The sequence below is a fragment of the Micromys minutus genome (assembly GCF_963924665.1).
Source record: "Micromys minutus genome assembly, chromosome: 32".
NCBI lineage: Eukaryota > Metazoa > Chordata > Mammalia > Rodentia > Muridae > Micromys > Micromys minutus.
The window spans coordinates 18,355,909-18,424,581 of NC_137967.1; the positions used below are offsets into that span (position 1 = coordinate 18,355,909).

The 68,673-nt window shown below is 51.9% G+C and overlaps 6 protein-coding genes across 10 annotated transcripts; 2 read left to right on the top strand and 4 right to left on the bottom strand.

Annotated features, from left to right (window-relative positions):
• Positions 1-3,121: 3,121 nt before the first annotated feature.
• Positions 3,122-7,448, top strand: ERFL (ETS repressor factor like; the record flags this gene model as incomplete). The annotated part of the gene is made up of 5 exons (XM_080909280.1): positions 3,122-3,188; positions 5,546-5,780; positions 6,001-6,196; positions 6,309-6,426; positions 7,003-7,448. 5 exons carry the CDS (start codon positions 3,122-3,124, stop codon positions 7,446-7,448), a joined length of 1,062 nt encoding a protein of 353 aa, XP_080765406.1.
• Positions 7,449-8,237: 789 nt separating this feature from the next.
• ARHGEF1 (Rho guanine nucleotide exchange factor 1) lies at positions 8,238-28,738 on the bottom strand. 4 transcript variants are annotated; one of them, XM_080908332.1, is made up of 30 exons: positions 28,613-28,738; positions 24,150-24,191; positions 23,968-24,048; positions 23,564-23,677; positions 20,120-20,218; positions 19,936-19,978; positions 19,479-19,725; positions 19,165-19,194; positions 18,844-18,943; positions 18,623-18,719; positions 18,505-18,540; positions 17,988-18,125; positions 17,009-17,114; positions 15,647-15,814; positions 15,239-15,384; positions 12,920-13,066; positions 12,521-12,603; positions 12,044-12,169; positions 11,795-11,909; positions 11,604-11,704; positions 11,304-11,381; positions 11,007-11,082; positions 10,769-10,936; positions 9,922-10,009; positions 9,741-9,827; positions 9,435-9,502; positions 9,267-9,353; positions 8,911-9,074; positions 8,735-8,835; positions 8,238-8,624 (listed from the first exon to the last, which is right to left on the bottom strand). In XM_080908332.1, the coding sequence occupies exons 2-29, from the start codon at positions 24,171-24,173 to the stop codon at positions 8,752-8,754; spliced, it is 2,901 nt and encodes a 966-aa protein (XP_080764458.1). In that variant the 5' UTR covers positions 24,174-24,191; positions 28,613-28,738; the 3' UTR covers positions 8,238-8,624; positions 8,735-8,751. The 4 variants fall into 4 exon arrangements, with proteins under 4 accessions (XP_080764458.1, XP_080764456.1, XP_080764457.1 ...); XM_080908330.1 differs by having other exon boundaries at positions 16,997-17,114; XM_080908331.1 differs by lacking the exon at positions 28,613-28,738 and adding an exon at positions 27,268-27,419 and having other exon boundaries at positions 16,997-17,114.
• A 1,409-nt stretch (positions 28,739-30,147) lies between these two features.
• CD79A (CD79a molecule) lies at positions 30,148-33,751 on the bottom strand (the record flags this gene model as incomplete). Its single annotated transcript, XM_080908570.1, has 5 exons — positions 30,148-30,261; positions 30,392-30,460; positions 31,768-31,886; positions 32,106-32,399; positions 33,679-33,751. 5 exons carry the CDS (start codon positions 33,749-33,751, stop codon positions 30,148-30,150), a joined length of 669 nt encoding a protein of 222 aa, XP_080764696.1.
• Positions 33,752-40,003: 6,252 nt separating this feature from the next.
• RPS19 (ribosomal protein S19) lies at positions 40,004-45,267 on the bottom strand. Of its 2 annotated transcripts, none has more exons than XM_080909175.1 (6): positions 45,236-45,267; positions 44,689-44,759; positions 44,364-44,464; positions 40,981-41,164; positions 40,536-40,590; positions 40,004-40,075 (listed from the first exon to the last, which is right to left on the bottom strand). In XM_080909175.1, exons 2-6 carry the CDS (start codon positions 44,757-44,759, stop codon positions 40,049-40,051), a joined length of 438 nt encoding a protein of 145 aa, XP_080765301.1. In that variant the 5' UTR covers positions 45,236-45,267; the 3' UTR covers positions 40,004-40,048. The 2 variants fall into 2 exon arrangements, with proteins under 2 accessions (XP_080765301.1, XP_080765302.1); XM_080909176.1 differs by lacking the exon at positions 45,236-45,267 and adding an exon at positions 45,033-45,218.
• Positions 45,268-53,931: 8,664 nt separating this feature from the next.
• On the bottom strand, positions 53,932-58,691 carry DMRTC2 (DMRT like family C2; the record flags this gene model as incomplete). The annotated part of the gene is made up of 8 exons (XM_080909279.1): positions 53,932-54,044; positions 54,995-55,169; positions 55,303-55,363; positions 56,215-56,341; positions 56,818-56,998; positions 57,201-57,277; positions 58,233-58,387; positions 58,468-58,691. 8 exons carry the CDS (start codon positions 58,689-58,691, stop codon positions 53,932-53,934), a joined length of 1,113 nt encoding a protein of 370 aa, XP_080765405.1.
• A 4,883-nt stretch (positions 58,692-63,574) lies between these two features.
• On the top strand, positions 63,575-65,809 carry LYPD4 (LY6/PLAUR domain containing 4; the record flags this gene model as incomplete). Its single annotated transcript, XM_080909036.1, has 4 exons — positions 63,575-63,641; positions 64,028-64,171; positions 65,024-65,350; positions 65,607-65,809. The coding sequence occupies 4 exons, from the start codon at positions 63,575-63,577 to the stop codon at positions 65,807-65,809; spliced, it is 741 nt and encodes a 246-aa protein (XP_080765162.1).
• Between the last annotated feature and the right edge of the window lie 2,864 nt (positions 65,810-68,673).

The following is a 68,673-nucleotide window of genomic DNA, read 5'->3' on the forward strand; positions in this document are numbered from 1 at the left end:
TGTTTCTGTATGATGTCGTCTCTCTGTGTGATTGTGTGCCTCTGTGACTGAAGGTCTGTGTTTCTGGATTTGTGGGCACTGGTGTGTGACCCGGTGCCTGTGTTACTATACCTTGGCTAGGCAGATCATGTGTCTGCTACTGTTGTACTTGACAACGCTGCTGTGTGTAGGTCTACCGAAGGGTGGGCTGTGTTTCGGGAGTTGTGTGTGGCTGTGGGGGTGTAGAGTATGTGTGTGATGGTGTGTAGGGAATGCGGTGGTGTATGTGACTTTGTTGGCCTGTGTGATGTGGGCTGTGTGCTTGCAGTAGGTGTGGGTCTGTGTAATTGTACTTGGCAAGGAGCAGGGGGAGACAGCCTCTGCCCACCCAGCCCCTCTCCAAACGGCTGCCTCACTCAGCGTACACATTCGGTGCCATGGCTTCGGGCGCTAGAGATGGGGGTGAGGGGGGGGTAGGAAGCAAAATAAAATTAAAAATTAAAGCTTGCCCGGAGTCCCCATCCGCACCGTGCCGGCCGGCGGGGAGGGGCTTGTGATGCGGCTTCTCCCCCTCCTCAGCCACTGGGGCTGGGGCTGTCTGTCCATCTGTCCAGTGTCTCTGCCAAAGCTGCTGCCTGGCCCTATAGCCCCAGGCCGAAGGCCCTACTTCCTCTATGGGTCGATCAACAATCAATGGGGCTAGGGGAGTGCCAGGGGCACAGCCAGATCAAAGGAGCCCCAAGAGGGAGACCTAGAGACGGAGATAGGGACTTTGCCAGAAAGAGACCCGGACAGGGAGGTAGAGATGTGGACACCCAGAAATGGAGAAAGGAACCATGTGGAGACTAAAGGCTCAGGGACACAGAGACAGGGAGATGTGACCTGGAGATGCTAGCAACAGACGTGGGAGAAATGCTGCTGGTCTAGGCGGAGACTGACCCAGCTGGAGGGACCAGAACCAGGTCCTCTGGGTGGGGGTGGGGGGCTGACACACAGAGGCCGGAGACTAGACACGGGAGAGATGGGAGGGGGGAAAAGTGGCGGCAGAGACTGCGAGGAGACAGAGATGTGTGTGAGAGACGACGGGGGGAGCGTGGGAGCAGGGCCCGGAGCGCCGATCCCACGGCTCCTCGTTATAACGTGTCCGGAGGAGGCGGCGGGGAGTTGAAAGCGTTGGGAAGAGAAATCAAAACCAACACGGAAATGAGAGGGGCCAATGGGGGGTGGGGGTGGGGGAGGGAGGGGGGACCCAGAGAGAGCAGGAGGGGGGGAGTTAGACGGGGGTGAGTGTGTGTGTGGGGGAAAGAGATGGTGAGGTGGTGGTGGAGACGCAATGGTAGAGACGGGATGGGCGGGGCTGAGAGGAAGGGGCCCGGGAGGAGGAGGGAGAGGTGGGCAGACGAGGGAGAGAGATGGAGAGACAGAGATAGGGGAAACAGAGAGACGCGGGGAGGTGGATCAGTGAGGGATGGAGGAGGAAATAGGGGTAGGGGACTGGGAGACAGCTCTGGGAAGTGGGTGGGCAGAGACTGAGAAATGGGAGATGGGACTGAGGGATGAGAGGAGAGAGTTGAGGAGAGAGGGAAGGAGGCCGAGTACAGGGAGAGACTGAAATGAACAGGGAAGAGAGATAAGGAAAGGCTCCCAGAGAGATGGAGTATGGGAGGGGTGGCCCTTGGCAGGGGCGACTCCAGCGGGCCAAGGAAGTGTTGGGGGAGCGGTGGGGAGCTAGATACAGAGAGGACAGAAGTATCCAGGAGTGAGATGGGGTTTATTGGCTGTATGGTATGGGTGAGGTGTCCGAGTGTCTGTAGAAGGTCTAATGGGTGGGGTATCTGAGGGAAAGGGTGTGTGGTGTGTGGAGACCCCTGAGTCCAGGCAGGGCAGCTAAAGGATGTCTTGTCTAAGGGTAGCTGCAGTGAGTGTGGAACGGACACGTGGCTATAGATGAGGGTTTCTGAGGGGCTGGGCTCAGAGGGCAAAGGTACTGAGAATGGAATGAGGTATCTACAAAGCAGGTTCTCTGAGGAAGTGGAGATCTGAGGGAGCCTGTGTTGGGAGGAGGCAGATCCAAGGGGAAGGAATGTCCTAAGGGGGAGGTGGATGTCACGGAAAGGAAGCAGGAAGCTTGTGTCAGAGGACAGAGACTAGTCAAGGAAGAGGTATCTAAGTGGGGTTGCCAATCTGAGGGGAAGGGCATCTGAGGGGTAATGCCAATCTGAGTGGACAGGTGTTTGAGGGGGGGGAGACTGTCTGTGGGGAGGGAGTGTCTGAGAGGGGAGGCCAGCTGATCTTGGAATGGAGAATCTTCTTTGAGCAGCAGGTTTGAGGCAGGGGTTCATGGGTTCCTTTGGGCAGAAGGCTTGTTGGGTGGCTCTACCTTGAGAGAAAGGAAGAAGACTCTGTGGTGTGTGTGTGTGTGTGTGTGTGTCCTAGAAGGGGTGTCTGAGAAGTGGGGAGACAGGTCTAAGGCGGAAAAAAATAGAGAACCTTTGGTGAGCGGCAGGGTGAGGAGCGGTGTGGTCTGTGGGCTCAGGGGGCAGACTGGGGGCTGGGGGATGTCTACTTGGGGAGAAAAGGCAGGGGCTGGGCCTGCTCCTTCCAGCTTATCTAGCAGGTACCCAGCCCTGCCAGCTTTGAGCTGGCCACTGCTGCAGTGTGAGCCAGAAGGAGCTGCCAGGGGGACAGCCAGGTGGGGGCGAATTTGTGTTTCGGAGCGTGATAAATCTGAAGTAGCTGGAGAGAGCCACAGGCAGAGGGAGACAGGAAGACCCAGAGACCCAGGGACCAACCCCTTACTCCCCCAGAGGTCAGGCCGGAGGCAGGATAGCCAGTGACAAGTGTGGAGGGCATCAGGGTGGGTGGATGGTGCTGAGGGTCTGCGAGCGGTAGATAACCAGACTTTGGTGAAGAGGACCGTAGAGGAGGGTGCAGGGCAGGAGGGAGGGGCAGCGGTTAGGGACACCGGGACTTCAGGAGGGGAGAGAGTGGGCCAGGAGGGGTTGAGGACTAAAGGCGATGAGTCGGGCTGGCATCAGGTTGAGGTCCTAGGAGGGGAGGAGCCCCGCAGCACCCCAGTGGCTGACCGGGTTCTCTCCCGCTGTCCTGTCTCTGTCCCGGCTTCTGCAGGGCTTGCTCTACCATGGACTGTAGCTGTGTCTCGGACCTTCTCTTCGCCCCGCCTGCTCTGCCGGCTCTCTGGACCCCTGGTAACCGTCCTGTCCATCCTCACAGCCCCTCCCAGGGGCTGCACCCCCTTCCTTATCTTTCCTCTTCCCATCTCGCTCATGCACCTGTGAACCTGTCTGTTTTCGGTCTCCATCTGTTCCCTGGCTACAAACCCTTTCATGAGAAACTTGACCAGAAACTTCTTCACGGTCTGCTCTCCCTGCCTCCTGCTTGCTGGGACACAAAGGTCGAGGGGCTTTCGGAGGATGAATGGGGTGTCGGGAGGGATGAGGACCGAGGGGGCTGGGATGGAGGATTTCTCTACCATGTCCACCTAGGCTGCACCTACCTCGATAGGGCAGAGCCCAGAGCTCTGGCTAGGCACAAGGGGAGGGGAGAGCCTAAAGAGAAGAAAAGAGATGCCTGTGGTGCTTAAGCTAGCGGGAGAGGCATGAGTGAGTCACCAAATCAGAGGGAGTCTTTGAGACCGCCTGTCTTTCTGCTCTGAGTTTCATTGTAGGGTGTATGCATGCATGACACTTCAGCGTTCCTGAAGGGGTCACAGAGGGCAAGTGTCTGCAGGGAGGCCATCTTTGTGTGAATGCGTGCCCGCTCACACACAGACTGGATCACAGAGGCCACAGGAACGATTCCGGTTTCTGCATCTCGGGGTCATGCTTTTATATACTTTTGGCGTCTGCCAGCTTGCGTGCTCCGCTCCTGCTCTGGTGGGGTAGAGAGGACTTGCCCGCCTCTGGTAGCTTGTGACACCCTTGGTGGATAACTGAGGTATGTTTTGCAGGGTGTGGGTAGGTGGCCCTGGGCCTGTATATCAGGATCTGTGTTGTTTCCAGACTGTGTCTCTGTGTCCCCCCCACCCCAATGCTAGGTTTTGGGGTTGTCTGTCTGCTGTCACAGTCCTCTCTCAGTGGATCCCTTCTGGTCTCTTGGTTGTTCAAACATGTTTGTGACTCGGTGGCATTCCCAGGGAAGTGTGCTATAGGCATGGGTAGGCCAGGGTCCACCCTGCTCATGGCATCCGAGGTGAGATGGCTCAGAGATTAATACCCCCCTTCCACAGGGAGTGGTGACAACTGTCCGTCCTTTGGCAGTTAGGGCATTGCCTGCACAGGTACCCACACACCAGAGGGCAGCCTGGGTGAGATTCTTGTCCTCCCTGCCTCCTGCTTTTGGAACCTCAAGCCGGAGAGGACAAGGAGCTGCCCTCTGGTTACACAGTAACTGGATACAGGGACCCAGGTCTCTCAGCTCAGCAGTCCCTCCCACATCCCAGCCTGTGATGGCTTCCCGAGCCTTCCTTGTCTCTAGTACTGCTCTCGGCTTGCTAGAGACCAGATTAAAGCATGTCTGGGTCATGCTAATCTCAGGGCAAGTAGGAGGAGACAGAGGACAATATAGGAGCTGGTGTAGGCACTGGGATCCAGAGCCTTCTAGATTAGAAACCCCAGGGGTAGGTAAGATCTCTGCTCCCGGCCTCTCAGTGCATATGGACGGCGTGAACCAGGATGCTCCTCCTCCCAGAGTGAAGTAATGGCAACTGGACCACACAATTACAGAGGCACACGTGCCTGAGTGTAGACCTGGGAGGTTGTTTGGTTGTCACTCATTACCTTTATCTCACCAGGCGCTAGCTGGGCTGTGGGGCTCGTGTGTGTGTGTGTGTGTGTGTGTGTGTGTGTGTGTGTGTGTGTGTGTGTGTGTTGTGCATGTTGCAGTGGATGTTGGATGCTGGGTTGTTGAGTCCCATAGAGCTCAGGTAGCCTGCATCTGTGTGTGGCACTTGGGTGTGGCTGTGTCCCACAGACTAACATGGCAAGTAGATAGGTGTGTGATGTGCCATCTGCCATGGGTTCCTACAGGGCTGTGCCTGAATCAACACACAGCCCTGTACTGGACAGTCTGAAGATGGGAGCACACAGGAAGGGACACACGGGAGGCAGATACACAGATGCATCCAGGCTGAGCGTGTGTGCCAGTGGGGACCTTAGGTAAGGGGCAGATCACAAGACACAGGAAATATCTCAGGCCTCCTGAGGGTGATCACTGCTCAGAACGGGCCCTCTTCAGCCACATCCCAGGACAGCCGTGGATGAAGGAAATGGGTTTCTCTCAATTCTACCCTCTCCTCCCTGGCTGAACTGGGGGGAGGAGCAGTGAGGGGTCTGCACCAAGGTATGTGGGGGCACAAACGTAGAGGCTCTTTCCAGCTACTTAGGTAACTTAGGGAGGAGTTTCAAGCACAGCTTGGTCTGAAGAGTAATTCACTCACCCATAAGATGCTCCTCAGAGACTGGACACCTCAAACTGCAGAATCCAGTAATACCCAGAGCCTCCAACAGTTTCCTAACCCTAAGGCCTCCCTGTCTCCTGTCCCTAGGGTTTGCCTTCCCAGATTGGGCCTACAAGCCGGAGTCTTCCCCAGGCTCCAGGCAGATCCAGCTGTGGCACTTTATCCTGGAGCTGTTGCAGAAGGAGGAGTACCAGGGCGTCATCGCCTGGCAGGGGGACTACGGGGAATTCGTCATCAAGGACCCCGATGAAGTGGCCCGACTCTGGGGCATTCGCAAGTGCAAGCCCCACATGAATTATGACAAGCTGAGCCGGGCCCTGCGGTGAGGAGGGGCTGTGGTCCAGACTCCCATCCTGCTCCTCTCCCTTCCGGTCCCCACCCCAAAGGTGGGGTATCCCCTCTGTATCCTAGGACTGAATTCCAGTGGACCCCAGTACTCGTGAGTGGATAATGGGTGGGGTTGGCGACCAGAGGAACCCAAGCCCAGCTACTGCCCCAGCCCTCCCCTTCCCCTCCCCAGTACCCCATCCTCTCTCCCACAGTTACTACTACAACAAGCGCATTCTCCACAAGACCAAAGGGAAGAGGTTCACCTACAAGTTCAACTTCAGCAAAGTCGTACTTGTTAATTATCCACTGCTGGATGTGGCTGCCGCTGCCACCGGTTCCCCGCTCTTGCTGACCCCTGGGCCCTTTGCTGGGGCGCCTGGGCCAGATGCTCCACCCCTGACTCCTGAGGTGAGTCTGGATACTGGAATCTTAGTGCTGGAGGACGGGTGCTTAGTATCCCCAACACGACTATCCTCTCCAGAGGGGCTAAGCAGTGCCGCCTCCTTACCTCCCTCTCCAGACCCTGCAGAACCTGTTCTCTACCCCACGCCTAGGAGAGCCAGGGGGCCGGACGCCCCTGTTCACCCCAGAGACGGATAAACTACGTCTGGACAGCCCCTTCCCATTCCTGGGTTCTGGTAAGGGCCTGGGGGTTGGGGGAGGGGATCTGCACATGTGGAGAGTAGATTCCAGGAGACAGGATAGCGGGATGCCCGGCAGAGATGCGTCTATAGTCTATGTGTGGGTTTAAGAGCCAGAGAGGGGATGTATGTAAGAGCAGTAAGGATGAAGCCCAGTCAGAGGCTGGAAGAAAGCAGGTTACAGTCACACACACCAGAGATCCCAGCACAGGGGACAGCAAGCTGGAGGAAGCTGCTCAGTCTTCATCTTGACTCCAGATCAAGTTCAGTATCAAGCGGAGCTGCATTAGGCCGAGCACTCAGGAGGCCGAGGCAGGGAGACAAGTTGGAAGCTGACCTGGGTTACATAATGGGCGTGTTTCTAAAAACCAATCAAGGCAGAGAAAGCTCGCTGCAGAGCAACTTAGCTGAGGGAGGGAGTTGGCCAGAAAGGGTTTTGGGGAGGAGGCAGGTTAAAGGAAGTGGGGGAGGTAGAAGAGGGTTGGGAAGACCAGGCAGGAGGTACACACACCAAGCAAGCAAGCTCCCAAATGGCTAGTGGGCCAGCCTGACCTGTTCCCTATGCCCCTCTAGGTGCCACCGGCTACTCCAAGCCACCCAGCCTACTGGGTCCTTACGGCCGCGCCTTTCCTGAATACCCCTGGAACTTTAATCCATACCTCACGGGCCCCTTCCCCAAGCTGCCCCCCTCTCTCTACCCACCTCACTTCTACCCCAACCCTTTGGGTTCCCTGGGCCATTTGCCCACTGCAGGAGCAGGGGGAGGGCCCATGGCTGCACCCTTGCTTGCTGCAACAGGGGAGGGCCTGGGCCCCGAGCGCCCCTCGGGGCTGGCAGTGGCCCCTCGCCTGGCACTCCCGGGGGCTGGAGGTCCAGAGGCCACACTGGCTGGGAAGGAGGACAGTGACTCTGAGCTGGAGATCACAGATGTCAGCGGCTGCAGCTCTGACAGTGAGGGCGATGAGGGTCTACCAGTGTCCCCCAAGACCAAGTCAGGCAAAGGGGGGAGCGGCAGCTGAGCAGAGGGATTCTGCTGGTGACCAGGGCAGTCACCCATGAAGCTTCTACTTGGTCTGCCCTTAACACCAGCCCAAGGCCTAGGCCCGGCCCTTGGCACCCTCCTGGCCACTTCCAACCCCCAGTGGAGGCCACACCTTCTCCACAGAGTGGAGAGGGACAGGGTGGCCTTTAGTCTCCTCCCAGGTTCCGATGTGAGGGGATTAACCGCCTGGTCCCACTCTCAAAGTGCAATATGGCGCCCAGCCTCCCCGACCTCCTACGTGCTGTGACCTGCGTGTTTGTGTGGCAGTGTCCCCAATCCAGTGCCAGCCCCCTCTTTTGAAATCCTCCCACACAGGTCCCCCTGGGGACAGGGAGCTCAGAGCAATAACCCCGCCCCCAGCCCCACCCAGGAGGGGTCCTCTTCCCACTGGCTCCCTTTGAAATCCAACAGCCACTTCCAGAGTTTACTACAAAAATAAAAGAACAAGAGATGTGGGGTGCCTGCATTCTGGATGACCACAGGGTACACCTCATATGCAGCGTGCATGTGTGTGGGGTCCCTGTTGCAAATGAATGGTAAAGGTACAGTGTCTGTCATCAAGCCCAACCGTCTGAGTGCTGGGACCAGAGGGCAGGAGAGCGACTCCCACAAGCTGTCCTCTGACGTGTGCACCCCACCCACAATATACTAAATAAAATGTAAGACAAGTGAAGGGTGGATGGATGGATGGATGGATGGAGCTTGAGAGGAAGCAAGCGTCATGGAGGTGACAGACCCGGAAGTCATTATCGGTCGGTCGGTCAAGGGCGGGCTCAGACGTGGGGCCCGCTGGTCTCACACACAGTCTCTTTAGATAATATATATTAAAAATAAACTTCCAATTCAGGATATAAAAACAGAGCAAAGGCACTTGGGGAAGGGGATGAAGGGGTGACCCTCCCATAGGCAATACTGAGATGGCCTAAAAAAATGGGGATTATGGGGGTCCTCTGGGAGTGAAGCCCTGAGTCCCCCAAGCAGAAGGCAGGAGGGAGAAGGCAGAAGCAGGGTGGGAGGCAGGGACCTGAGCAGGTCCACTATCAAGTTCAGCCCATCTCCCTCTTCTCAAGGCCTCTGGGGTGTGAAGGCTGTGGCAGCTGTGGGGGTTGGAGGCCCCTCGAATCCTCTCCCCATTCTTCTGTTCATGAAAAGCCTGAGGGTAACAAACGGAGAGAAGAAGGAAAAGGGGTTGGGAAGAGAGGGTTGACAGGAGACAGGCAACCACCCCTCAGAACAGCACCCTGACCCCAGCCCCCCACTCACCTGTCTGAGCAGAGTGCTCAGGTACAGCCAGGTTGGGGGACAGAGTCCCCCCCAAGCTGAGACAGGAGGGGTCTTAGGCGACAAAATTCCTCTTCTAACTCCTGCAGAGGATCATAGATGAGGGTTGCCCTTCCTTCCACAGCCTGCCCAAGTCCCTAACCCTAATGCAAGCATACCTCCAGTTGTCTGATGACCACTTCTAGGCTGAGCAGGTTTTCCTCAATCTCTTGAGTGTGCGCTGGGCCCGGGGCACCCCCACCAGGCACCCCATCCCCATCGCGGGGAGGCCCTGCCCCACTGTCTTCCTCAGTGTTCAACAGGATCTTTTTCAGGGACAGTACTGGCCAAGGCAAGAGGGACAGGGTCACCAGCGGCAGGGGGCTGAGGGGCAGCTGAGAGGTGAGGGACCGTGGTTATCAGTCAAAAGGGTTAGGATGGGGCAGGAGGCCTGAGTCCAGAGAAGCCGAAGAAGAAAGGGATAGAGGCAGCATTTGACTAGACACTGGACCCGGAGGGTACAGGGCTGGCCTACCTTTCTGAAGGGCTGTGGCAGCAAGCTGGCCCTCAGGGCCTGGTCTGCAGAAGGGCAGGAGGTCGTTGAGGATCCGCTCTGTCGTGGCTGGGTAGGCAGACAGAGAGGGATGCTCAGATCCTGTCTGGCTTCAGGTGACCTCCCTTCGCCAGTGACCTTGAGACTTACCATCAGCTGGAGGGACCTCTGTGCCCCCAGTGCCGTTCTCAGAGCTGCTGAGCAGGGGTTCTCGGGTGCTGGGGAGGGAAGCCAAGGAGTGACTCCATATCCCTGGCCCAGAAGCTGGCAGGGCTGGGGTACAGATAACAGGGGGCAGGCTGTGTGGGACTCCACACATGCATTTGTACATGCTCACGCTGGACAGCACACGCATTTGTACACGCTCATAAACATGCGTGCTGGGGCGTAAGTTCTGCATATGACCAGGGAAACGATCTCCATGCTTGGCCTCTGCAGCTCTCCTTGACCCCTTACCTGCTTGGGCTGGGCCGGGGTTTGGGGCGGGAGGCAGGGGCAGGGACCTTCAGGGATCCCGCAGTCTCAGTGATGAGAGCACACCAGCTGGGGAGAAAGGACAAGACCAGAGACGGTCAGCACACCTAAACCCCACCCTGAGTAGGACACACACCTTCACACCAGCCTTGGGGACTCTCACTTCTTGCGTTCTGACGATGTCTGTGCCACCAGCTCGTATATCTGGGCCTCCTGGTCCCAGGTAAAAATAACGTAGAAAGCTTTGTGATCTGCATAGGGAGGGGAGAGATATGACTTGGAGCTAGGGTTCCCAGTGTGTCCCCCTCTTGTGATACAGTTCACACTCCTAATAAACTTCCTCCACAGCCCTGATCACACCAGGCCACGGAGCCTAGGCTGCCTTCATCTGAAGAGCCCCTCCACCATCAGTGGCCTCAGCACAACCTCTCGGCAAGGCTTGCAAAACTCTCTGCCCTGGGTTTCTACCTTCTGCCCCAAGTACCTACAATTCCTCAACAGGGGGGCCAGCATTGCGGGAAAACCAACCAACCAACCAAGCAAGCAACCAAAGTGTCGGGGCAGGCCACGCTTCTCTGTGAACGTAGGCAGTTCCCTCTATTTTCATTTACTTTTCTTTTTTCGTTATTATTTTGCCAGACAGGGTTTTCCTATGTAGCCATCACTGTCCAGGAACTCATGCTATAGACCAGGCTGGCCTCGAACTCAGAGATCTACTTGCCTCTGCTTCTTGAGTGTTGGGGGTTCAAGGCATGTGACACCAAGCATGGCTATTTTTAGTTTCTTGAGACAGGGTGGTCGTTTGTAGGCCAAGCTGACCTCATACTCAACAATCCTCTTACTTCTGTCAAGTGCTCTGCTGACAGCCTATGCCTCATCCCTGCCATCTGTACTTGGTCCCGCCCGTTCCTGTTTCCCTCAGACCCTTCCAGAGTGGGCCCTGAGGCTCCTAGAGAGTCCCACTCCCCATGCCACAGGGCAACTGTGCTCAGATGACCTGCCCAGCTCACCAGTGGCCACCTCGCGGGTCATGGCAGACGTGAGCCGGAGCACAGGCCGCAGCATGGTCTTGCCGTCCGGCGTGGGCGTCAGCGTCCGGCTGTGGGACTTGAGCAGCAGCTTCTCATCCTGGCGCTGGAGCAGCAGCAGCAGGTCGTCCAGCAACAGTACGTGGACCTCTTTGGGTGAGGCAGCAAGGTCACACGCCTGGCCTCTCCCCCTGTCCCCGCCACCTTCGGGTGCACTCACCTATAGCTTTGTCTTTGGTTACTCGCCACGTGAGGGGGCCTTCATGGACCAACTTTCTCTTAGTGATGTCCAGGTTCTGAGGCGGGAAGGAGCCATGGTCAGCTATGGTGATGAAGGGAGGGAGGGCACAGCAAGCTGAACAGCCAAGGACCAGGGCGTGGGGTCAGAGGTCACTATGGACACCCTCTGGGAAGGAGGTGGGGATAGGCTCCCTGGATACATTCTCAGCTGCACCGTACGTAAGAAGCCCCTGGGCAGCAGGGCCGAGGTGAGCAGAGGGGAGACTACGGGGTTCACCTTGAACTCGCTCAGCATTGGGTCACTGCTCTGCCGTAGGTGAGTCAGGTCCAAGCGACGCTGGTAATCCTTGAGCCGCTAGGACAGAGACGGGAGGGTTACAGGAAGCTGAACCAGGCATAGGGGCTGACCCTCAGCGACATCAAGATGGATGAGCAATGAAATAAGGCCAGCTTCTGGGGGATAAGCTGAGGTCTGGGCCTGACCTCCAGTAGTCCCAAGAGGAAGACACGAAAAGCCAAATGACTCCTGGACACTGACCTCTAAGCCCATGTACTCGCCCCACCAACCCCGGCTCACCAGCAGGTCCTCCATGTCACGGACAGCTTGATTGACGTGGTGTAGGATCTCACGGCAGCACTCGGCTGCAAGCTCCACTTTCTTCCGTTCCGCAGGCTCTTCTGCAGGCAAAGGGAGTGAGCGCCGTGAATCCGCACCCTGGCACGTCCGCAGTCAGCGGCCATGGTGGTGGGGGGGGGGCGGGAGGGTACCTGTGTTCTGCGCAATGCTCTGCAGCAGCAGCGGGTACTTGGTCAGTCGCTGCATCTCAGTGGGGATCATGTCCTTCAACTGTAGGCGCCGGCACCGAGGGCGGCTCTCGGCTTCCTGAGGACCAAGCAGGAAGCGCAGGGGCAGCCCAGGGCCCTGCCCACAGAGCCCCTCTCTCCCGAGACACAGGGTTCGGTTCTAGCCCTCCTCCCTCACACTAAGGACACCCCACCAGGCCCGCCCCGCCTCACCTGCACGAAGGCACAGAATCGAGGCTCCTTGCGCTGTTTGGCTTTGAGCTGCTCCAGAGCGAAGGACTGGCGGCTGCAGAAGCGGGAGGAGATCTTCTGGAACCATGAGCCCTCAGCACCATCGAACTGCAACAAGATTCAGACAGGGGAAGGTCTCAGGTGGGGTTGTCAAAACAGACTTCTACGGAAATGGAAGCCTAGCGGCTGGAGAGAGATGGCTCAGGGGTTAAGAGCTCCTGAGTTCAAATCCCAGCAACCACATGGTGGCTCACAACCATCTGTAGCGAGATCTGATGCCCTCTTCTGGTGTGCTGAGGACAGCTATAGTGTACTCATATAAATAAAATAAATAAATATTAAAAAAAGAGAGAGAAAGAAATGGAAGCCTAAGGTAGGACAGGCCTGGGGCCCAGATCTCTGGGGTATGTGGGGACAGGACAGAGAGTCAGAGTCTAGGGCCATGTGGGAGCACCTCACCCGGGCCAGTAGCACATCGCCAATCTCCTCAATGAGGTAGCCGCTCTCTTGTCTCCGTTTCATCAGACGATCGAGGAACAGGGCTGTGGGGTGGGGGTGGGGACAGAAAAGGAGGGGCTATATTGGAGCCAGAATGTCTGAAAAGCCTGGTTTGGGCTGCTGCTGGCTCAGGCTGCAGTTGTGCGTTTGACCCTCGGGGCTGGTGGGCTGCTATGCACAATCTATGTGCTTGTTTAGTGCGTCATCTGGAGTGTACGCTGTGGGGGACAGGAATGTGGGGTCCCCAGGAGGAGGCCAGCTGCCTGTGGCAGGTACTCAAAGGATGGGTGGGTTCTGGGTCTACCAGGCCTGGCAGGAGGGGTGCTGGGATGGGGCGAAGAGGGGAGACGTGGCACTCACAGTGCACCTCGATGAGCTCATCTAGGCTGGGGAAGATGTTCTGCAGCTCCTCCAGAGGAAAGAAGCCCCCATCCGCCATGGGCTGGTAGAAGAGGTCGTGCAGTACCCGCAGCATGCGTACGTGAGCTGCCTCCGTCACCAGCAGCTCTGTGGGCCCAAAGAGGAGGCGACACTAGGGAGGGTCCACGCTCTAGAGCAGTGGCTCTCAGCCTTTCTAACACTGCGGCCCTTAGTGCGGTTCCTCGTGCTGTGTGACCCCCAACCATACAACTATTTCGTTGCTCCTTCATACCTGCAATTCGATATGCAGGATGTCACATGGGTGACCTGCAAAAGGTCGACACCCACAGGTTGATAACTGCTGCTGTAGGGAAAGGTTCTAAGGCATGCTGGGAGAACACAGACTGAGGAGGGATCCCTAGAAACTGGTGATGTCAGAACATACTCTGGGTAGAGCCACAACTGCCTTCTGTAAGAACTGAGGAGTGCTACAGTACACACACACACACACACACACACACACACCCTTTCCCTTCTGCTGGACCAGAATAACCAGTGATACGAGTCTGCTGAGGTCAGAAGACTGGGATAAAACCTAAAAAAAGTCTAGCTACTTTCTTAGCTGGAATGATCTACCTATCAACAGGGTCTCACACGGCTCACCTCAGCCTCCTGGGTGTGTGGAACAGATGTCTAGCATCACACAATGGTTCTCTCTACTATAGGTTGGTAGTTTCAGGTCCAGGGGACAACCCTCGATCTTCCATGACCAGTCATTGGGTACCTCAGTGAGTTTTAGAGGTGCACAAGTCTGCTGTATTAAATGCACTGTATGACGATGGTGCGATTACGTGTCTCTCTGTGTGTGTGTGTGTGTGTATGCTTCAGCTCATGAATCAGGGTTTCATGAATTGGCTTTGTGGCTGAGGATAACCTCGAACCCCTGACTATTCTACCTCTCAAGTACTGACTGCATTCGCAGGCACACATCACTACAGTCAACATTCTGAATGCTGTATTTTTCTGGTGAGAGGCTGTTGCATAACCTAACGGGGTAGTCACTAGCTACGTGCTGCTGTTTCCATCTTAACTGTCAAACGTAAAGGAAACACAATCTGCAGTTCTCAGCTGTGGCTACTACACTTTACAGTTCCACTGCTAAGTTAGGCCTAATGGTGAGTCCTGTAAGCCCAGCTACTCAGGAGGCAGAGGAGGTATTTTGAGTATCAGGCTAACCCGGCCTACAGGGTGAGACTTTGTGTCACAAAACAAAAGCCAGTCCTTGATGGCACACAACTGCCATCCCAGCACTCAGGAAGGAGACAGGAGAATCAGGAGTTCAAGGCCACCCTGAGCTACTTAGGAAGTTAGAGACCGGCTTGGCCCATGAGATAGAGAGACAGCTCAACAGCCAAGACCACTGGGTCTTCTTACAGAATCCCAGATTTCCAGACCTCACACAGCAGGTCACAACCACCTGTAACTACAGCCCCAAGGTATCCAAAGGTGTTTGCACAGGCACGCGCACACACACACAGTATAGTCAACCATATGCAGATAAAACAAACAAACAAGCAAACAAGTTAGAAATAGCTAGCTGTGGTGGAACACGCCTTTAATCTCAGCATGTGGGTGGCAGACAAGAATGTTTGTCTGTTCGAGGAAGGCTTGGTCTACAGAGTGAGTTTCAGGACAACCAAGGCTAGTTTAAAAACCCTGTCTCAAAAGCAAGCAAGCAAACCCAAATAGCTAAAATGAGAAGCCCAAGAGAGGCAGAGCGAGAGCAATTTCTCACTGTTTCTAGCTCCGTTTTGTTTTGGTTTTGATGTTTAGAGACAGTCTCTTGATATAGTTCTGGAACTCAGAGAGAGAGAGCCACCTGCTTCTGACTCCAAAGGGCTGCACGCACGCACGCACGCACGCACGGTACCCAGAGGACAGCTGGTGGAGGTGGCTCTTCCTGGAAACTGTCAGGCTTTGCAGCAGGCCCCTTTTACCCAGTAAGCTATCTCCTGGGCCCTGGCCTTGAACTTCTGACCCTCTTTCCCTTTGGCAGCCTGATCCCCAGAGCATGTGGCTGGGATGACGGGCCTTGCTGTATCTGGCTCCTGACAGCACTGCCTAAAACCCCACACCTTTTCTGGAAGCTCGGGGCTCTGATAGTAGTACTTGATAGCAGGGTGTCTGGAAGCACGGGGGTGGGGACAGGACGAGCCCCTTCCGCAGCCCTTGCACCCAGCTGTCCCTCCGTCTGAAAGCAGCTGTTCTCACATTTGAGCACCCCTGGCCTGGCCGCAGTGACTGCAGGGTAGCACTCACCGCTGAGGACCTCTTGCCGCTTCACTTGGCTCTTGGGCAGGCTGAGCAGGGTGTCTGGGGGCACCAGTTCCCTCCATCCAGGAGGTTCTTCTGGCTCCAGCTCCAGGCCTGACCGTCCTGGCTCCCCATCATCTCCAGGCTCAGGGCTGAGGACAGAGGTACTGTTAGGCTCCATCCTGGAGCACCCCTGGGGGACCTCTGGCTCTTTGGTTACAACCCCTCTGTGGCCTTGACATTTGAAGCCTCTGGGAGACCATGATACAGACCAATCCCTAGATCTCTAGATACCAGTGTCCCACCCACAACTCAGCAATGGCCTGTGCTGTCCACTTCTTTGAGAGTCTAGCATCAACCCACCACCTCCCAAATCTCTAGGCTTCCTCAATTCATGAGGGGGAAGTGACGTACGTGGCTCGTCGGGTAGGGCCAAGCACGGCCGTGGCAGAGCCTGGGTCCATGTCCACGTCGCTCCGGGAACGGCCCCCACCCCGGCCCTTAGCCCCGAGGCTGCCCCGGGAAGGCCGGCGGCGGTCACTCACCCGCAGGCTCTCTGAGCGCCCCAGACGCCCTGATAGCCTGGACCCCAAGGCCAAGGACAGAGTCAGACAGAGGCCGGGACAGAGACAAGAAGAGACCAGGACAGGAACAGCCAACAGGGGAGACCAGGCAGGGACAGGACAGACCAGGACAGGGACAGGACAGACCAGGACAGGGCAGGGACAGCCAACAGGGGAGACAAGGGACAGGACAGACCAGGCAGGGACAGGACAGACCAGGACAGGGACAGGACAGACCAGGACAGGGACAGGACAGACCAGGACAGGGCAGGGACATGACAGACCAGGACAGGGCAGGGACAGGGGAGACAGGGCCAGGGATGAAACAAGCAACAGAAGAGAGAAGAGAGGGTCAGAAGTGATGGTCTTGGGGAGCTAGCTGGGGTTGGGTGGGGCCCCAAGGGTACTGAACTCTGGTGGGCAGAATGAAACCCACTGTGGCCCACAGGACCAGCCCCCCCCTTCCCTGAGGTTGGGGTCAGAGGAAAGGGAACAAGGAGAAAGGATTTCCATACTTAGCTCAATCGGGAGGGTGATGTGCCTACCCACCCTCCCCTCACAGGGGGTGAACGGGAGGAGGTGGCCATGGGGAGGGGGAGGGGCTGGGAGAGATGGGGGAGGGCTGGCCCTCCCCCCACCCAGGGCCCAGGCACCCACCTCTTCCACCTTCTGGGGAGAGAGGGCAACAGGGTCAGAGGTGGACCAGGTGTGCCCAACCCAGCTCCCCACACCCACCACGGGTTCCCTGAAGCAGCTGCACAAGGACGGGCAGGGGGCAGAGCCTGCCCCCCAACTGTGAGGGGGACAAGGCCCCCATGACACAGCAGCTTGGAGCACAGAGGAGGCAAGGGACACCAGGAGCAGGGCCACGAGGGAGGCAGAGCTTACTGGGAAGAGGGATGAAGGAAGCTGAGTGGAGATGAGGGGGAGATGGAGAGAACCTGGCCAGAGAAGACTGGAAACAGAGGGTAAAGAAATGAGGGAGGAGGGGGAGGAAGAAGAAGAGGGGGAGGAAAAGGAGCAGGAGGAGGAGCGGGAACAGGAGAAGGAGGGAAAGCAAGGATGGAAAGAAGCCCAGAGACGGGCAGAAAGGGAGGTCCAGCAGCAGAGCTGGCTGGGACAGGCCGGTGCAGACTGCAGCAGCAATCCCAAGCACCCTCCCTGGGCCCTCTATGCTGTCCTGCCCCCGCCCTCCCAGCACCACAGCAGACACCTCTCAGTCTCTCCATTGTCCTCCGTGCTCTCTGGGGGCACCAGGGGCTCCAGGCTTGTAGGACCCTGTGGGGGTGTATCCCCTGGCTCCTGCGGGGTATCCACACCTATGGATAAGAGGAGTGATGGTTGGAAGGCCTCCGCCTGCAGTTGTGTCCGGCTGGACGACACCCATGCCTGGCAGTCACCCACCTACTCACTCAACATTCAGCATGAGAGGACAGACACACGGTCAGACCTCAGAGCACTGGACAGGGAGGGGCTAGCACCAGGAGGGGGCATTGTCACAGAACTAGTGTCCCCCCCCACCCTAGGTAGGAGGGGACTGGAGGCTGCCAATCTCCCGTCTCCATAGCCTTAAGAGAAATGGACAGACCCACTGAGAGGTAAGTGGCTTCCAGAACACAGCACAAGGAAGCTGCAGGAGGGATCTGAACTCAGGTTACACAAGCTTCTGGGACCTAAGGGCTAAGATAAGAGACCTGTAGCTCTGGGGAGAAGGACATAGTAAACTCACTGGGATTCACTATTCAAGATGATGTAAGAATGTCATGTGGACATTCCTCACTGAGATTCCAGGAAATGAGCCCAGGGACTGTTGGAAACTATAGGTCAGGGGGTATGCAGCTTGTCAGTATGGCACTGGCCTAGACTCCAGCAGTGAGGGGTGGGGGCTGGGGGCAGCCTGGTGGCAGAGAGTTTGTCTACCATGTGTGAGGAGCATTCCCACCCCCAGTTCCAAAACCAAAGCCCCACATAACACACACAAAACCTACTTCAGGGATAAGGAGACATGACACCAACACAGAGGTCAGAGCCCAAAGGTAAACTGAGGCAAGGGGCAACTACTGCCCCTGACTAGGAGCGAGAAAAGATGCTGAGAATAAAGGAGGGCTCTCAATGGGACAGGAGTTTATTTTTTCATCTGAGTAGGGGCTGAGGGTCTCGTGGTGCTCCTGTCCCAACGCAGAAACGCTTACCTGGTTCTCGGGAGTCAACACTGTCTGCGGACAGAGGGTGAAGGGAAACTCCCGGGTTGTCCTGCCCAGGAGTCCCAACAGTCCTGTCCCGAGAAGACATACCCAGGCCTCCCTTCCGGTCTGCAGGGCCTGGCTTCTCTGTTGGAAACACATCAAGGAAGAATGAGAAAATGAGAAAAAAAACAGAGGCTTCTAGTCCCATCTGCTTAGTTCCCCAGGGGAACTAAGACACTGTGTTCTTAGCCTTCTTCCACACAGAGGCCTCTCCCATGCTCAGTTCTCTACATACTGTCTACTTCTGCCACAGACCCAGGGGTCCAGACCCAGCCCTCCTCCCTCAGACCCAGCGGTCCAGACCCAGCCCTCCTCCCTCAGACCCAGCGGTCCAGACCCAGTCCTCCTCCCTCAGACCCAGGGGTCCAGACCCAGCCCTCCTCCCTCAGACCCAGTCCTCCTCCCTCAGACCCAGGGATCCTCCCTCAGTCCTGGGTGGACAGTGTAGCTACAGGTTCATTACCATCAACCTCGACCTTCAGATGTCGACCATCTGGAGCTGAAAGAAAAGAGTAGAACAGTAAGCTTGAATGGCCTGGGACCTACAGGGTGTGCAAGGCTGAGGCTAACAGCCCTCTTACCCGATGGCTCTCCCCGGTTCCACCGGGCAGGATCTAGGATACTGCTCAGGCCTTTCTTTGTCTTGGGGGGCTCGTCTGACCGCCGGTTCCCCATCACCTGTGGGAAGATGACAAAAAGAAAGCCCATCGTTCCAAAATGACATGAAGCCGAAAGTGACTGCAGGCTCTAGGCCTCCCCGGGGGATTCTTAGAAAGGACAGGGCAAGACTTGACCTCAGCACCTTTTTTCGGAAGAAGTTCCTCCCTGACTTCTTGTCCCCACTCTTGGTCCGGACCCCAAGGTGGCGCATGTATAGACTGATGGCAGTGACCACAGCGGCACTGAGGGAGGGGACAGTGAGTTAAGGGCCGCTGGGGCAGACACTCGGCAGCACACAATGACAGACACAGTCCCCCACAACCCCTCAACCACTTCCTGTAGTTCGAGGAAAGGCGTTGCTCCCAAAGCCGGGAGCAAGGGCGCTGCTTCAGGGGGGCCTCGGCCTCCCTGGGCCCACACCGTATGCCTCTCTTTCACAACTCTCTCCGAGGCCGTCTCTCACCTTTTTTCTTCATCTGTGGAGATGGTATGCCTGCAAAGAGAGAAATCTACAATGACACCACAGAGCCCGACTTCCCTGTCCACTGAGGCTTACTTCTGGGCTGTCCTCTCTTCAGTAAGCAGGGTCAGCAGAAGCAGCCCTGGAAGGCCCAATCCAGAGGACATGAGCGCTACTTCCAAACACATGACCACGGACAGGACCCAGAAACTTCAGTGGGACCCCGAAGTTGTAAGAGTTAGGCCGACTTAAACTTGAGACAGGGCAAGAAAACAAACACTGAGGCAGACGGACACCGAGAGAGACCCACAACTCACTGGATCTCCTCGAGGTGGGAGAGCAGCCGCTCTGCAACATGCCGCTCCCGGGCCTCATAGTTGCCTCGGTCTTTCCCAATCCAGGGCTCTAGCAGGCTCAGCTCCTGCTCCCAGGGTGTCATGCCCATGAGCCGCTTGGAGCGGAAGTCCTCTAGCTGACGGGTCACGGCTGCTTGCTGGCTCTGCACCACCTCTTGTATGAACCGCCTCTGGACATCCTCAGAGATGAGATCGGGCCGCGTCCGATCTACAGAACGATGCAAGGGCTGAGGACCACATCCATTCCAGGGGGCCTGGCTCCCAACCTACTTGGACCACTGTCCCCACCCATGAATATTTCCCTGAGCTGCCACCACCAAGACTGAATGACTGAATTACGGCTTCTGTCCCATGGGTCTCCGGGGAGACTTGTCCCTGCCAGAGAAGCCCCCCCTTATCCCCAGACCCCTCTTCTTACCAAGTTCAAAAGCGACATTGGGAGGGACCGGCACCCGCAGAACCTGCTCGGGGGAGACAGGAGTGAGGTGGTAGGAGATGGACCTCGGGAGGCCTTGGTGGGAGGGGCCTGAGGGAGGACACTGGGGAGGACCTCCATAGTTGGACATTGGGAGAGGGACGGGGGCAGCTGGGAGGAGTCTCACCGCAGTCTTCTCCAGAAAACTGTGATAGAAATCCAGGAAGGCCTTCTTGGCTTCTTTGGGGCCCAGCGAGCTTAGCATGTCTGCATGCAGGCAGCAGAGCTGAGGACACACAGAGCGGGACTCTTTCTCCTGGCTCCAACCACCACACTCCCTCTCTGGACAGCCCACATGGCTCTATGACCACCGAGTGTCTGTGGGGTTCAGACTTGACTCCCTCTGTGAAGCACACTCTGACCTCCAGTCCAGTCGTACAGGCTGGTTCCCCCTGCGACTCCCACTGCTATGAACACTTCCGCATTCCTTTACAATTCTTGCTACTAGCTATCTCTACTAGCTATTCTGAGGATTCGGGGTACACCAAAGGCCGTTTAGGAACCTGTCCAATCACCATTACCACCATTTAGTAGGTGGGAACCTTGAACCCAGGTACGGCGGTGAACGACTGATCCCATCACTTTCCAGGGAGAACCTGGAGGATCAGGAGTTCAGGGGCAGAGTGTGAGGTTGTATGAGATCCTGCCTGCTCCTAAAACAACGGCTCGGAATTGGGGATTCAAAGCTGAGTGCCTTGGCATGGGACTGCAGGCAGGAATTCAAAGTCCCTGACTTAAAAAAACAAAACACCATCAAAAGGAAAGAGGAAAAATAGCTTAAACTGTGTGGTCAAAGGATCGAAGGTTCAAGGGCAACCCCGGGCAACTTAGAGAGACCTTATCTCAAAACACAAGGTAAAGCCAGCACAGTGGGCACCTCCCAACGCTCACTTGGGAGCAGAAGCAGAACCACTGCCAGCTCATGGCTCTGTATAAGACCCTCTTTAGAGAGCTAGAGATGGCTCTGCAGTCAAGAGCTGGCTGCTCTTCCAGAGGTCCTGAGTTCAATTCCCAGCAACCACATGGTGGCTCACAACCATCTGTAATGGGATCTGATGACACTGTACTCATATACATTAAATAAACAAATCTTAAAAAAAAAAAAAAAAAAGAGTCCTAGAGGCTGCTCTCTGACCTCCACACATATGCTATGGCATGTGTGTACTCACAAACAAGCACCCACACACGTTCGTACACAAAATCAATCAAAGTTTAATAAGAAGAGCTGGGACGTAGTGGTGCATGACTCTAATCCTAACACTTGGGAGTCAGAAGCAGGTGGATCTCTAAAGCTCAAGGCTAGCCTGGTCTACACAGTGAGTTCCAGGTCAGCCAGTGCTACATAATAGAGAGACCCCGTCTCCAAAAACCACAAACAAACAAATAAATAAATAAAATAAGAATAAACTTGAAAATGGAGGGAAAGAAATAAGGTAGAAAGAGATCAAGAAAGACATCCAACACAGACCACTGGCTTCTTCATATAATGCATATGTACACGTATATGCACATAGCCAAATGAACACACACACACACACACACACACACACACACACACCACACATTACATACACACACACACACACACACCACACATTACACACACACACACACACCACATTACATACACACACACACACACACACACCACACATTATATACACACACACACACACCACACATTACATACACACACACACACACACACATTACATACACACACACACATACCCCACACATTACATACACACACACACACACACACACACACACACACACACACACACACACAATAAAAATAACAAGGACTTGGGAGGTAGCTCAGTGGTAGGGTGCTTGCCTAGCATGGCTAAGGCCCCGAGTTCAATCCTTAGTACCAACAATGACTAACTGTGGCTGCCCGAGGTCACAGGGTAAAGCCAAGCTCAAGTGTAGGCAGCTGTCTCTGGCTGTCCCAGAGCAGTGAGGGACAGACAATAGATGGGTGGGCAAGTGGGGCTCACTTCTTGCCAGGCATCTCCTGAGGTTGCCTGTGTGCCAGCCTTCGGGGGTGACACAAGAAAGGACAGCGTCTGACTGGCTCCCACAGATGCTGCCTGGCAAGTGACATGTCCCTACATGTGCTCGAGCAGACTCACTCCGGTGCAGGCAGACCTTTTATTGATGATTGGTCTTTGTTTAGTCAGAGATCTGCCTGCCTCTGCCTCCTGAGTGCTGGGACTGTACTGTCTGGCGGCAGAACATTTTATCTTTACTGATTAACACACCTATGTCTGCTCTTCTCAACCTCTCCCCATAATATTTCGGGGTGTGGAAGCTGCATAAAGGCAACTCCCAGAATGCCAGAGCACTTTGGAGTGTCCTTGAGTTAAGTAAGGTCTAGGATGGGAGACTCCTGAGCTCTAATGGCATCTATGTACCAGGGGAGGGACACCTGCTTTTCCCAAGACTGTAGATGGAGACACTGTATCCGTTCCTCAATTTTCCACCAGCTCCTAAAGCTTGGTGTCAGGACAACAAGCCTCAGCCTTCCAGTTCATGCCTTTTTCTTGAGACAAGATCTCAGGTAGCCCTGGCCAGCTTCAAACTTGCTAAGAAGAAACTTCTTTTCTGCTGAGTGCTGGGATCACGAGCCTGGATCACTATACTTGCTTTATGCAATGCCCAGGTTCAAACCCAGGCCTTTGTACCTGTTAGGCACATCTACCAACTGAGCTACACCCCCAGCCCCATGTTCATGGGTGTCCCTGCCCAGGATTTCTTTTCTAGGTTTTTTTGGTTTTTTGGGAGGGGGGTCCTCTGTGCATTTTCATGCAGTGCAAGACTCTTGGACATCCCTTGTCAAGTATCTTGGGTATCTAATACCTTGTGCTGGGTGGTATCTAATCTTCTTAGGAACAGGCCTAACCCCCCAGCCCTCCATATAATAACCTCCCTATCCCACATCCACCTACCCACCCACTCACTCCCAGTCAGTGCTGTGGCTTCTTGCTGTATCAGGGACTGGACCACAAAGTTCTCAATCTGTGTCTCCCTGCCTGGACCTGAAAGGGTTTTTTTCTTTTCTTGACTAAGAAGGTGTGGCTATCCTCCTGCCTCACTCACTAAAGTGCTAGGATCACAGGTGTGTATATCACGCCAGGCTCAGGATGTTTCTAGGTTAGCACATGGAGCTTCTCTGGGTATTGGATCAAGGTCTAAGGCGCTCTCTAAGTCTGAGATGGCTAAGGGAACCAAGTCCTTGATGCCCACCCAACTGGTGACACCTGCTGAGAAGGCCTTGCCTTGCTACCACCCTCCCAAGCCTTCCCACCACCAAGGCCAGCTAGGTGAGGGACAGCATTACCAGTTGGAGATGCTGGAAAAGGGCAGGACATAGCATCTGTCGGGAGGCTGGGTTCTGCTGCATGTATTCAGGCCCAGACTCCCTGATTACTGAGGCTCACCCGGGGGCATCTGCAAGCCTGCCTAGATCAGAAGCCTGCTTCCTGTATCTTGTCTGAGGTCCTATTTCTAAAACTTGTGCCCAGCCTCATCCCTCCTCACCATCACCACCACCCCCCATCCTCACCAGCGGTCCTGGCTCAAACTGCAGGGCCACATGCTGCAGGAGAGCCATGAGGTGGGCGGGGCGTCGCTTCACTTGCTCCAGGCTCTGGAACTGGCTGTTTTGATCTTCTGAGTTCTGGAGGGTGGGAGCAAGGGAGCTGAGTGCCGAAGGGAAAGAAGGGACATCCTAGGCTTGCCTTACCCAGTCTCTGGAACCTCTCAATTGGCTTCAAGACAGGGAAATGGGGGTAGATGTGCCTGTGCTACAGCCCAGACAGTAAGGGCAAGCAGTTAGGAAGAAGGGGTGAGACTTGATGTTACTTCGATGGTACTGAGTTCTGAGAAGGGATGTGAGTCAAAGGGAAGGGGTTAGAGGGAGACAGGTGGAAGTCTGTGGTAGACATTTTCCCACCCCACCCTGCTCACCGCCTCCAGCTCATTCTCAAAATCCTCATCTTCAGCCCCGATGATGATGGACACCAGGCCAGACCGGGGAGGCCCTGGGGCCTGCAAGGGGAGATGTGACTTCAACCCACGGGGCTCCCTACCTCACGGAGCACCAGAGCTCCCTCACCTTGGCTCAGATCTTCTCCCTGCACCGAACTCACCGCCCCTCCGGCGACTTCTCCCATCTCCAGGACTCCACCAGCCTGCGGAGAGGAGGAGCAGTTAGGGGCAGGGGAGGAAGTGCCTGAGGCTGGGCAGTTACTCACAGATTCCTGGCCCAGGTGCAGAAGGTGAGTAAACACCCCCACCCCCAGCCTCTTAAACTCAATGGAGCCTCTGTGTGTCGACAAAGAGCTCTTCACGGCCCAGCAGAGGCGGAGAGACCAAGGGGGTGGGGTGGGGTGGGGTGTGCGGGTGCTGGAGCATGGGTCCATGGGTGGGCTGGGTGGCTGTGGGTAAAAGCCACTAATTTGGGTCACTAAAGAAGGAAGGACCAGGGACCCAGAGGGGTGGTTAGTCCTCAAGGGGGAAGGACTTTGGAACAGGCAAAATTAAAAGAACAGTCCTTAAGGAGGAGGTAGGAAGAGTATGGGGTGGGGGGTGGGGGGGCTATGCACTCTGATCTGTGGCAGGGCTGGGCCAGGATGTTGCCTCTGAACCCACCAGCCCCATTTCCTGTGACAGGAAATGTCAATGGTGAACCCCCAAGCTCCAACCCCCTTTACATGAGAAAACAAAACAGAGTCCCTCTCAGTCAGACACCTTGAGCCGGGTGGTTCCCTACAGATCCCAGCTTTTGTAGCTATGGTCCAAGAAAAATGATGTTGGGGGTGGGGCTCAACAGCCCACTCTCAGGTGTGTGCCATCGCTCCTTCAATCTGAAGCGGCTGTGGTCCCTGGACTCCACCCCTCCTCCCAGACCCATCCTTTCTCCAGTCACTTCTGCTGGCCCCTCCTCTGCCTCCCTGTCCTTCCACAGATGGGGTTGGCTCTGTCCAGCGCCAGCTCCACGAGAGTCTCCTCTCTACATCCCATCTTCCCTCTACTTTCCCTATTCAGTAGCATCTTCCAGACCCTCATTAGTCTGACTAATGCTGTGTGGATCAGTGTCAGGAGGGAAGGAATGGTGAAAAGGGCATGGGGTGGACCAGTAGGGGGCGGGTCCCCACACCCCAAAGCTATTTATAACTCTTGAGACCCGCCCTTCTCCCTTCTCCATCTGCCTCCTCCCTAGCACTCAATAAGCCGTTGCTATGATTCTGATTTCTGAACAAAGATGCTTTCTGGAGTGTCCAGAAGTGATGATGGGGCTTCCCCCAAGCAGGCTTCATTTGAGTTCTCTCCCAGAAGCTGTATCTGTCCACCGTAAAAGCCTGGGTAACTTCAAAATGTGAACATTGCTGAGTGCTTAATAAACTTGCAAACCAAGATGGCAGAGTAATAGTGGGTTGTTGGGAGAGATAAGCCTACCTGGTACTTATCTGGGTATATCAACTCAGGTTTTGTTTTTCTCTTTTTTCTAGACAGGATCTCACTCTGTAGACTGGCCTCAAGCTTGAGGCCATCCTCCTGTCTCAGTCTCTCAAGCTCTGGTATTACAGGAGGCGACCAATGTGCCTAGTCCCATCAACTCCATTACCTCCCCACTACAAACACTCGGGTGCATTCAAAGGCCACCCTTTCCAGCCAGACTTCTATGCTAGAAGCCATGACCAGACTCGGAACTCCTGTGGTCATCTCGGCAGGAAATATGTTCGACTGGGAGACCCCAAAGGAGCCAAGAAGGGTTTGGGGGTGTAGCTCAACGACAGAATGTTTGTCATATGAGAGGCCCTGAGCTGTACCCCAAACAAAGCAACCAGATTAACTAAAAAGTGCCCCCTACCCCTCCATGGCAGGAGACAGGGTTTATCTGTGTAGCTCTGGCTGTCCCAGAACTATGTAGAGTAGGCCAGTCTTGAACTCAGAGATCGGCCTGCCACTTCTCCCAGTGCTGGGACCAAAGGTGTGCACCACCATGCCTGGCTCTTTTTCAAAATGGCCCCCTTAACCCTCATGCTTGTCTTTATTAGCTCAGCCCCCTCCATAAAAAAAAAAAAAAAAAAACACGGAAGGCACGAAATTTGAACAAATGTTCTCCAGAAGACCCCGATTCTCACACACAGGTAGCATGCATTATCTCCGAATTCCCCAAGACAATAAGGAACAATGGCTGACACTTCAGGCGTTCCTAGTATGTGCCAGACAAGATGGCACACACAGGTTTAGGTTCTATGCAGGGTTCAGGGTCTGTCTAGAGATGTTAACGAATTTAATCCTCTTACTGACCCAAGGAGGCCAGCATTATTTGGTTTATTTTAGGGGAGGGGGTGTCACTATTAAACTTATTGCCGTTTCACAGGGGGGAAATTGAGGCATGGCTTATAAGAGTCAGAGCCAGGACTCAGGTTCAGGCAGTTGCTTTGAGGCACCCCGCCCCCACACTTTGACCTAAGGACACTAAAATATGCATCTACGGTCTGAGATACATCAGGTCTGATGGTGCCTGGAAAATCATGTGGTTGCCGTGACCTAAGCAGTCAACCAGGATGGACTTAGCAGCTCCAGAAGCCTGGGTTCAAAGAGGATTTGAAAAACAGATAAAAGGTAAAGCTAGCGAAATGAAGCCACCAACAAAGTCTACTACCGTCCGGCAGAGGGCGCATTTTTTTTTTTGCACTTGAAGCTCTGGAGGTGGCGTGGATGGGGGAAGTCAGGGCAGGTTTAGGTTTATGCAGAGTCCTGTAGAAGGAAGCACATAAAAGCGCCTGGGTTCTACGGGCTCATGTTCAACAAGCCTTTGGACTGGACTATCAAGTCTCCAAGACATCTAGGAGTCTTGAAAATACAACGAAAGGGCCCTGGAATGTATACAACCCCACATTCTATTTGATACATAGTGGGCCTCAAGAATCCAGAGAGATAGATGGTGATTCTAAAGGGAAAACTAATGGTTTGTGGGACCTCGATAGTGGTGTGCGTTAGGTAGTGTAGGACCCTGCCTTGATCTTTGAGAAGCCTATGTTTATGTTAAAGGCCGGGTCTCCGTGAAAGGCGTCCTGAAACCTGGAAGGTATGTAAGATCTTATTGACCTATGTAACGTGGCGGGTCTTCAGGATCCCTAAATCTTACACGGAACCTGGCTGATTCACACGAGCGCTCAATAATTCTGCCACTGTGGGTGGCAGGGAAGACGTGTGGGGTCAGGTTTCACGGCAGCCAAGGGCTGCCTATCTCACCTGTCGGATGGGAAGAGAAGCAAGCCACTGCAGCCTCAGGAACCGAAGCCTCCGCGCTCGAGCTCCAGGTTCCCCCACCCGCGCCGCAGAGTCGCTCTATCCGAGCCAGAGGCCGCCTTTGCGCCCAGCTCCACTTCTCCCTCCGGCCGCTCTAGCCCTCCTCCTACCACTCTCCGCCTCGGCAACTCCACTCCTCTAGCCGGCTGCTCTATCTCTACACCGCGCCACGCTGGCCCGAAAGGGCCGCTCTGGTCTGTCTCGGAGGACCCTCGCTTCCGTATTTCGACTGCCCCTGTCACTCTCCCGGGCCCCGCCCCCTTCGCAGAAGCGGTGGATGGTTCCAGCGCCTGGTTGGAGCTCAATCTCCGGGAAACTTTAAGTCTCTCAGGTCCAAAGTGCTTATCGGGACCTCGCATCGGCTCTTCCCACCTTATCCACCTCCCCAACCCGGACCTATTAAATTCCAAATGCTTGTATACCGACCCCCCTCTGTCACTGTCAACTCCTCCCGCTGTAACTGGAAACACACACACACACCCACACACACACCAAAATATAAAAACACCCATGCGCTCGAGCATATATTTCCTCCAGACAGACTAACCTGCAAAAAGCAATGACTTCCCTTTAGGCCCCAGTCTTCCCATCTGTTCAAAGCGGGCATGTTTCCGGTTCTCTCCCCTACAGCCATCTCCCAGAGTATATATAATTAATAACACAGAGGAGGGTAAAACACAAAAAGCGTTCTGGGACGTCTTCAGCGCTCTGGAACTCTCGGCTTCAGAATGGTCTGCAGCGATGCGTGTTTATTTTAGGGAGCTCTAATCAAACATCTCTGACTGCAGGGGTAGCAGCGCTTTACAGGAAACAGCTACGAGTTCAAGTCCCAGCCGCTATCTTAGAGTGTATGTCCCTGCGACAAGGCGGTCCGACAGCCTGGGCCTCAGTTTCCCCGCTGGTAAATGGGTGTTATCATTCTGCACTGAACAGCCGGGAGCCTGGATCCCAGCCTAGTTCATCTCTACCTACTATGCACTCGCTCGCTCGCTCCCTCTCTGTTTTGCTTTTCCTTTTGAGGCAGGGGTCATGCTAGGTCGCCCAAGCTGACCTCGAACTCAAGGCAATCCTCCTGTCTCTGCTCCCCAACTTCGGGGACGACAGGCGTGCGCCACCGGGCCGGGTTTTCTCTTTGCTCTCTCTGACAGATGAGAAAACCGAGGCCAGAGAAAGGCGACTGCAGGTTCGCTGGGCGCCCCCCGGGAGGCCCCCGGCGCCCCGTCCCCTCCCTGCTCCTCCCCCGGCGCCGGAGTGGGGAGGAGGCCGGGCGGGGCCAGGGACCGTGTACCTGGTGTCCGCGCGGGGAGGTGACCGGCGGGGCGCCCGAGGTCGGGCTCGGCGATCCCGGGCCCGGCGTCCCGACTCGGGTTTCCTGGCTCCGGCGGGCAGGAAGTCGGGGCGTTTTTCCGGAGCCCCCGCCCGCCGCCCCTCCCCGCTTCCTGCCCGCGCCCCGTGCCCGCCCGGCACCTCGGCTTCCTTCCCCTTCTCGCCGCCCGCGCGGCTCCTCCTTTCCCCGCGGGCGCGGCCCCACCCGGCCCCGCCCGGCTCCCCTTCGCCTTTGTCCGCTTCTGCCGCCCGCCCTGCTGCTGCCCGGCTCCTGCTCTGGACCTTCCGCTCTCTCTCACTTAGTTTGTAGCCCCGGCTGGCCTCGAACCCGCTGTGTAGCGCGGGCTGGCCTCGAACTCAGAGATACCTCGGGAGTACAGAGTAAAGTTAAAGGCGCCACCACCCTGGTCTCGATTGGGCTCCCGACCGTGTGCCCACAGTGTCGGGGTCCATCCAGCACTCTTGGCTCTCCAGCCTCTGCCACTTCAGCCTGCTGCAGCCTCTGTGCCTTGATCATTTTGGGCCCCTTTCTTGCTGCTGTCTGTCTGTCCTCTGAGATGTCAGGCTTTGTCCTTTCCCCAACAGTTGTTACTCCCCCCCCCCCCGACCCCCCTCCGGGCCTAGGCCAGCCAGTTTGTGTCTGCTTCTTCCTTTGGCTTCTATTTCTGTGTCCTTGTCTCTGGGGATCCCCTGAGTCTCCTCCTTGCCTCCTGTCCTTTAACAACCCGAGTCTGCTCTTCCCAGTCCAGACTGTCACGCCACTCTCGATGTCTCTGTCACCCCCAGGTTCTAGACAGAAACTCTCCAAATCTGTCTATGCAAGTGAATCCTGAGGGAATGAGGTTCCATTCCAAGAAATAATACCTTGTGTTCTCAGAGCTTAAATACGGGTAAAAATTTGGTAACACCGGCACTGGTTCCCCCTGCTTAGGGACATGGGGAGGGTGAGGCCCTATAAAGGAGATAAACCAGCATTTCAATTGGGGTGGGGACTTCCCCAAGAGACTTCCTGTTATTTTGGGGGTTGGGGGGTTGGGGAGCTCAGACAGCCAAGATTGTCTGGTCCCGGATCTCAGAAGTGGTCAGGTGAGAACTTGGGTTCAGAATCCTGGGTCTGAGGGAGGAGGGGACTTGAGTTTTCTGTTCCTGGTTCCCTGGCAGTCCACATGAGATCCATGACTCCTGCCAAGGGCTGCTTTGGGAAGGATTTATTATCACTTAAGTGGCCATGACAGATCTGGGAGGAGGGGGTGACACTAAGGAGCCTGATGTAATCAGCTCCCCTAGAGGCAGCGATTAAGGGCTCATTACCCACTAGAGAGGGAACCCGACTTGAGGAAGGACAAGAATAGGGTGGGGCAGCCTGGAGGCAAGGGTGGGACACTCCAGAGGGACAGGCACCGGGGAAGGGCAGAGGGGCAGGGATGCTGGACTTGGGCTTATGACAGGCAGAGGCAGAAAGCACAGCAGGGAGTGGAAAGGGTGGGGTGGTGTCGGTCATGGTTTTTCCAGCTGAACGTCTCCAACGTGGAGGCTGCCCACGTCCTGGTAGGTGCCCTGGAGTCCCCTGGAGATGTCCTCATACATAGAGCAGTCATCTAGGTTCAGGCCCTGCAGGGGACAGAAAGAGGAGAGAGAGATCAGCACCCCTGGCCGTAGTCAACTCCAGGGACCCAATGCAGACGCCGCCCCCCACACACCAGCGCCACCCCCACGCACGGCTGCTGCATCCCGTGCTTACCTCATAGAGATTTTCATCTTCATAGTCATCTGGTATGTCCACCCCAAACTTCTCATTTTGCCACCGCTTCTACAGGAGCGGACAGGGTAGAAGTGGAGTTTAGCAAGGAGGGAGGGGACAGTTTTTTAGACCCTCTCCTACTAGCAAGGGACACCCCCACCTCCCCGCGCGCCCCAGGCCACTTATTGGGACCTTGGCAGATTCTATCCACTACCCCTCTCTCCTCTCTTTCTTCTTATGGGCCTCGAACTTCGAGCGAGCTTCCTGCCTCACCTTCCAGTGGACTTCTGCAGATGTCCCTCCACTCCACGGACACTATTAGATCTCTATCTAGCAAGAGCTACATGAGAACTCACTGCGTGGACCAGGCTGGCCTTGAACTCCTGAGAGATCTGCCTGCCTCTTCCTCCTGAGGAGCGGAGCTAGGACCAAAGCTAGGCACCACCATGCCGGTCCTCCACTATCCTCCATCAACAAGTAGAACTGGGAGTGGTGCTGGACATCTGTCATCCCAGTGCTTGGCAAACCAAGGCAGGAGGGTGCTGACTTCCAGACCAATGTGATTTATATAATGAGTTCCAGCCCAGCCTGAACGACATAGCGAGATGCTGTCGTACCCTCCCCAAGAAAACAAAACAGGCAAACAACAATAAAACTGGTGGTGACAACATGCCTGTGACTTCAGTGCTTGGAAGATAAAGACCAAGCAGACCGGCCATGGAGATGTAGCAAGTCTGAGGCTAGCCTAGACTAATATCTAGCTTAAAAAAAAAAAAAAAAAAAAAGTGAAAGCAAAGAAAGTCCAGGAGGTAGCTCAAGCTGGTAAGTGTATTGGCATGCTAACCCGAGGACATGAATTTGATGAGGGAAACTCACAGTGGAAGGAAAGAATTAACTCCTGAGAGTTGTTCCCGGATTCCTCACTCCCACATACGCACTGATAAGATATAAATAGGTACCGGGCAGTGCTGGTGCACAACTTTAATCCTAGTACTTGGGAGGCAGAGGCAGGTGGATCTCTGTGAGTTTGAGGCCAGCCTGGGCTGCAGAGTGAAACCCCATTGGGGGAAAACAAAACAAAACAAAACAAAACAAAAATGTTGTCTTGTGGCCTAAGAAGAAGCAGGGGCTCTGGGAGGACACACCTTCTGCCCTGGTTTTGGCTGCATTTGCAGCCTTTGGTGGGCCAGCAGTGAGAGGGTATCTGTGAGGGTCAGTGGGGACATGCTGACCCCCCCCCTTGAGCTCAGTACCACTGACAATTATTTTGGTGGTTATTCCCAGACCCCCAAACTTTGAAGGAACCTTGGAGTCACAGTCCAGGCCCAAGTAAGTCAAGATGACTTGAGGGTGTCCCTGGGGGTGGGGGGACTCACCCTGAACAGCAGCAGCGTCCCTGGTACCACTGCACAGAACAGCAAGATGATCCCTTCTGCTGTGATGATGCGGTTCTTGGTACCTTCCCCCATGTCCAGGAAGGGTCTAGGGACTGGCTCTGTGAAGACAGGGTGCTATTCAGAGTTCTGGATTCCCTTCCTCTCCCTTCCCTGCTCCTTTCGAAGTCAGGGAGCCCTGAAGTCATCATCTGGCAGGTGAGAACCCATAGATTGCTGGTTGCAGGTCCAGGAGGGAGGAACTGGCTCTGCTCCCAGTGTTCTGGATGGAACGGGAACAGGGAATGGAACCTCAAGGGTCAGCGCCCCTCCCTACTCACTGCGCACTCGGAGGTAAGTACCGCAGGAACGTTTCAGTACGTTGTTTTCGATCACTTGGCACCAGTACAAGCCCCTGTGTCTGTTCTTTACTTTGGGGAAGATCAACTCGCCCTTGGAACCCGGGCCAGGATCCACCGGCATTGAGGGCCACGTGCTGTTGGACTGAAGGCTGAACCACCATGTGATATTAGGGTTCTTGCCGTCGTTTACACAGGTGAGGTGGGCCTTCTCGCCCAAGTTCACCGTCAGGGATGGTGGACCCCTTTCTACCAGCAGGGCCTGGCATCCGGGACCTAGGGAGAGAAATGGGAGGAGACAGACAGGTCAGGGCCTGGAGATGGAGACCCTCGATCCAGCCCAGACCGCTGCACACCAGCACCCTCAGGAATGGAGCCATACTGACTGACAGTAAGGGTACCCAGAAAAAGGATAGAAGCAAGGAGACACCCCATGGCCTCTTCTGTTTCCCCTTTGCATTTTGATGCTCCCCCAACCAGCCCAGGGGCTCTCTCACGAAGACCACTCCATTGGTCCCCATTCTTCACCCCGGGGGAAAGGGGTGGAGATAAGACACCCCTTAGACCCACCCAGGGTGGGCGGAGCCCAGCAGTACCCAGATCATTGGAGGAGGTACTCAATTCCCACCTCCCTGAATCTGCCCTTTACTGGTCTTGGCTTGTTTTTTGGGGGGAGGGGCGGAGAGGGGTAGACTGTTCCTCATCTCTGTAATTTAAAAGTGGCAACCTTCCAGGCAGTAGTGTACCTGCTTCTAATCCCAGCACTCTCTAGAGTGAGTCAGGCAGATCTCTGTGGGTTTGAGACTAGCCTCGTCTAACAGAGTGAGTTCTAGGACAGCCAGGGTGGCACAGGGAAGCCCTGTCTCACCACACTGGCTTGTAGTCCCCTTTCTGGACATAACAGGAAAGAGAAAAGTCGGGAGTGAGGAAGAAAGGGAGGGAAAAGAAGCCCCAGCAAGTCTCAGGCTTAAGACTCAGATGGCAGGGCTCCAATCCCTGGACCTTCTCTGAAAGCCTAGGTCAGTGTGGTCACACTTGGGTGGGGGTGGGGAATGGAGCGCCTGAGGAAGCCTGCCCCCCTAGATGTAAGGCAGAGGAAAAAACCAACCAAACAAAACCCGTTTCCCTCACGGACAGCCTTTTCTACCTCCATATCCTGATGTTCAGTCAACACTTACCTCAGTTCCTCATTCTGACTTGCGGAGCTAAGGTCGTGCCAACGTTTTTTGGGCATGGCAGTCTTGGTCCTTAACTTACTCAAGCCTCCTCCGCTAGCCTGTGGCTTGGTTCAGAAGGCTTTTCCTGATTCCCTCCCCCCCTACTCCTTTTTTGGGGGCAGGTAATCAGTACATTGTGCAGGTTGGCCTAGACAGAACTCATTATGTAGCCCAGGCTGGCCCTCCAGTGCAGTATTTCTCCTTCCTCTGTTTCCTAGCGTTCAGGGACGCATCACTTTAAGAGATGCGCTGCTGTGCATTGCCTTTTGGCCATTTCTGACTCCACTCTGCGCCAATCCTGTCAGACCCCCCCCCCACCTTCCCTCTGGCCACATTACCCAGGCAGGCGTCGGACAAGAAGAGGAGGAGGAGGAGAGGCAGGGCTTGGAGGACTCCTAGACTCTCTGGCATCGTCTCCCAGTGAGTTGCTTAGTCTGGGTGGCGGTAACCTTGAGGTACCAGATTCTACTCCAAACTCCGCCTCACTTCCTGTTCAGCCCTGCCGGAGATGGGCTCCAGTGGCCCTTAGTCCTGGCCCTTTATTTGCCATATGGTGTGGGCCCTGAGTGGAGAGGAACTGTCCCCGCACCTGGGCTGGCCACAATTCCCCTGAGTCGCTAGTGCATGGCGTCGGTTCAAGGTCTAGTTCATCACTGCTGAACCCGGGAAAGGATCGTGCGGAGCCAGCGTTCTGGGTGCTCGCTACAGCAAGTCCACAGCTTCTCTTAACTTTGGCTCCTGTTCTAACATCGGGCAAAAACTTATCACCCCATCTGCCTTTTTCTTTCTAGCCTCACCCCTTTTCTCTCACTTTCCATTTTAAAAAAATAATGGTTTCACATAGCCTGGGTTGGCCTTGAATTCACCCTGCATTTGAAAAACAGTCCATTGTTTATTTATGGACACTTTTTAAAAAAAAAAAAAAGGCTTATTTATTTCATGTATATGAGTACACTGTCGCTGTCTTCAGACACACCAGAAGAGGGCATCAGATCCCATTCCAGATGGTTGTGAGTCACCATGTGGGTGCTGGGAATTGAACTCAGGAACCTCTGGAAGAGCAGTCAGTGCTCTTAACCACTGAGCCATCTCTCCAGCCCTGTTTTATTATTTTTAATTGATGAAGATTTATTTAATGTATGAGTGTTTGCACACATGTACGTATGTTTCCTGTGTGTGTGTGTGTGTGTGTGTGTGTGTGTGTGTGTGCACCTGGTACTTGTGGAGGCCAGAAGAGGGCTACAGATCCCTCAGAGATGGAGTTTTAAATTGTCATGTAGGTGCCGGGAATTGAACCCTGGTTCTCTGCAAGAACAGCTAGTGCTCCTGACCACGGAGTCCATCGCCCAGCCTCTGAAGATGCTCTTGAAGTCCTGACCCTCGTGTCTCTGCCTTCTTCTGAGTATTGTGATGACAAATGTGTTCAGCCGTGCCTTGCAAACTTTCTTTCGGTGTAAGCGATGACACTCAGGGCCTCATGCATTCTAGGTGACCGCTTGCTGCTGAGTGACTCTCTAGCCTTGAGGTTCTTTTATATCCTCTCAGTAGGGCAGAGACCGTCCTCCATGTGATAGAGGGGGAAAGGAAATGGGGACTGAGTGAGGGGAAGTGGTCACTTCTATGTGTGGCTATCCAGTCTATGTGGCTGATGGTGTGCTGGTGGCTCATGCCTCTGATCCCGGCTTTTGGGAGGCTCAGAATAATGAATCAAGAGGCTAGCTTGGGCTACATGAGAAACTGGAAGATTATGGAGCAAGGGGAGGGGATGGTAGCAAGTACACAGGACAGCCAGTTTAACCAGCATATGAAGCTCTGGGTTCAGTGAGGAGAGCCTGTATTATTCCTTTTAAAGGTGAGGAATTAATTAGCTGGGTGGTGGTGGTACATGACTTTAATCCCAGCACTCCAGAGGCCAGATACAGGCAGATCTTTGGGTTCAAGGCTAGCCTGGTCTACAGAGCGAATTCCAAGACAGCCAGGGCTACACAAGAAAAACCCTGTCTCAAAAATGTAGGCATACTTTTTTTTTTTTTTGCAATCTACTTTTAATAAGGGTTCAACCCCTCCTCTAGCCCAGCACCCAGCAGAGGTAGCGGAAGGGAAAAGTTATTAGGAAGGGGGGAAGTGGACCTGCCCAGGGTTAGTTCTTTGGGGTGAGCTCCATCTTCTTTAGCAGCAGGTCAGTCCCATAGCAAACACCAAATAGGACTCAGCAGCTGCAGACCAGTCCTCTCGGCGGGCAGACACCAGGCAGCCATAGTTCAATCCTAAGAAACCACCAGGCTCACCAACAGGTCTGAGGCAAGGCTGTTGAAGCTGCAAGGTGCCACAGGAACGTTCACAGCCGTTCTTGGGCAGGTTTCTCTCAATGGCAGCGTTACCACAAGTCCAGCTCAACAATGCTATGTAAGGTGAACCAATACATGTGTGTCATTAGGAAATAGCGAGGCGGAGCGAACCACACCAGTGCTGGGGGTCATCCCTCAGATCCTTCATCAACCACGTGTCTGCTTTAGCCGAACATCCTTTTACCTGTGTGCCCAGCACAATATCACTTGAAATAGCTAACTTTTCAAAGAACTAGAACGTTCGACTTCACAGAAAAAAAAAAAAGATGAGGAATTGGATGGCTCAGTGGTTAAGACTTGTTTTTCTTGATGAGGAACTAGGTTTAACTCTTCTCATTCACATGGTGGTTCATAACCATACATATAAACACTAAATAAATCTAAAAAAAATTTTAAGCTAAATGTATTTGTAAACATTTCTTTAAAGCCGGGGAGTGGTGGCAACCACCCTTTACCCCAGCTCTCACAACCTCACAATGGCACTCTGGAGGCAGAGGCAGGCTGCGGGTCTCTGTGAGTTCAAGGCAGGCTTGGTCTACAGAGCGAGTTCCGGGACAGCCAGGGCTACACAGAAAAATCAAAACAAATAAAAGCAAGAAATGGGGGTGGGTGGGGGGAAGGGGAGAACAAGGAAGAAATTTGAGGTCAGCCTTCAGCCTCCACATGTCTGTATACTGGCAAGGGCAGGCAAGCACACAGACAGGCATGTGTACACATGTAAATTAAAAACAAAACATGAGATGGGTGTGGTGGCCCCTCCTGTAATCTCGTTAATCCCAGTTCCAGTAGTTCTGACACCTCTGTGGTCACCGGACATAAGCAGACAAAGCAACCACACATAGAAAATAAATAAAAATGTTAACAAGAGTCTGATTAATCCCCAGGGAAATGAGGTCTGAATGGGAAGTGAGCTTTGGAGATGCTGTAAGTAGTTAGGCGATTTTCACATGTGTAAAGACATGGCAAAAATACACTTATTGGCATTGGTGTGTATGTCTGTAATTCCAGAGTTTGAGACAGGATGAAGGCGAGTTCCAAGTCAGCCTAGCCTGTTCTGCAGAGTTGGCTGGCCTCAGACAAATCAAATCAAATCAAGACAAAAGGGAGGCAGAGACAGGAGGACTGTCACCAGTTCCAGGACAGCCAGAGCTATACAAGACCCTGACACAAAGAGACAGACAAAGTCAGTCAGTCGGACAGACAGACAGACAGACAGACAGACACGCCCCATAAATAGGGGCTAGAGAGATGAGAGATGGCTCAGCTGTTCAGAGCACATATTGTTCTTATAGAAGAATAGGGGGTTTATGCCCTGACCTCACCTGTGGTGGGTGACAACTGTTTGTAACTCCAATTTCAGACAGTTTGAAGCCTGAAGAACATGGGCACGTGTACACACACACATACATGTAAAATACCTCCCCCAAATTAAAAAAAAAAATAAATGAAAAAATTTGAAAGATGCTTTAGGGAGCAGCGGAGTCATGAGGAAAACAAGAACCACAGGATATTTTTTGGTAGGGAAAATGGCAAAGGAATTCCAAGGTATGTTTGTAGGAGGAAGGACAGACAGCCTTTGCAGTGGGACAGGCTAGCTGAAAGCCACAGGGTGGGGTAGAAGTCAGTGGAGAAATGAAGAGGAAAAAAAACTTGGTGTAGATGATGCAGTTGACTGAGTTTTTTTTTTTTTTTTTTTTTTTTTTTTTTTTTTGAGTTTTTTGAGACAGAATTTCTCTGTGTAGCCCTGGCTGTCCTGGAACTCACTCTGTAGATCAAGCTGGCCTTGAACTCACAGAGAGCCACCTGCCCCTGCCTCCTGAGTGCTGGAATTAAAGGCGTGTATTCCACTATGCCTGGCAGTTGACTTATTTTTCAAAGGCAAAATGTCACTGTATGCTGTTTGGGAACAAAGGCCTTTGGTAGAAATGAATGTGTATACCACATCAAGGTTACCTTCTGGGGAAGTGGGGGACTGAGTGGGGCTGGGGAAGGACACAGCTTGATTCACCCACCTTTAAAAAAAAAAAAAAGGCTGGGGAGGGTCCTGGAGAGGTGGCTCAGTGGTTAAGAGCACTGACTGCTCTTCCAGAGGTCCTAAATTCAAGTCCAGCACCCACATGGTGGCTCACAACCATCTGTAATTCAATCTGGTGCCTTCTTGTGTGTCTGAAGACAGCTATGGTATGCTTGTATATAATAAATAAATTCTTTTTTTTTTTTTAAGGCTGGATAGTGGTTGTATTTCCTTTTAAACGCAGCACTGGGAAGGCAGAGGCAGAATGTGAGGCCAGTGTGGTCTAGAGTGAATTCTAGGACAGCTATGGTTACTCAGAGAAACTGTTTCAGAACCAAAAAAAAAAAAAAAAAAAACCCAAAACATTTCATTTTATGTGCAGGGGTGTTGTCAGATCCCCCTGGACTTACAGAGGCCATGCGAATGGAGAGAATAGTACAGGGACCTCTGAGAGAGCAGCAGGTGGGGCCTTATGTTTTGATTTTCCGAGACATGCTTTCTCTGTGTAGTCCTGGAACTCACTTGGTAGATCAGGTTAGCCTCAAATTCAGAGGACTGGCCTGCCTCTGCCTCCTGAGTGCTAGGATTAAAGGTGTGTACCACCACTGCCCACCATGGCAGATGTTAACAGATGAGCCATCTCCCCAGGCCCTTATTTGACTTCCTAGTGGTCTTTTTTGTCTGGTTCTGTGCTGAGAATGGAACTCTGGGCTCTTTCTGTCCAGGCAAAAAAGGTCTGCTACTGAGTTACAATTGATTTTCTCTGCATAACACTCCCCCTGCCCGTTTGTCTTTCCGACATAGGTTTCCTTTTATAGAGCTCTGAGGGCCTGGCACTTGTGATTCTCTTTGCTTTCTCGTATAGTAGGTGTATTCTGCCATCCCCTGTAGAACTCAAGCTGGGCTCTTGAAGATTTACTGTTGTTGTAATAGGTGTGTGATCTGCACGTAGGTATGTGCACTTGAGTGAAGTGCCCGAGGCCAGAGAATTGCATTCCCTAGACCTGCTGTTACAGCTGTCACCTGACAGGAATGCTGGGAACTGAATTCAGGGCCTCTGGTAGAGGAGCAAGCATTCTTATACCCTGGAGCCACCTTCCCAGCCATGGGTGGAGAGCTTTTGCTAGGCTGCTTTGAATACTGTTTTGCATGCCTGGGATATCTCATAATTTAAAAATAGGGCAAGTGGGTGATTGCAACCCCAACACTCTGAAGATGGAGGCAGGGGTGGGGTCCTGTAATTCCAGCTCATTCTAGGCTACACAGAAAGTTAAACACCTCAACTATTACATGCGTTTCCAAGATTGGAGAGCGTTGGGCATACACCTTAGTGCAGCTGACTGGTCCTATGAACTTATGTAGGGATGAACCCCTTTAACAAGCCAGGTGTTAGTACCATTAAAGGCAGTTCCTGATTAGTTTCTTCTGTACAACAGGCCCCAATGCTGAGTTAGCCCCCCAGTTTCTACTCCTCAGGAAGAGCTGGAATTTTGTCTTGTGCAGCAGTGGCTAGCAGCTGCCCCCTAGCGGCTGAACAGCAAGGCTGCAGCTAGGTGGTTTTCCAAGTAGCTTATTCACTGCCTTGGCCCAGCCGAGCCAAACTCATTCATGCTCACATGACCACAGCATAGGCTCTGACTAGGCCGGCCTGGGCTTTCCTAGAGGGAACCGCAGTGCCTAAGGTTGACTGCATGGCAGGCGACCACAGCCAACATTCAGCAAGTCGCCAGGCGACTTTTCAGAGGACCGCTAGGCATTTGAGACTGGCATGCACTTCTCACTGGGAGAGGCAGCAAGAACCTAACAAAGGTTCTGCTGGGAACCCAGACATCAACCTGCTACCATTGGGGAAACAAGGATCAGGTAACATCTCAACTTGCCCCACCCAGGTACAAGAGTAAGAGGCCCAGCATATTGATCAAGCTACTTGGTTAATCTGCTCAACCACACTTGGGTGCTCCACACACAGCATGGAGGAATACCTCAACTGCAACACAGCACCCATTTCATCTTTAGCACCAAGGGACACATTTAGCCAAGGTCAGTTCCAACTATACTGTTTTCTCAGAATCTCAACGTTCCCCCTTCTGGGGATTGCATCACAGGACCTGGACCTGGCACACTTGCTGCCCCACCAGTGTGTTGTGAGCATCACAACACCCATTCCTCTACTCCTCCATGGAGCCATGGAGACCCAGACCAGAGCTGGGTGGTGGTAGCAAAAGCAAACTGATCTAAGTTTAAGGGCAGCCCCGGATGCCCAGGGAAACCCTCTGAAAAACAAAACCAAACAGATCCAGACCAGGATTATGAATGAGGCATTTTATTAACCCAGCATCCTTTGTTCTAATGCTTCTTGTTGGCAGCTGCCACCTGTGGGAAGACAGATCAGCATGGGGTCAAGGTTTGCCATATTAACTCTACTGTTGCAGATACTGTAGTTTACACACACACCCAGGGCTCTAGCTTCTGGCCACTGTCCTGAGGGGGATGGCCAATGTTTGGGTCAGGCCCTTTCTAAGACCCTTAGGACGTCCAGTCACTGTAGAGAAAATTAGGCAGGAGTGTCTATCAGACACAGGGGTTCCTCACACCACTGCTTCTTGGGCGAGATGTCACTCTACAAGGACCGTCTGGGCCTGCACCCGTCTACCACCCCACCTCTATCCCAGGCTGCCTAGTAAGTATGAGGTACCGAGGAGGGAGAGTGCCTCCAGGTCTAAGTTTATAGAAGCCCCACACCACCCGGGCACCCAGTCTCCATTTCCCAGTGTGACCTGCTTTCCTCTCCTCTCCCCAGGCTATGCTCCAACAGAAGCAAAGTGCACCTCACCTGTCCAGCAATTCTGTCTAGATCTCTCTGTCCCTGAGGTGTTAGCTTGCGACCCCTGTGGGGGAAAAAAAAGTGATGAGCAGAGCCCACCCCACACAGAATAAAGCACTAAGTGATGGAACTGCATTCTGTTTGCCAAGTTTCACTTGTACCCAAGCCAGCCGCATCCTAACAAGCTGGGGGCAGGAGAGGGAGACCCTTGGGAGCTGACGGAGTGTCGTTTGTGCAAGCATTAGATCAAAAGCCCGAAAAAATCAATTGGGAAAAGTTAACGAGCAGGCTAATGAAAGCGGACAGTCGCTAAATTACCTTCCTAGAGCTAAAGGAAGTCAGAGAGGTTTGGGTGAGGCCCTCACTGCCGCCTTCTGAAGGCCCTATACCTCCAGTTGTAGGGAGGTCCAATACCCCACCACATGCCACCAGCAACGACTACCCTTGTGCATACCCATCTTGGTCCTTTTCCACCATTTTCAGCCCCTCCAGGGCTTGGAGGACTCGGCGGGCCACACTCTTAGAGCCTCTGCTGAAGTGGCTGGGCCTGACACCGTTTCTCTGCCGTCCTCCGTAGATCTTGGTCATGGAACCAACCCCTGCACCACCGCGGAGGTACAGGTGCCGCGCTGTGGAAGCTGGGGTGGGGCAAGAGGGAGCCTGAGGTCATGTGCTTGTCATTCACCCCGTGACATGAGACCTCTCATTTTACAGGGAAACACAGGGGCTGGACATTCCTGGTTCCTTGTCCCTCTCCAAGGCCAGCCCTGTGCCCTGGACCAGCCTTATCAAGTGTGAGCACGTCCACCTGCCTGAGACAGACATGGCAGTCACGTTCTGCGGTGGGTACCTCAAACTTTAAAGTGAACCGGCTGAACCATGGGCACCCTTCTGGTACAACCAGGTTCAGCAGACCCTGTAAGGAGAGCCCCAGGTACTGAGCTGAAGCTGTACCACGTCCTTTCCATTCTCAAGCAACACCACAGCCAAGAGCCACATGGCTCTGGGACCCAGGCCACTCACTCCATCTTAGGGATGAGCAGTCCTATCGAAGACTCTCAGTTTATCACCACCCAGGCTCCAATTCTGCCCCCACAGCATGCCTCAATTCAATTGATTTATTAAAAAAAAAAAAACCACAGCCCCATATCAATGTCATCATCAACAGTCATTTACCATTATAAGGTGAAAAAATCACCAGACAACCCCTATCTTGACCTACTCAAATGTTCTACCTCTCATGACATGACCTGTTTGTACTGAGTGATCCATTCTTCCTTAGGATAGGGTCTCATTTGGATGAGACCAGGGACAGACACAGACAATCTGCCTGGACACTGGGTGCTTGAATCTCAGCAGAGCACAAAAGGAACTAGCCAACTACAAGCAGGGAGGGAATCCAGCAGGACTAGGTAGCTTCTGCAATGGGGATTTTAACCGTCCTTTCAGCACCACGTAAAATTCATCTAGTGGAAAACCACCTGCCAGCTAATTACAAGGTGCAAGCCTGCTACTCCAGAGCTGTGTGCATTTTTTCCTTTTGACTGAAGAAAGAACTATTCTATTCCATTGCAGCAAAACTGTCTATTTCTTTATTACTCTCTTCCTCAACAAGACCTGACTCTAGCACATTTTAAAGGTAGAACTTTTGGTAAAGCCACAAAATTGCTGCTGGAATTTCAGAGGGCCAATGAGCCAAGGTTCTGGTCTCATAGCTTATCACGGGGAGCTGCCCAGGAGGGGCTAGCACCTTGGATTTGAACTTACTTGCAGAGCAAGGGTTCCTGAGGTACTGCAGATTAGCTACAACAGAACTTGAGCTAAGTGCAGGGTGGAGGCCCCATTCTGACCAACTATGTCCAAGTGTGGGATAAAAAACCTTGTACAGTGTCTTGTATAAAATAAGTCTTTAAAAAGAGAGACCAAACTTCAGCAATTTCATCAGAACCCTTTTTAACTTTTCCTAACCACCAGCCTCAGTGGTGTGATTCAGGAAAATTCAACTTCAAGGACACAGAAGGAGTTTTAAGACCCCCCCCTTTTTATGCTAAGCTTCTAAGGAAAATCTAGTACTCTAGCCCCAATTCCCTATTAGGCTCTCCATCGGAAGTGGTTCCTAGAAAAATCACACTGAACTCTTCTGTTCCTAACTCACCACTTCAGTACCCAATGCCCACAGCCCTGCCCAAGTAACACAGGAGGGCCCTAATCTTCTGCAATGGAGCCTTTTTCACTACTATGACAAACATTTGTCCCACTGCACTCTAGCCCCAAATGCAAGTGGCAGCAAAACAAGCCAGCTCCCAATTATCCAGAGGAAATAGCAAAAATGGTCTGAAAAACGTGAACACAAGTAGCCCCATCTTCAAGTAATGCCACCCCTGTACTGTCTACTCTGTATGTAATGTTTCCTCTCAGGCAGAACAGGTCACCGCTGTGACAATGGCTAGTTTGATAAAAGCATAAAGCTTTTTTTGGCCAAACCAGACAGGAACCCATCAGACTCCAGAATGGACATTAATAATGGAGTTCAGGAAAGGAAACCAGCAGCTAGTAGAAACTGCACACCAGTGTGAGGTTAGTTAGGGAAGGACAAACGGGTCCTAACAATCAACACACCCATCCAGGTGCATGGTGCCGGGTCTGTCAGGCATCAGGACACAAGCACACACCAACAGGTCTGGCTCCCAGCTCAAGGAACCTGCCCAGAGATGTTGAGATTAAAGGCAAAAGCCACCTGATTCCTGCTTGGGATACAGCTTAGGATGTTTGTCTAGAACATCCAGAGAGCTGAAGACAATCCTCAATACTTGGGAGGTGGAGGCAGAGGCCAGCCCGGTTATTTTGGCAAATTCCAAGCCAAACAGGAGTACACCTATACCCTATCTTAAAAGCACAAAGTGACAAGAACGGTAGTCTCGAGCTGGTGGACCCTGGACAGACCAGCCCCCCAAAGCCCACTCCTATTGTAAACCTACTATGAAAACTAGACAACCAATGCTGCCCAGCGGAGCCACACAGCAGGCACACCACTCTGCCCAGAGAAAACCAAGTTTTCACAGCTGCCCTGGGCACTGCCATGTAAGCGCCACGCTTACTTCAAAGAAGGGATGTGAAGTGTACATTCTCAGCTAGGCCTTTCCACCCTTCCCTAATGACCCTCCTTAAAAACGTGCTGGCAGGTGGAAGCACCGACCTTTTCCCACACTGTGGAATTGACCTTTTGGTTTTCAGAGGCTGTGTTGAGTCATGGTGGTCCCTGTGCCCATGCCAAAGCCTGAAACAAAGTGGATCCCATGGGCATTTAATATAAACTACCCCATGCTCTGAAGTGGAGACCATCTTATTTCCCACGACCTGGGGAGTTCTCAGGTTGGGGCCCCCTAGCAAAGCCTGAACATGACCTGCAACCCCGGCACAACCCACCAGCGACCCCACCCCACTGGGACTAGAAGGAAAATTGCAGGATGCACAAAGTACCCAGGCTGGATCCATAACTCCTTGAGACAGAAAAAGACGAAAGAAGGGCATCCCAAAAGTTTCTTTTGGGCATCAGATCTGTAAGTTTCCTTTAGAACAAGGAATAGCATTCCCAAGCATTCAAACAGGACTCGATATAGATTTAAATCTAAATGTCACAGCACAGATACAGAAAGCTGTTAAGATTCTCAAGTAAGAAGGATATAGACTCTCAATTGCCCTAAGATTTCCTGTCTAGTTTAATTAAAGGTAGTTATTAAGCCAGGTGTGCCTCCAAGTGCAGTTGGGAGAGAAAGATAGAGCCCCTGCCTGGGGTCATCCAGCTTTCCACTTTAACATAAAGGCCTCAGCTCTTACCAGCTCGTGTGTAGAACCAGTTCTCATCATAGGGGGCAAGCTCTTTATGCTTGGCCAACTTGACCGTGTCCACCCATTCGGGGACTTTCAGTTTCCCGGACCTAGGACCAAGAGAATTGAGAAAAGCACACTTCCAAAGAAATTTCCAAAGGTTGCTTCAGATCTCCCAACCTTTCCCCTTCAACATTAACATGGGGGGAGGGCTTTGCAAGACAGCATATAAACAGGCTAGAAAGCATGGTCACCGTAGGCCTAAAGGGAACCCCAACAGGTGGCCAGCCAGACTAATGACAGATCGGGGTCAGGCCCGAGTTCCGACACTTACTTTTTGAGGAAGGCTGCCAGAGCTCTGACGAACTCCTGCTGGTTAACGTCTTTTACAGTAACTCCGGGCATCTACGAGAAAACGGCAAGCATGCCGAGGTCAGGTTTGGTGCAGAACACTGACGTGGGTGCAGGTCAACACCAAACCTACTCCTCGCCAATCCAAGCCCAAGCCCCGGCATCCACCCAGCCTCGTTTCACGTCAACTGCAGCTCGGCTCCCGTAGGTCCACCGGAGTTGCTGGGTGCCCACGCCATGCGGACCGCAGCACCGCGGCGTGGTGACCGCGTGGGAGAGTCCTCCACGCCCCTCTCCCTCGGCCCACGTTCCGGGCGCTCCACTCACCCCTCCGCAGCCCACCTAACCCTCTGGCCTCCCGGATCGTGGCGATCAGGCATGTCCGGGCCTGCCGCTCGCACGTGGCCGCGGCTTCCGAGGGCGGAATGACCCCGCGCCGGGCTTCCCGCGGTCCGGGGCACGAGCTCTCGGGGCCGGATAGCCCGGGCCCGTGGCCCCGTGCACAGCCGCAACCCAGAGCCCTCGCTTACCGTGCGGCCTCCGCGCTGCCAGCCAGGGGAAAGGGAACGACGGGGTTTCCCGGGCGCACAAGTCGGGCGTCGAGTCTCGCGAGATTTCGGAGTGCTCGCGAGAGCGACTAAACCAGAGGACTCCGCCTCTCTGAGGGCGAATGAGGCTTCGTCTTTCCCTAAAATGGGAGGGCCTGTAAGAGGAAGGGGTGGAGAAGCCGAGAAAAGGGACTGGGGAGGAGAAAAAGTGGTCTGTTTTCTCTTTCCGTTTCCTTGGGCGTGACCGGAGAACGCCTGGAGACTCGGCCTCATTTGAGCCTTGTGTGTCTGGCGGGAAAAGGAGAGGCGGAAACTATTGAGGGCGGAAGTGCGGGCGAAGTTGAGAGCGCTCGAAAGGAAGGCGGGATTTAGCGCAAGACTCCGCTTTCTGGCCGGAAATGAGAATAGTAAGGGCGGAACCGTGACAGGCAACCCAGGAAAGGGCAACAGGACATGTGCCCACCACCACCTTTTGTGCAAGCATCAGTAGTCGCGAGACCAAGATTTACACGGAAGCCCCACCCTTCTTTGGGCGGAAGTTGCTTCAGCTCCATTGACGCTAGCGGAGTGGAAAGAAGGGGTTGGAAGCAGGGAGGAGATTAGGGCGGGGACAAAGAGGCAGAGGTGGGACATTGGTGAAGGTTCAGCTCCGCCATCTAGTGCCGGAGTCTGTGCAGACTGTTAGTCTTCCCATTTGCGTCTTCAGAGTCATCCGAGCTGACCTGTGCAACTTTATTATGTTCCCACCCACCCACCTACCTACCTGTTTTTCGTTTGTTGTTTTGAGTCAGGGTCTCATTTAGCCAAGGCTGACTTAGGTCCTTTTTTTTTTTTTTTTTTTTTTGAGACAATGAAACTTTATTTAAAAACCAAACCACTTAGAAAATATATTGCAGGCATGATACAACAGATGTATTATTGCTTCAAGTAATTAATTGGTATAAATACAACATAGTACTTATCCAAAAGATAAGGTGCCGTATAGGGCCAGCAACACGGCACTGCGAAACCCCAGGCAAAAATGGCATTTGGTAAAGTGTGTGTCTCTATAGTGGTGGTCCTAGCTTTCCTTGGTCCAACTTGCTTACTTTTAGGCCTTCTTGTTGCTACAAGGCTCTGTAAATTCGGAGCTGATTAATACTGGGTTTAGAGTTTTATTTTGTGAGCTCACGTCCAATGCTTCTCAACAACTATTTTACTGTGTATTCTCAGTGACTGGCATGTGCGTGACGACCAACCCCTCCTCACCCCCAACTGCTTTTCATAGGGTTGTGTCACTTTGCTGCACAAGTCAGTAAAGAAAGCTGTTTCTCACATACACTGTGACACTGGCTTCTTCAGGGGCTCCTAGAATAACAGAATTTGAAGAAATGGACATTCCCATCTTGATGGCCAGAAAATACTAGGAACTTTTATTCAAACCACTCTCCCTCCTGTATCTTTAATCCACTGTGTCCTTGCATGTAAGAAAAACAAAGTAGAACATAGATTTGGAAAGGAAATCTTTTCTCTAAATTGTTAGCTTACTGGGGTTCATTTCACAGCATATGCAAGGTAGTGATACTGTGGTAAACAGGACTTGCCAAACTTCTCTGAGGAGACCCACCTCTCCTCAGATTTTACCAGCAGGTTCCTTTTTTTTTTTTTTAAATATCTATTTATTTATTGTATGTATATGAGTACACTGTAGCTGTCATCAGACACACCAGAAGAGAGTATCAGATCTCATTACAGATGGCCATAAGCTACCATGTAGTTGCTGGGATTTGAACTCAGGACCTCTGGAAGAGCAGTCAGTGCTCTAACCACTGAGCCATGTCTCCAGCTACCAGCAGGTTTCAAGAGAGCCACCAGCCTGGATGTCTGTAGTAAGAATCTCAGCCCTTGGTACAAGGTTGATCTCTACTACAGAACAAACACCTGCACATACATATTTAGGATCTAGATGTCTCCTCTGAGCGCTCTGCAGTCCAGATCTTCCCACTGCTTCTTTCCACTTCACCGTCTAAGATCCAGACGTAAAGGAACCAGTGTCCAGCAGTGAGCAGCGTTTGCCTGCAACTTGCTGTGCCCTAAGTTTTCCTCATTCGCAAACATTGCTTAACATATTAACTTCCATTCTTCCTTTTAAATAGCCTGCCCTCAGCCCCAACGGTCACTGGCAGATGGATGACAAGAGACTCCATCTTCTTGGTCACTGTTGGGATGAGGTGCGTGTGGTCATCCACACACTTGGCCACGAAGCTGTCCAGCTGTCTCTTCACCTGAAGCTCCTTACTTCCTGCATCCACTGAGTCTTTGGCTTTGTCACTGCAATGCATGGTGCACCGGGCCAGTCGGTCCTGGAACCTTTCCAGCTGGCTGGTGACCAGGGCCTGGGCTTGAGCCAGAGGCGCGTGGCAGCGCTCCATGCATTGGTGCACCTTCCGCATAGATGCTTGGTTGTCTTCCCAGCAGTTGGCACGGCACCGCAACATGAGGCCCTGCATCTTCCCGATGTTCTCTCTCTCCACATTTTCACCATGGCGTCCACAGCCTCCTGCACTTGAAGTTGCGGCACCTCCGCCATGGCGACCCTGAGCTGCCCCACGCCGCCACCTGCGTGCACCTGCTGCATCAGCTTGGGACTTTTTAATTTATCTAAGGCTGGCCTTGAACTCATGAGTCTCCTGCTTCATGCTACACAAGTGTTTCACTATGCCAGGCTCTGAGTTTGTTCCTTTGCACTACCCCCATCCTGACCCCGCAGTGCACCACATAAAATATTTGAGACTGTAGTGTCCAGATGATTGAGATGGCTCACTAGGTACAAGTTCTTGTCATGAGACTTTGACGACCTGATAATGATTCTTGGCACCCATGATGGTATAAGAACCAACTGCAGGATTTTGTCCTGACTTTCACAGAGACACGCGTATGTTCACGCATTGCACCTCTCTACACACACACTAAGATTTACAATTAGAAAAGAATACTAAAGAGAAATGAATTATCAATACATAAGACGAAGAGAAAAGTCAAACCAGCTTGAGGGCTGGAGACATATGACTCAGTTCTTTCAGAGAGCCTGAGTTCAGTTCCCTGCACTTACACTGGTGGCTCACAACTGCTTGTAACGACACCTCCAGAGGATGAGATGTCTTCTTCTGGCTTCCTTGGGCACTTGCACGAATGTATGTGCATGTGTACACACATATGCACAATTAAAAGTTAAAAAAAAATCTTAAAACACCTAAATGGTCTGGGCATAGTGATGTACACCCAGGAGGCAGAGGCAGGAGGATTACTGTGAATTCAAAGTCAGACTGGTTTATGTAGTGTAGTGAGTTCTAAGGCAGCCAAACATATGGAGACCCTATGTTTGTCATTTTGTGTCAAAACCCCCAAATGAAAACACCACCAATACAAAACTCGTATGAGATTAATAACATGCAACGCTGGAAATGTCTATGAGGACTTTCCCATAGTTTGAGCGTGAGGACTCTGTCACTCCGAATCAATGGGTCAATCCCTTGGCTAATTCATAATGGGTTGTCATTTGTGAAAGGCGGAAGATGAGCTTTGCTGGAGGAATGATGTAACTGGGGACTCTTTTTATCTTGCTTGGGGTGTCTGACAAGTGGTAGTCCTAGCCTCTCAGCCGGACACATCCAGCACAAGTGATCTGCCCAAGGGCATGGGGTCCTGTGGCAATAAACCAGCCCCTCTCCAAACTGAGGAAGATGAAATCCTTAGGTTGTTCCTATCTGGTATTTGGTCACAGTGACGAAGAAGCTTGTGCCAGTGAGGATGCATCCTTGTCACAGATGTAACTCTGTTGTAAGGTTGGTAGGGGGAGAGGCCATTCGAGGAGTTAATGAGGAGACTTTTTTTTTTTTTTCATTTAATTTTCCAGGAGGTCAGCGCACAGAGCAGTGGGTTGCTTTGTGGCATTTTCGGACATGGGTGTGTTCGAACTCGTGTCCCCTTGGCTTCGTACTGGTTCCCTTCCTCGGGCTAGTGAGTCCTTTCTGTGTTTCTGTTCTACAGATTCCACTGCCATATTCCCCACCTCCCTTAATTCTTGCTCCCCTCTCATGACCCCACTTCCTAATTCCATGACCCCTCTCCCCCATGTGAGCACAAAAGCATGACTTTAGCATGACTTTAAGTATAGGTTCTGTGCACACAGTTTTTGTCTTTCTCAGTCTGGCCAATTTCACTTCTGGCCAATTTCATTTAACATAATGGTTTCCAGTTCTGCTCATTTTCCTGGAAATGTTATGACTTCATTTCTTCCTCCTCTTCCTCTTTCTCCTCTTCTTCCTCTTCACCACCACCACCCTGTGGCTTTATTTATTTATTTTTTTAAACTCTGATGATCGGCTAGACTTGGCTAGCTAATAATGTGGAAAGCCTGGCTAGGTCTGGCATGGAGAAGCGGAGGTTTCCATAAAAGTGAGTTCTCCTCTCCGCTTTCTCCCCTGTCATTTGTTTATTTAAAAGATGTGTACCTGGGAGATGGAGCACCCTCATGGAGGCAATGGGAGGGGGAGGGGAATGGGATTGGGGGAAAGGGGACAACATCTGAAATGTAAATACAGAGAATATCCAATAAAAAGAAAAAAAGTTCTAAGGCAGTTTCAGCTACAGAGTAAGTTAGAAGACAGTTTGAGTTATATGAGACCTTGTTTCAAAAACATGTACCAACTGCAAACATAATGTCTATAATATTTAAAAAAATGTGTACCCCAGCTAACTACAGAGTTACACTAGCATAAATAGCCTTTTTTTCTTTTAATTAACTAGTTGATGGGTGGGCGGGATGCATGTAGCACAGTGTGGGGGTCAGAGGATAACAGTCCAGAGCTGGTTCTAGCCTTCTGCCTTCCAGTGGGGTTCTGGGGCTGGGACTCAGGTTGGGCTTAGTGGCAAGTGCTTTCTCCATGGAGTCTTCCCACAACTCTCCACACACTTCCCCTTTGTTATGCCTTTTTCTTTTATCCATTTTGGCTGTGTGACTCTAGAACACTGTGGCCCTTAATTAGTCCCAAGCAGCAGTTTTAGCTGAGTTGAGTTTGCTGCCCTATGACTACTCATTTGTCATCGAAAGGGGCACTGCTAGCGAGGTTTAGGCAGGTCTATTAAAGGGCAATATCTAAGTTATAATAGGGACAGAGCCTGGCTTTAGGCTTTTTGTCTCTTACAGTGCCCCTGGATTAGAGCTGCAGGTCTGTTACTCTGCCATCTGCAAAGCTGTAGGAATAGCTCGCCTTCTCAAGGCTTTGTATTAAGGCGCCTGTAGATGCCATCATCCTCCTGAATGAAAAGAGGGACGGACACGGAAAATGTCAGGAAGAACCTTCAGTTTTCAGGTATGTTGCTGAGCTCTGAGTCCCCCCACCCACAGGGAAAGACGGCAATAACTCACCAGGGGTCCTCTGTGCAGTGACTTAAAGAGGACTGACTCCACAGCCCAGAAGCAGAACAAACATATGCCCCATTATTAGCGGGGCCTGGTGGCTCTTAACAAGAACTTGTAACTCCAGCACTTAGTATGTTGGGGTAGGAAGAGTGCCATCGTTTGAGGCTAGCCTGGCTTACAAAAGAATTTGAAAATGGGTTCTAAATGGGTTAGAGTTAGACCCCATCTCAAAACCAGCCAACTGGTGCTGGAGACGTAGCGCACTGATCAAGAACATGGGTTGCAATTCCAGAGGACATGGGTTCAATTCCTATCACTCATATGGCCGATCATACTCACCTCTACTTCCTTATTTATTTATTTTAAAGATTTATATATTTATTTTATGTGAGTACACTGTTGCTGTCTTCTGACACACCAGAAGAGGGCATCAGATCCCAATACAGAAGGATGTGAGCCACCATGTGGTTGATGAGAACTGAACTCAGGACCTCTGGAAGAGCAGTCAGTGCTCTAACCACTGAGCCATCTCTCCAGCCCCTCCCCCTTTTTTTCCTCACCTCTACTTCCAATTCCAGAGGAACTAAAACCCTTTTCTGGCCTTGGTAGGCACTGAATACATACAGTATAGACATACATGCAGGAAAAAGATCATGCACATAAACAAGAAAAAAAAAAAGCTCTTTTAAAAGTCGCATTGTGAATGTGGAGGGTGGAGCACGCCTTTAATCCCAGCACTTGGGAGGCAGAGGCAGAGGCAGGCAGATCTCTGAGTTCAAAGTTAGCCTGGTCTACAGAGTGAGTTTTAGAGTAGCTAGGACTACACAGAGAAACCCTGAACCAAAACACAAACAAAATCCCAAAACAAACAAAACCCCAAAACAACAAACACAACCCAAAAAACCTCCAACAAAACAAAACACAAAAACACAACACACACATACACAAAAGGACTGTGTTTTATATTGTAATACTCACAGTAATATGAGATCTTTTGGATAAGCAAGAAAGAAAATTGTTATATAGTGGTGTGTGTTTGTATATGTGTGTATGTACGCATTTGTGTGTGAATGTGTGTGTAAATGTATGAATGTGTGTGTAAATGTGTGTGTGAATGTGTATGTGAGTGTGTGTACATGTTTGTATGAATATGTGTGTGAATGTGTGTATAAATATGTATATGAATATGTGTGTATGTGAGTATGTGTAAATGTTTGTATGAATATGTGTGAATGTGTGTGTGTATGTGAATGTGTGTAAATGTGTATATGAATGTGTGTGTGAATATGTGTGTGTAAATGTGTGAATGTGTATGTGTGTGTGAATGTGTGTATGTGTATGAATGTGTATGTATGTGGGAATATATGTGTGTGTAAATGTGTGTATGAATGTGTGTGTGAATATGTGTGTGTAAATGTGTGTGTGAATGTGTATGTGTGTGTAAATGTGTGTATGAATGTGTATGTGTATGTGAGTGTCTAAATGTGTGTGTGTATATATGTGTAAATGTGTATATGAATGTGTGTGTGTGTGTGTGTGTGTGTGTGTGTGTGAAGTTGACAAAGCTGCAGTTATCTGGGAAGAAGCCCTCAGTTCAGGAGATGGTCTCACCAGTCTGGCCTGCAGCCAGGTCTGTGGGGGCAATTTCCTGACTAATGATGGAAGTGGGAGAGCCCGGCCCATTGTCCTGATGCCAACTCTGGGCTAGTAGTCCTCATTCTGTAAGAAAGCAGGCTGAGAAGAGCATGATGAACTGAGGGAGCCGTGTCCCTCTAGTGCCTCTGCATGACTTCCTTCTTTAGGGTTCTGCCTTGAGTTCCTGCCCTGACTCCCTTCAGTGCCTGACCATGGTTGGGACATGTCAGTCAAATGGACCCTCTCCTCTCCAAGTTGCTTGGTCATGATGTTTATCACAGCAATAGAATACCAATCAAAAACATTACATAATAACCTTGGTAGGAAAAGGCGGAGACATTGTGAGAAGTGCGTCTGTCTGATGTGTTCCCTGTAGCTTCAGTGTGTTCACTCTGTGCTTTATGAAGGCTGACAACAAGGAGAAATCCTTCTGATTGGTTTCTAGAAATTTTCCATGGCCTTTTGTGCTAACCACTTCCCCTCTTTTAGCACAGACTGCATACAGGTTGCTGTTGAACTGTAGGTACTCCACAAATGGAAAGTATTCTCTCTAACCCTTGACTGAGTCTTGCACTGGTTTATACTTTGTGTGACATGCTGAGTATTGAACTTAGGGCCTCGGCATTCCAGGCAAGCATTGTGCCGCTGCACTGTGGCCCCAGACCCTCTCTCTAACGGACTCTTAAAAAAACACAATGAATCCTCTAAGTTAGGAAAAACTCCTGATAAAGACTAACTTGGTTCTTGTTGTCCTTCCTGGCTTCAGGAAAATGTCAGGCTAGATTAGAATCAAATTAGTGTTCTATTGGCCAAAATTGACCTGAAGCTATGTTATTTGGTCAATAAAATATTTAAAGAAGGCTGTATCAGTGTTTGAAAATTATTATAAGATGTTGAACACAGAAACCCAGTTTCCAAATTTCTATTGAAAGACCAGGACGTGACAACAAACACTGAGTCCATGCTTCTCCCTGGAGCAATCAAATAGGCTAAAGGAGGCTGCAGGTGACACATGCAGTCTGTCCCAGCCCCATCTGGCCATCTTTACTCCTTTATCTGGTCTACTTGACTCCAGTGTAGGCATTTTAGTTTGTGGCTCTCTGGATAGCAGAAAACAGGTTACATCAGGTACAGAGAAAGTTCTAGATATGAGCCAACATGCCTAGCTTTGTGGAAGTTCTTAAGTAGACGACAGGCCTTTCTGTCAGTCAAGATAGACTAGGTAGGTCATACTGATGACAAACTCTCGATGGCTTAAATGGCAAAGGTTTATTTCTTGTTTACAGAAACCTATATACAAAGTGAACATAGTCTTGTATTTTCACATTCAGAGACAGACATAAGAACACAGGCACAGAGAGGGCAAAAACTCACGAAAAATGTATTTAGATATGGTTCATCTTAAACTGCCCAACTGCCTTTATTGGGGGACTTAGTATTCAAACGGGCTACGAGAATATCCACCTTCAGCCAAAGAAATACCCACACTACAAAAGGAACCTGAAAGCTTATTTAAAAAAAAAGGCTGAAGATTGCATTACATTAACTCCCATGCAAAACTCATAAATAAATACCAAATATGCAGTGCCTGCAGTTTGTGGTCTCTTGGTCCCAGTGAGGTGACCTCCACTTCTGCTTTCTAGCTGAGAAGAGAGATGGACCCTAGGCGTCCAATATGCAGAGAGACTGAGGAACCTGGACTGGGCCGGAGAGGTGGGCCGGCAGGCTGGAATCCTCGTCCCCCAGGAGGAGCTGAAGGCACACAGGAAGGACAGGTCCAAGTCAAATCTAGTCCACTGACCCCTCACTCCTCCAGTATCCCACTGACCTAACCCCACCCGCCTGTGTTACTTCCCTGCTGGTGTTCTTGCCTCCAGTCTTGCTTTCTCTAGTTTCTCCACCAAAGCTACCACGCTCTGTCTAGCGCAGAACATTTTCCAGATCCCCCTTTGGAGTAGCTATTCCAGACTCAAATGCCACATCTATAATCAGAAGCCTTCCAGCCTCATCTCTCTGGAGCCCAGCAGATCCTCTAGGGCGGTGGTTTTCAACCTTCTTAATGCTGCAACCCTTTAATACAGTTCCTCATGTTGTGGTAACCCATCCCCCCCATAAAATGTTGCCATTTCATAACTTGTAATTTTAATACTGTTATTAATCATAACGCAAATCTCTGTGTTTCCCCATGGTCTTAGGTGACCCCTGCGAAAGGATCATTTGATTCCCAAAGGGATTATGACCCACAGGTTGAGAATCACTGCTCTAGACCAATACAGCATTGGACTGGGGCCTTCTCAGCCTTCATCTCTGTTCCTTCCTCAGATTTCTTCCAGTCTTGCCACTGAGCCTTGTGAGGGTCTTCATGTTCCCCAACCAGACCTGGTTATTTCACTCCCTTCCAGACTTGAGTATGAAGCTGTGGTCTAGAGTTCAGCCTCTGCAGTATGCTATATGCCAGCCCCTGAAAGTCTCTTACTTCCTAGGGCCTCATTTCCTGAAGTCAAGGCACTGGATATTTGTCATTCAGAATAGAACTGATAAAAAGTGTCTCACAGAACAGTGTCCAACCAGTCTCAGAGGCCTGGCTGAGAAACTATGGGGCCCAGACCTGAGGGCATTCAACTAGTGTCTGTCTCATTTTGGTTAGTTCTAATGGCTACCATTTCCCACCCAAACCCATCCTCTCTTCTCGGGAAGGTTACCTGGTGGGCCGCAGGGGTGGAGCAGAGAGATCCAGGCAGGGTTAGGGGGTACAGCTGGGGTCAGGCGGGGAGCCTGGGATGAATCTTTCAGACCTACAAGGGCCTCAGCTGCTTCCCGCTGCAGCTGCCGCTCCGAGGAGCCAGATGTCCAGGCCAAGCAGGAGGCTCCAGGGGCCTGCAAAGGACAGGGAGAGGAGCACACTGGGAACCTCACTTCACCCACCTGCAAGTGCTTCCTTCTTTTAATCCCTGTGTTTCCCTTCTACAGATTCAACCTCCTCCCAGGCTCCTGGATGCCACTTCAAGACCTGTGGCTGTAGCAGAAGAGAGTCTGGGGTGCCACAGGACTGTAGTATCAGAGTTGAACATCTAGAAAAAGGAGAGAGACACAGGAAGTGGTTGGGGCATTCTGATCTGGGAACTGGAGAACTCTGTGGGCTTGGGTACATCTTGTTCACTCTTTTGGCCACTTAACTTTCTATAAAATAAAAATCTCTCTGAGCTTTCCCCTCCTAGGCTACTGTGAAGGTTATAGGGAGTCATAGGTGTTAGTTTTTCTTTTAAAATTTATTTATTTACTTTAAGTATGAATGTAGAAGAGGGCATCAGATCTCATTACAGATGGTTGTGAGCCACCATGAGGTTGCTGGGATTTGAACTCAGGACCTCTGGAAAGCAGTCGGTGCTCTAACCACTGAGCCATCACTCCAGCCCCAGGTTAGTTTTTCAACAGCAGAAAAGATGAGCAGTGGGGCTGGGATTGCTGTGTGTTCCACTAGCCTGCTTTCTCTAGCCCAGCTCCTGTTCCCCAAGCAAGCCACCATGCTTTCGTGTCAGCAGACAACCCCACCCTGTTGTTCCTGTCTCAGAAGAGTGGACTGCTTGCTCAAAGCCAGGCGGTGTTAGGGGTTGTTAATTATTATCATGAGTGGCTTCTAGAAATTACTGATATTGAGAACAGGTTCTGAGAGGTGCAAAGCCTCATCAAAGCTTCAGTTAGGAAACAGAAGAGCGCTGCCTGCCTGCTAGTCTACCTTTTTCCTGTTTTTTGAGAGGAGTATCTGAAGCCCTGACCTTGCTGGTTCTCCCTGCCACGCTCTAGGATTTCAGGTGTGCACCATCACACTTGGCCTGAAACCTTTCCCTCTGTATTAGCTGTTACGTCTGCAGCACAAGGATAAACTCAAAATGAACGCATTTCCATCTGTCTTCCTACTTACGTGTGAGGCAGGTTAGGAGGTCCTTGAGGCTCTCCAGAGAGTGGAGCCGTCAGTACTGAGCGAGATCCTGGGCAGGTCGGGAGGGTCCCATGAGTGGGTAGCCGGAGAGAGGTTCCAGGGTCAAAGCCTAAGGAGACAAAAGAACACAACATACAGCGCTCAGGGTCCCAGGACTGTGCTCCACCCACCCACCCACGTATCTTTTCTCTCCAATTTCTGGTATAGTGGCAACTTAGCATTCAAATACCTGTTGAATAAAAGGTGAATTAACTTTTTTTTTTTTTTAAATTCACTTTACATCCAGATCACACCCCCCTCCATTGTCCCCTCCTCCTCTCCTCAGAGAAAGTGAGACACCTTGGGTACTGCCCCCATGCCCTCAGGCATCTAGTTCCAGCAGGTCTACTCCACTACTCCACATCCTCTCCCATTGAGGCCCAACCAGGTAGTCTAAGTAGGGGGGAAGGGTATCCAATGGCAGGCAGCAGAGTCAGAGACACTGAATCCACTTGTTATGGGACCCACATGAAAACCAAGCTGCACATTTGCTACGAATGTGTAGGGGTCTATGTCCAGCTCCTGCATGCTCCCTTAACTTCTTACCAGGGAAAGGGTGTAGAGGGACAGCAGGTTCTTGGCACAGCAAGCGGCACACCACTGGAGGTGGCATTGAGAGGCCTGGGGGCAGCCAGTGTCCAGGGCCCCAAGGCCCAGGAGGCACTGGAGTCCAGGGCAAAGGCAAGGTTTCCGGGGGATGGCTGAGCAGCAGTGGCCCATAGTTCTCCTACAAGGGTAGAGGGCAAGCCTGAAGTGAGCATGCTCTGGGCTGAGCATGGGACCTGCAACAGTGGGCAGCTCCTAATTCCCACCTTAGTTCACCCATCACAAGTCAGGGCTGCAGCTGGAACCCAGAGAGCACAGAGAAAAAGAACAGTTGGAGCAGGAGCCGGACTAGGAGCCATTCTCTCAGGATGCAGGTCTCTTACCTTCCCTGGGGGTGTCAGTACCAGTGGGACTGCTCCATGGGGACTCTGAGTCTGGGGTGCTATGTTCTCCTTTCCAGCTGTGAGGAGCCAGGGAGAGAGCCAGTGAGCCTGTTTCCTGACTCCTCTCCTACCCCTATTTCAGCTAAGGTTTCATCTCCCTCTGGCTTCTTTATTCTTCTGTTCATGAGGCCCAGGTTGGCTTTGAACCCGAGCCTCCTGCTTCCACCTCCACATGCTACCACGGTCTGGCCTGTTCTGAAGCTTGCTTCTCCCCCAGACAGAGGTTCATCTTCCGTCTGCAGTGTGGGATTACGGACATGCCCACCACACCCACTCTTCTCTTTCTTTAAGAAGAAAGTATTATTGTATTTGGGCGCCATGGTGTGCACACGGAGGCCAAGGGCAGCTGTGAGGAGTCAGTTCTGCCCTTCTGTCTTTATGTAGGTTGGAGGATGGAGCTCAGGTCACTAGGTTTGCACAACAGTGCCTTTACCCTAACCCATCTCACTGCCGCCCGCCCTCCCATTTTCTCTCTTCAGCTGTCAGCATTCTCTTGACCACATTTTAAAATAAAATTTTACTAATTCACATGGACGAGTGCTTTGCCTCCACGTCTGTATGTCTATGCACCACATATGTGCAGTGCTTGGAGCGATGTGGTTGTGAGCTGCCTTGTGAGACAGCACTCTTAACTGCTGGCCCATCTCTCCAGCCCCCTTCAACACATTTTTGTTTGTTTTGTTTTTCAGGACAGTGTTTCTCTGTGTAGCCCTGGCTGTCCTAAAGCTCGGTCTGTAGACCTGGCTGGCCTTAAACTCAGAGATCCACCTGCTTCTGCCTCCTGAGCAGTAAGAGTAAAGGCAATTGCCACCTCTGCCCAGCTCTTGAACACAATTCTAGTTGGAGAACATGAGGCTCAGAGAGAGAAAACACACGGCCCAAGTCTGCACTAATTGAGTTTCAGGACAGGGATGCTAGTCCTTACCTTCCTACATCCAAATCCTTGTCCCATTCCTAACCAGAGACACTTACAAGGGACCCCTGGCCGAATGGCTCCCTTCTTGACCCGGAGGGGAGCTTTCAGAGGGGTTGCCCCTTTCATCAGTCCCTGAACCAGGTGCCTTTTCAGCTGTGCCTCTTGCTGCCTACGCAAGGCCACCTGGGCAGCCATGACCCTCCGACGTTCCCTAAGAGGGGGAAATTACAAGTCAAAGCCAGCCTTTTGGAGGAGAGTCTCCCTCCCCTGCTCCATGAACCATATACTCACAGGATGAGGACACATTTGTGACACTCGCAAGCCTGAAAGAGACAGAGGCGCTTGTGGCCCTTGAGATGGGCTGTGACGCCATGGTTCCGACAGCGGGCACAGGTTGGAGACCGACTGACTGGTCTCCTGGGAAGAAGCTCTGTACTCCGGGGCACTCTGGCCTCATCCGCTGGGGAAGAGTCAGCAGGACAGTGGTGGAGAGCTGGCGTTTCACTGGGGTCCATGGATCTAGGGGCAGGAATGGTGGGTCGGGGCAGTTCCATGGGCTCTGTCCTACTCAGCCCTTCTGCTTTTGGGAAGCCACATCTGTAGCCACCCATCTTGTTTCCCTGAGGACCCAGCTTTCACCTTGGCTTCTTTGTCCTCTCTTCACCCCACAACCTTTCTCATAGACCCTCTTTTCTTGGGAACTACTCTTTTCTTTTGTAAGTATTCATTCAACACAAAGGTCCTTCACTTTTGTTCACTGGCAGGATTTGCCAGGCTCTGGCATATATATGCTCACCCTCCCTGACCCCTCAGGCATGCTCACACCCTGTTCTGCAAACAGGTCGTTAGGCACCCTCTTTAACAACTGTCATATCCCTGCATTTATCCAGTCCTTACAGTCCTGACAAACAGTTTTATGTGGCCCCTCAGTTCTAAGGCCCACACGAACTGGCCAATTCAATCTGCTCTGTATATGCTGGCACTATGACTTTGGGGTGTGTGCTTTAACAGCATGTAAGTATGTCTGGAGCCTAGAAGCTGACATTGGATATCTTTCCCCATTATCCCCCATTTTGTTTTGTTTTTCAGACTGGGTCACCTTGCTGAACCTGAAGCTCATGGCTATAGCTAGACTGGCTGGCCAACGAACTTCAGAGATCCATCCACCTGTCTCAGCTTCCCACTCCTAATGGTGGGACCACAGGTACATGTCAGTGCACCCACCTTTTAATGTGGGGACCTCAACTCAGGTCCTGCAAATGTGTTCAGGGTGCTTTATCTACTGATCACTATCCCTTCCCAAGCGACCTCCTCAGCTCCTTTTATTTTTTTTATTTTTTTCAAAATTTGTTATTTTTAGAGACAAGATCTCCCTATTATGTGTGTATCCCTGGCTGGTCTGGAATGCTCTATGAAGACCTGGTTGGACTCAAACTCGGAGAGATTCATCTGCCTCTGATTCCAGAGTGCTGGGGTTAAAGGTGTCTGTCACAAAAGTCTCCCTTTTGCTTTTGTACTTTATAGTAACAATATCATCCCCAAGAGATTTTCTATTTCATTTTCACTAGAGGGGAATTGCTTTTTTTAAAAATTATTTTAAAAAGGGCATTAAAATAAAATTAGCCTTATAAACACATGCTAGTCAAATGCTCCTCACTGAGTTGCCCTCCTCCCCCTTTTCTGAGACAAGGTCTTGATAAGTGATCTCTGATGACCTTGAACTTGCTATCCTCCTCCCTCAGCCTCCTGGGTAACAGAATACATTATTGGCCTGTACCTCCAGTTTGCTAGATAGTTTACTCAGACTCCATAAGTTTTACAAATGTTTACTGAAGCATGCATGCTGGATCATATCTGTAATCCCAGCAGTTGGGAGTATAAGGCAGGGGCATTGTTGTGAGTTCTAGGCCAATTGTCTATCTTTAAAAACACAATAAAAACCAAACCAAACCAAAACAACAAAAAACAAAACAAAACGAAACAAACAAACAAACAAAAAAACCTGACTGCACATGCTTAAAAGTACAGGTATGGTGGGGTAGAGGCAGGAGGATCAGAAGTTTAAGGCTGCTGCTAAGAGCTGAACATTGCCGACCCTGTCATTAAAAAAAAAATCCCCCTTCCCAAATGGCTACTGAGTCCCCGCTAAGTGCGGGGTCCTGGTGTAGCCTAAAGACGTTCTCGGGACACCACGTTTTTTGTACCCAGCTGCATGGGTGTCTTGAAAATCCACGTAGCCACTGCAGCTTGTGCCCCTGTACCCCATGTTAATGTCATGCACTGTCCCTTCCCAAGCGACCATTACTTGGGTGCCCCCCTCCCAGCAGCCATCCATCACCCCCAAACGCTGGGGCTGTGGCCCCTCCCGCTCCAGGGTCCCAGGGAGGGGGCTGGGCACGAGAACCGCGCTCAGGAGGTGGGGGTGGGGGGTAGAGCCGAGCAGCGCGAGGGGGCAACAGGGGAGGCCATGGTGGGGACCCAGCTCAGGAGGGGGGGGCAAGGAGGGGCGGTATGATGTTCATGCCGCCAGCGGGTGGTTACCACAGCCTCGAGCCGAATCACAGTCAGCCAGGAGACGGCTCAAAGACAGGGGCGACAAAGTGGCGATGAGGAACGGCCGGCTCGAGCGGCTTTTCCCGCTCCTCCACACAAGGACCAATGAGCTCCAAGCACAGAGCTCCCGCCGCGCGGCGCAGCCAATGGGGTTTGCGATCGTCTCCCGCTGGCCCGCCCCTTTCCTGCCTACCCGCTTCTCCCGGCAACAATCGCGCCAGCCAATAGCGCGTCGAGTTGCGTCTCACACACGTTGCGTCCCTCCTTTACCTCAGCAGACTGTTCTTCAGTCTGGAAGCAGGCAGCCAATGGGGCGTCGAATTACCTCAGCCAGAGCGAGGCTGGCCCTGCCCCCCTGCCCCCGCCGCAGGAACACTGTCCTGAGCGGTTGACTCAGACCCACTGCGCTTGCGCACAACCTGGACCCACCGCTTAGGCCTCCTTCGTTTCCCCCTCCACGTCTGGTGTTTAGTGCTGGCTTTTTAGCCTGCCTTTTCCCCCACACGCATCTGGGTTAGAGCGCCCGGTGTCTGTGGCATTCCTGGCTAAAGAAGGTGGCAGAAGTGACTTCCAGCTGGACTGCTGCTGTGCAGTGGAAGTGTCCTGGAGCTGGAACAGGTCCTTTGTGCCCGGCCTGGGGTGTTGGGATTGCTTAATGGCGGGAGGAGGGAGCGCAAAGGAAGCTTAAGCAGTTGGCCTTCTGGTACTTGTCTTGATAATCTTATCGTTAGTCACAAGGACCGGGAGGGATGAACAGTCACTGCGGGTTTGTTGTTGTTGGTTGTTTTGTTTTGTGAATGAAGAAGAGTTCGACAAAGCGATCACCCAGACAATTGTAAAGGATTTGGAGGTTAGACTTGGGTTTAGCTTGGAGAGCGTTGTAGCCCCTCCCACGCAGTTGAGTTATTTCGAAATCCTGTGCATCCCCATTCCTCCAGCTTCCCATAGGCAGTGGTCCTAAGGTGGCTAGAGTGTTTCTTCTGTTTTTGTGTATGCTCTCCAGAGACGTATAGTGTCTTGTGTACACGAGTTAGTTTGTGGATGTGGTCAGGTCTTATTTAGTGACAGCGCTGTGCTTTTTATGGTTAACCTATGTGCACGTGTACATCTATACATTTTAAAAATTATTTCATGTGCTTTGGTGTGAGCTGTCGGATTCCCTGGAATTGGAATTACAGAAAGTTGTGAGCTTTGTGAGGGGGGTGGGAATCGAACCTGGGTCCATTGGAAGAGCAGCCAGTGCTTTTAATTGTTGAGCCACCTACCTCTCTAGCTCCTTTTCCCTTTTATTCTTTTGTTTTTTGAGACAGGGTCTCAGAACCCATTCTGTAAGACCAGGCTGGCCTCAAATTCAGAAATCCACTTACCTCGGACTCCTGAGTGCTGGAATTAAAGGCCTTTGTCACCACCACCAGGCTATGTGTGTACATCTAATCAATTGCTTCTGTGGTGTGATGGTCTGTGGTGTGCCTCCCTGCAGGTTGTGTACTCCCTTAGTTTTAGGAGGGGTGAACCTCTTGCCCATCACATTGTCTCCTCATGGAGGGTGGAGGCTTTCATTATATTTATCTAGTGGGTATTTATAAACCTAATTTGACTATTGTCAGACTTCCCCCTGCACTAGGCTTTAGACACTGATGGGAACTTCCGATTCCTCTTTTCCCAGGGGTTCCATCTATTCTTCCTCAATCACTCCACAAACAACAGTGTACAGAAGTGTCTTTATTACCTCAGGTATGCCAACACTTGCCCTTTTCTTGCTCACTGACTGCTGTCAGCCTGTGAGTTGTGTAATGATACAGTTTGCAAGATAATTGCATTCTGCAGGCTATGGTTTGATCTGAGCACCCCCTCAATTGCCTAGTCTTGAGGGGATAGCTTCTTCATGGCCTTAGCCAAACTCCACTCTCTTTTCCTTGCTGATGTAAAAAAGATCCTTAGTTTTGTCAGTTTAAAGTACTACATATTTTCTTGAGCCCCTCTTGCTTTGAATAAGTTTATATGTTTTGTGTAGTTTTTGCTGTATATGATTATGTTTGACATGGGGTTTTAGGTAGGCTGGGCTAGCCTTGAACTTGTTATGGAGTTCAAGGTGATCTTTAGCTTCTGGTCCCCCTGTTTCCCCCTTACAAGTGTTGGGGTTATAGGCATACACCACCATGGTATATTAGGATACTGACGATGTAATACTGTAACTAGACCATATTTGGTTTCTTGCAGATTTCATATGCATCCCTGTGCGTGAGCCATATGCATTATGTTGTTATTCTTCCGGTCTAATTACTTTTTAATTTCCTAAACAAACAACGGGGCTGCAGGAATATGTCAGTATCTACTCTCTCCCAGGCTTTTTGTATTTGAGACAGGGTCTCATGCAGTGAATTTGTTTGTTTGGTCTGGCTGACCTTAAACATAGGTCAGTCAGTCCCCTGTGAGCTGGGGCTGCAGGTGTGCAGGTGTGATCTACCGTGCTTGGTTCACACTGAAGTGCTAATTCTCAATTTGCTCTTCTGATTTCATTGCATTTGGCTGGAGAACAAACAGCCTTGTAATGGTGGGTCTTTGGATCAGCACCATGGCCAGAGTGTGAGAGTTTTTTGAAAAGAAGATAATGCTGGGTATGAGTTATTTTAGAGAGGAGACCAAAGAGATGGGAAACCTGTGTCACTGAAGGGCTCAAGGGAGCCCATATCACAACAGTTGACAGAGTCAATTTTCTTCCTTAGAAACAGTGACCCACAGGAAAGTGGACAGAGGATTCAGGGACCGACAAGAGCCAAACTTGAGATTCCATCTGAAATTGGCTTCAGAGTGACCTGTCACATCCAGGACCCTTCACGGAACCATGGAACTGCAGGACTGGAGAGTTCTGCAGCTGCTGTGCCTCTTAGAAGCCATCTCTTTACTGCCTCGTATGTCCTGCTGGGCTGTAAGCTATAAGGCCACACATGGGAGGCTGCACCTATGTTTGGTGGAAAGTGGGCTGAGCGTCTGCTCCCCTCAGGTCAGGATTTCTGTGTGCTGATGTTAAGATGGTGACGTGGAGAGCCGTGATGGGTCATTGGTCCTAGCACTTGGGAGGCAGAGGCAGGTGGTTCTTTGAGTTTGAGGCCAACCTGGTCTACAGAGTAAGTTCCAGGATACCCAGGGCTGTACAGAGAAACCTGTCTCAACAAAACAAAGCAACAAATTAAAAAAAAAAAAAAAAACAGAACAAAACCCCAAACCCTAAAGAACCAGTCAACAGAAAGAGAAGGTGGGGTGGAGACAGATGACTGGAAGAACGTTGTGTCTTTAGGTACTGAAGCGCTTCTGTGCTACGAGGCGACAGCTTCAGCCTTCAGAGCTGTGTCCTTGCATAACTGGAAGTGGCTTCTGTTGAGGAGCATGGTGTGCAATCAGAGAGAGGGCTGCGAGGAGACCATAGTGTTCATCGAGACAGGTGACACACCCCCTCTGCTCATCCTCCTGATCTCCTGCCTTCTTAGCTCCAGTCCCAACACCTAAAACTAGGGTTACACACACACACACACACACACACACAGGGATTATATATACACACACACACTAGAATTATACACACACATACACTGGGATTATACACATGTATACACATAAACTGGAATTATACTCATACACTGGGATTACACACACACACACGTACACACACACTTGGATTACACACACATAAGAATTATACACATAAACATACTGGGATTACACACACACACACACACACACATACACTTGGATTATACAACACAAGAATTATACACATAAACATACTGGGATTATACACACACATAGATTATACACATGCACATGTGTACACGTGTACAACTCGGTCATAAAAGCATAGTGCTGCTCATTTTAGATAGTAACATTATACCACATGCACACAATAAAAATGTGTGACTGTGAAACACTTCATGTGCCTCGATGACACACCAAGTCAAAGGAGACATATGCATTACTTCAGCGTGACTGCCTTGGAGGGAGAGTGAGGACGAGGGATTACTGGCTGGAGCAGGGTCGGTCTCAGATAACTACTGTAGGATGGAAGGGGACGGTCTGGGGAAGAGGGAGGGAGGAAGCAGACACAGGAGTGGTAGCAGGGAGAAGGACTAGAAGAGGAGGCCCAGGCTCTCAGCCCCATGCAGCTGCAGTCTGCAGACACAGGAAGACGCAGCTGGTCTTGGGGCCTGAGCGGGGTACAGGGACTATGGGGGTAGGAAGGGGGGCAGCCTGGGTGGGGCTGGGCCAACAACAGGGACCTCCCCACTCTGCTCTTCAGGGACCAGAAAGGGAGTCTTGAGTTTCAAAGGCTGCACCTCCACCTTTTCTTACCCGGCACAAATCTCCTATCTGGTGTCTCCACCCGGAGTGTCCATTGCCTCCTACAGCCGGGTCTGCAGGTCCTATCTCTGCAACAATATAACCAGCCTGGAGCCTTTTGTGAGACTCAAGGCCAGCCAGCCCTTCTCCACACCACCTTCTGCCAAAAGCTGTCCAACATGCGTGGGCAAGCACGACGAGGAATGTCTTCCGAGCTTTGTCACCACTGAGAACTGCCCCTTCGCTGCTTCCTCGTGTCACAGCTCTACCTTGCGATTTCAGGCAGGTGAGAGCAGAACAAGTCTTATCAAAGGGCTGCCCGTGGGCAGTCTATAGTCTCCAGTGCCTTTGCTACACCCGACACTAGTGCGTTCCAAAGAACAGGAGGCTAGACACATGAATTCCAAGCCAGAGCAGGTATGGTTCCTGGCCTCCAAATCTCTAGTGGGAGAGACGGTGTCCTGGTTGGCGAGGGGCCTCTGAAGAGAGCAGGACTCTTAATTCTTGAAGGTATCCCTGATTCCTCTCTTCCTTCCTCGTAGGGAATCTCAACACCACCTTCCTCATCATGGGCTGTGCTCGTGAATCACACAAGCTCTTAGCAGATTTTCAGCACGTTGGGAGCATCAGAGTAACTGAGGTCATCAACGTCTTAGATAAGTCCGAGGTTGTTGGTGCAGGGCACTGCAGTCGAGGTCCCTCTTGGAGCGCTCTCTTATTCCTTCTTGGACTCTTCAGAGACTGACCACCCAGCAGGACTGGAAAAATATCAGACCCTCCCCTTGTATAATTAAATAAAGTTTTGGGATTATTGTTCTGCTTTGTCCTGTGGTCTGTGAGAGTGTAGGGGCCCCAGCATGTACAGGAAGGGGGACAGAGGAGCAAAAGAGTCCAGGAAAGCTGAGTTCCTACATCACTGCTGTTTTCTGCTCAGAAGCCTGAGGGGATGAGAGTTGGGGAGGAGGAGAGCAGTTAAGAGCCGGCAGTGTGGAAGAAGGAGGAAGGTGCATCATCCTCAGAGCTCCAGTTTGTGAACTCAGGTCTAGAGACATGCTTTGATAGGGAGAGAAGGCAGGCACGAAGGCTGCTTGCTGAGTGGGGTCTTTGTGATCTAGGCCCCTCAGCCCTTCTCTGGAAAAATCACAACTTTGACCGGCTGGCTATCATCTTCCTCTTTCTCTTTGTTTCCTTCTTCACCTCTCTGTGTCTTCTTCCTTCCCTCTCCTTCCTCTGGCTGTAGCTCCATCCCACCCCACTTTCCTTCTCTGCCCCCTCTTTCTTTTCCTTTGATCTGGGCATTTAAGCCAGCTCTGACTCAGGCAAGTCAGAAGGTCTCTCACTGAGCAGCTTCCTAGGCCCTCCCAGCTCCTACAATTAGATGTTCCAGTGGGATCTCACAACCCGTCATGTATGTTTGTGTTATGTGATGCACAGAACTAAAAAAGTAAGGCAGAAACACACACACACACACACACACACACACCACTTCCTTTTCTGAGGAAGGGGGTGGTATGGCTTAGACAGGAAATGTCCTGACAGGCTTATGTGTTGAATACTTGGCCCCTACTTGGTGACACTATTTTGGCAGGTTGTGGTGACTTCAGGAAGCGAGGTCTTGCTGGAAGGACTGGATTAGCACTGGTCCTTGAGGGTGTTTTGTCCCTGATCCTCCTTCCTGTCAGTTTCTGGACTTCCATGATCTGAGAGATTCTGCTGCTTCCTGGCCCTGCCACTGTGATGGTCTCAAGCATATGGGGCCAACACAGATCATTCCCTCCAAAACTGAGCAAAACCATCTCTCCTCCCTTAAATGACTTCTGCGGAAGCTCTGGGTTCGAAGATGAAGTGTGACGTACAAGGGAAGACTATGAAGAGCTTGCCTTCTTTGAGGGTGGCTACAGGAGCTCTCCAAGGGACTGGAAGAACGCCGGGACTCCAGAGGGAAATAAGGATAAAAGTCGACATGGCGCACCGTTACTCCGGGAGTTCAATCGTATCCTGCATGGTAAAATACAGAAAAGAGTATACACAGAGGGAAATTCCCAAGACCTATCTGTCTCTGTCTCTCTCCCTCTCTTTTTCACTCTCTTCCTGTGACACCGTGAAAGGCAGCCTGGTTCCTGGCTGAGATAAGGCTAGAAACCCGGGTGACCCTAAGGGACAGTATACGTTTCGCCTGACTCCCGGGCACCAAGGCCCTGTCACTAGCCACAGCCCTCCATAGATTTGTGGCCATCAGTCATGTAAGGGCAACGACCCAAGCTCCTCTACACATAGAGGACATGACTAAAGGTGACAAAGACATCTCCTTTTTAATGAGGTCCCTAAAGGCCTGGAGGCTTAGCCAATGAACTTTCCTTCCCAGACATTCTTCCCTGAAAAAGGTATTTAATCTCAGGCCCACCCTGAGAAGTGGGTATGGTTCTACACATCCACTTTGTGCCATGACAATAAATGTCTTAAAACCATGGACTGCCTCTTTTCATTGGGATCTGCTATGGGGAATTACAGAGAAGGCCTTCGCCTACAGAGCCGCCATCCAATTTCTCGTAGAAGGCCTGCCTCTCTGTGCTTCCAGTCATGTTGCCAAGCCCAAGCAACAAGCCGCCAAACCAAGAATCCCACCCCCTCGAGGGAACAGCCAGAGCTCCCCTCTTTCCCCCTCAACCCTGGGCTAGATCCAGTCTGTGGCCCCCACTTTGTCCTCAGCTCTTCTGCAGCACCCAGTGGTGCCTGGGTGTCCAAGACCCTGAGAAGCAGACAGCCCAGCCTTCCCGCAGGCCTGGGGTCTCCCAACCTTCTCCAGCTGTCCCCAGGACCTCAGACTCTGCTTCCCCACTCCTAGGGCAATGTCCTTCAACATGCAGGTGGCAGCGTGGGGTGAGCACCATCAGACTTCCTGCATCCTGCCTCCCTGAGGGACTGAGCCCTGTGGCAGAGTGGACAACGCAGAACGCCACCATAACCCTACATTTTCCTCCCTCCCTCCCTCTTTCCCTTCCTTTCTTTTCTCCTTTATGTTTTTCAATCCTTAGGCCAAACCACTTACAAGTCTTGGCAGTTGTGAACCACACTGCCAAGACCATAGGGCATTGTGGGAGGCAGCAGAGGGCTCTTGGCAGGGTCGCCATCACCATGGGAACGCCAGCTTAAGGCCATTACCTGAAAACAGAGTAAGTAATACTGGCAGGCAGGCATAGGCAACAAGAATGGGGGACAGCAATCAGGGACACAAAGACATGGGGTACAGGGAACATTGGTCACAGGGACACAGGACACATGGGATCGTGGAGGCACACAGCGACAAATGTGGGTGGGAGCAGTAGGTAACATAAGACATGCTTAGGTGACACATTGAGCAACAAGGCTGGAATTCTGGGCTGCTCTGGAGATCACCCAGGAGGCTTCCTTCACCGTTCAGGCCCTCGGCTTGTAGGCAAGACACACTGAGGCAGGACTGGGTAGCAGTCCACACAGCCGAGGAGGTGACCTTGTGCCTTCAGGGTCCTTGTCACAGATATGACTGCCCACCCCCTTGAGTCCAAAGAGTATTTTATAACTAGACTGTGGCAGTAGGGCTGGCCATCATGCTCAGAGTGCCCGCCGGGG

Bases quoted from the DNA above. Each gene is read 5' to 3' on its own strand.
- ARHGEF1 (XM_080908330.1), bottom strand. From the start codon at position 24,173: ATGGGAGAAGTCGCCGGAGGGGCG. The intron at 18,944-19,164 runs GTGAGAGACGGC...CCCCTCCCTCAG, and splicing joins TCCACAGATGAAGAAAAAAG to TGCCGCTGTGGTCACTGCCA. The intron at 8,836-8,910 runs GTATGCTTGCAT...GATCCTCTGCAG, and splicing joins TGGTCATCAGACAACTGGAG to GAGTTAGAAGAGGAATTTTG.
- RPS19 (XM_080909175.1), bottom strand. From the start codon at position 44,759: ATGCCCGGAGTTACTGTAAAAGACGTTAACCAGCAGGAGTTCGTCAGA. The intron at 44,465-44,688 runs GTAAGTGTCGGA...TCTTGGTCCTAG, and splicing joins CTGGCAGCCTTCCTCAAAAA to GTCCGGGAAACTGAAAGTCC. The intron at 41,165-44,363 runs GTAAGAGCTGAG...GCCCCACCCCAG, and splicing joins CTGGTTCTACACACGAGCTG to CTTCCACAGCGCGGCACCTG.